The following is a 72089-nucleotide window of genomic DNA, read 5'->3' on the forward strand; positions in this document are numbered from 1 at the left end:
CGTTCCACTGTTGAAATAACAAACTCTAAAGTTAAGTAACGTTTAAGCATTCAGCCTCCCTAATGTGGGATGAATCTTGTAAATAAAAATGTTCTTTTTCTACTTTTGCAGTTTTGAAAAAAAAAAAATAAACCTCTAATGTCCTGTAGCTCGAGGACAAGCTACGTTTAACCAAGGGGGAATGTGACGCCCCTGGACTATCAGGTCGTCACAGGGTATTGCACAATCTGCCCTCCCGTGCAGTATCCACCTCCTTGCTGGTTATGGGTCCCCAACTACATGGTGTTGCCTACATCAGCTAATCAAAATCCTAGGTATACTCTGCACCACACCCACCAGACACACCAGTGGACAGCCTGAGTGAAATAGGGCCGCCCACTTGGGGGGTTGCTTAGGGGGGATCAAGAGTGTCAGGAGAGAGTTGAGCTTCAGATGTGAAAGCGAGAGGAGGTCAGGAGCCAGGCTCCTAGGAAGCTATCTAGGTGGCAGATGGTGGTCTGGGCCGTGAGGATCTGGACCCCCGGTCGCAGAGGATCGTGGCAAGGGGCACGGAACTGTGGAGGAGGATAGCCGGTGGCCTTGCAAAATCACCGGGATGGGACCAGGGCACGACGGGGTATGTGGACCCTAGGTCAGGAAGTAGCTTCAGGCAACCTGACAATTTATCCAACGAGAACGGAGCCTTCAAGATCCGCTCTCCACCCGCTCCAAAATCGGGGTACTAGTGCAACGAGGGGGATAGGACTTTTCACTCAAATGGTCCAGAAAATCCCAAGCGTGAACCCTGAGAGCAAGCTCCCACACTTAGTGGGCCATAGTGGGGAGCGGGACCCGGCAAGTTCCATACTACCGGGACCAACAGAAAAGTAAACTTACTGCCAGGAGGCAGGTCACGGATCACCAGGCAGCACCATTGGGGACGGGACCCGAACTAGCTCCCCTCAGCGGCAGCGGTATCCAGAACCTTGGTTTATCCAGTTGTCGATGTCAGCTTAATGGACTGAGTGAGTACGCAAGTGGCCCCTTCACACCAAACGGCACTCCTCCGCTATCATCACTGAGTCCCGGGGTATTCCCCCCCACCCGTGGAGGGTTCTAACACCTGGCTACCCCATTCCATCATCCCTGGGTACTCCCAACTGCAGTGGTGGTACTCCTAATTACCACATACCACGGATGGCGTCACAAACTCTAATACATCCCCTGTAAATACCCCCTTCGCTCCCCACGGCACCCCCCAGCTCCCATCACCGAGTCCCGGGGTATTCCTCTACCCGTGGAGGTTTCTAACACCTGGCTGCCCCATTCCATCACCCCCGGGTACTCCCAACTGCAGCGGTGGTACTCCAAATTACCACATACCACGGGTGGCGTCATGAACTCTAACACAATCCCCTGTAAATACCCCCTTCATTTGAGTGGCCGCACGACCCTCGGGTCCGGATACCCCTCGAGCCACCGCGGATCCGAGCAGCCCGGCTGCTGGCACTCGGGGGCGGCACACGATCATTATACATGAAGCATGGGGGGCTGCCAGCATTATACAAGAAGCATGGGGGGGCTGCCAGCATTATACATGAAGCATGGGGGGCTGCCAGCATTATACATGGAGCATGGGGGGGGGCTGCCAGCATTATACATGAAGCATGGGGGGCTGCCAGCATTATACATGAAGCATGGGGGGCTGCCAGCATTATATATGGACCATGGGGGGTTGCATTATACATGAAGCATGGGGGGCTGCCAGCATTATACATGAAGCATGGGGGGCTGCCAGCATTATACATGGAGCATGGGGGCTGCCAGCATTATACATGTAGCATGGGGGGCTGTCAGCATTATACATGGAGCATGGGGGGGCCAGCTGCATTATACATGGAGCATGGGGTGGCTGCCAGCATTATACATGGAGCATGGGGGGGGCCGGCTGCATTATACATGGAGCATGGGGGGCCGCTAGCATTATACATGGAGCATGGTGGGCTGCCAGCATTATACATGGAGCATGGGGGGGCTGCCAGCATTATACATGGAGCATGGGGGGCTGGCTGCATTATACATAAAGGCATGGGAGGGCTGCCAGCATTATACATGGAGCATTGGGGGGGGCTTGCATTATACATGGAGCATGGGGGGGCTTGCATTATATATGGAGCATGGGAGGGCTTGCATTATACATGGAGCATGGGGGGGCTTGCATTATACATGGAGCATGGGGTGGCTGGCTGCATTATACATGGAGCATGGGGGGGCTTGCATTATATATGGAGCATGGGAGGGCTTGCATTATACATGGAGCATGGGAGGGCTTGCATTATACATGGAGCATGGGGGGGCCTGCATTATACATGGAGCATGGGGTGGCTGGCTGCATTATACATGGAACATGGGGGGCTGGCTGCATTATACATGGAGCATGGGGGGCTGGCTGCATTATACATGGAGCATGGGGGGCTGGCTGCATTATATATGGGGGGCTGGCTGCATCATACATGGAGGCTGGGGTGAATTATAATGTATGGAAAACTATGGGAAATGCATTATAATACATGGAGGACTATGGAGCTGCATTCTAATATGAAGGGTTATGTGGGACCCTTTTATACTATATAGAAGGCTTTGTGGGGGCCATTATAGTATTTGGAGAACTATATAAAAGGGGGGACAAAGATGCAAGCATGGGATGGGAACGTTTTATGCTGAGGGAAAAGGGCTCTTTCCTTCAGCACCCAGCTTTCCCATGCTCTGCTATACATCTCTCAGCACCCGGCTTTCCCATGCTCTGCTATACATCTCTCAGCACCCAGCTTTCCCATGCTCTGCTATACATCTCTCAGCACCCGGCTTTCCCATGCTCTGCTATACATCTCTCAGCACCCAGCTTTCCCATGCTCTATTAAGGGAAAGCTGGGTGCTGAGGGAAAGATGTATAGCAGGGCATGGGGAAGCTGGGTGCCGAGGACAAGATGGATATCAATGGATATCAGAACATAGGGAAGCTGGGTGCTGAGGGAAAGAGCTAAGTGTCACCGTCATTATCCTGTACCCTGAGTGTTATTGTCCCATACCCCGAGTGTAGGTGTACGTAGAGGGGGGGGCCCAGGTCCGAACTTTGCACCGGAGCCCATCAAACTCTAGTTACGCCACTGGTCCTGAACATCATAAACACTATAATCACGTGCTGACACCTGATATCACTATTATCTGTGGACTCTTGATAACGCTCGGGAGTAAATATCACCTGTGCGTATTGATTGGTTTTATTAGACTGTACGAGAACGTAGAAGACCGGGAGCCCCGGAACGAGGCTGATTAGTCATGTTGGGCCCCTCTATTAAGGTGCAGCTCATAAATGTGGGACAATATGATTAATCACTCTCTTTTATTGCACATGAGCATATTGACCGTCCACTCATGAGGACATATGGTGAGTGTCCTCTAAGACGTGACTAAGCTACTTAGATAAAAAAAACTATCCCATAACAAATATGAGAGGCGGTGATGTTACTTGCTGTCGTTACCTCTGAATGTGAGGGTCACTATCACCAAACAGGAGGAATCTGTAACACATAGCTGTACAGTGTTCCAGTCTTTTCAGAATAGTCCTGTGAGTACATGTGGAATATCACTATTTCTGGCTATTATATGGCTTGTATCGAGCATTTTTCACCAGCTTTCCCCTTTGTAGGATTCATTTCTAATGTTCAGTTGTCTCTGAGCTGGTGAGTGGAGACTAGCTGTTATAATGTCTTCCATATACAGCACACACAGACTTCAAGGATTTCTGCTCTCCTGTTTCTATGTAGCAGATATCCTGAGGCAGCATATATGACATTAGACAGCAGTACTAAGCAATGTAGCTGTGAATCCCAGCTCTGTGGGTGAGATAAAACACTGACTAGAAAGCAGCTGTCACGATTTCCCCACCCAGTGTGTCTTGACAATGAGTGACAGTTTGCTTGTCACATGGTGTTTGGCTCTAAACTCGCCGAGTGTCATGGCGGCTTAAGACACTGTTCAGACTACAGACTCTGACACTCCACGCTATGCTTTCTCTGGTGCTTCTGAGTTGCACAGGCAGGTTCAGGCATCAACCAGCTGTGTGCTCATTAGTGATCGAGCTAGCAGGAGTTAATTTCTGCTAGCCTGCTGGTTGCTACTTGGATCACATGTTGCAGGAGACATCACAGTAACTCCCCACCTTTTGAAGATGGAGGAATCTGTCTTCCCATGCTGACTATAGCTTTTGCTAACTCTGTTGTGTTCCAGTTGCTGGTGATTTACTGTTTGCTGTTTGGTGTGCTGTGCAAACCATCTCATTGTCTGATATTTCCTCCCTACTGTTTATTTTCTCCTTACAATGTATTGACTTATATCTCCGTGTTTGCTAGCTGTGTGATTGGGTTTTGGTTTCCCCATTTGTCCATATCTGTGAGTACAACCATTCCTGTCCTGGCCCTCCCCTGGGGTTGGGGCTGTCCAGGAGCAGGGCAAAGGAGGCAGCCCAGACATCTTCACCATCAGAAGTATCTCTGGGATCAGGGACATATATAACAGGGCAATGGAGGCGGCCCAGACATCATTACCATCAAAGGTATCTCTAGGATCAGAGACAACTAGGGCCCACTAGCTTGAGGACAGATTAGGAGCCCCGGTCTTCTGTTATACCATCACACCCCTTGACATTGCTGCACTATGGAATCAGGGCCGTGCTGAGCTATCAATTTGGTGAGTGACAGCTCCATTATCCACTCTGGTGCTGAGAACTGCTGGGCTTCTTCAGGTGTTCCCTGTCCTCTATGACTGCCAAGCTATTTAACTGAGCAGTCAGTATCAGATCTCTTCCAGATAACATTTTGCTCACTGGTCCTTGTTGGCTTCCTTCATACATACTCTGTGTTCAGATCTATTGCTACCTAACTTTGGACCTCCTGTAACCACCCCTTCGCCTTGTCTCTTTGCTTTGATCTGTTATCCTCCTGGTATTCTGACTCTGAGCCATAACTTGACTACGCCTTTGTCTATTCCCTCAGTCCTTGACTACTCTGCCTCACGACTTGTCTATGTAGTGAGTAGCATCACAATACGACTGGCCTGATACCTTTTTTTTCCCCACCAATGGATCCAGTTCATACAGTCTGTGATCAGGTGGACAATCTGACCCAGACGGTTCAGGATCTGGCCATAAAACAACAGAAGCTAGAATCCTCACAGTCCTAACTCAACCTTCTGACTTGCAATTGGTCTACCCAAACCACTGGTGGCACTTCCTGAAACATTGTCACTGAAGAAAGACCAGTTTAGAGTTTTCAGGGAGAGTTGTAAACTATTTTTTACTTTGCAACCCTTTCAGGGAATAATTATGGTACTATTGCAAAGGTGTCCTCTGACTTGGGCATTTTCTTTATGTCTATTAGCCCCTGAATGGTCTTCTGTTGATACCTTTTTTGACGCATTAGGCATGATCTATGATAAACCTGACAGGGTCCAGGTGGCAGAGGCAAAAATCATGAACCTGACATAGAGGGGCCTCACCGCTGAGGACTATAGTTCCGACTTCCGGCAATGGTCCTCTGAAGTTCTGTGGAATGACACAGCTCTCAGATGCCAGTTCCACAGAGGCCTTTTGGATACCTTTAAGGACGCTCAGGCTCTGTGTACTCCACCTTTTTTTGGGGGGATCCATGACTCAGGCTGTTCAATAAGTGGATCGAAGATTTTAGGAGAAAGGAGATGAAGGTCCACTTACCTAAGGCGAAAGCTTTAAAAAGGTAGGAGCAGCCAGCTCTAGTTGAGAAGAGACATTGATGTGATCTCAAACTCTGCTGTGGATATTTCCTTAAAGACTTGCCAGCACGCCCTTATGCTAGCAAGTCGTCCAGAATCTCCTAAGTCTGTGTGATTGTCGAGGAGGTAACCCAGACTCCCAATTACCTTTTTTCTCTTCTCCTCAGATAAAGTACTGCTGAACGTGGAACTTCTTTTCCAAAATCAGTCATTATCAATATTTGCTTTCATTGACGGTGGGTGTGCGGCAGACAACGCTGCCGCTATGGCCCCCCCCCACCTGGGCCCCAAACCCGGCAATGCTTTTTCAACTGATGCCGATACAGTTGAAAGCAATGATGAAAGAGAGAGTGGCACACTACGGTACTTCCTCCACTCCCGTCTCCCTTTTTGCAGAGATGGAGAAATATATGTCGGGATGGGGACATATATACCAATATGAGGAAAAGATAGGGGACATATATACCAGGGCGGCTTCATATATACCAGGATGGGCCCACGATGGAGGTCATTTATATCAGCATGGGGACATATATACCTGGATAGGCCCAGGATGAGGGACATATATACCAGGATGGGGGACATATATACCTGGATGGGGGACATATATGCCAGGATGGGGGACATATATACCTGGATGGGTCCAAAATTGCGACATATATACCAGGATGGAGGCTATATATAAACCAGGATGGCAAAGCATGGGGGACATATATACCAGTATGGGGGACATGTATAGCTGAGGGGGCCCAGAATGGGGACATATGTACCAGGAAGGGGCCCAAGTCCAAACCATACTCTAGGACCTATCTGACACTAGTTACACCACTGGCTCTGAAGTTTCAGCGCAGCTCTAATCATGTCGGACCAGCGGGCACACCATAGTGCTAGCAGCAAACTCGCTGCGCCGAGATGAGCAAACTGCAGAGAATGAATCAGCAAGGGAAAGAGAACAGCTGAGTATTGATTTATTTATTTTTTAAATCAGTGAGTTCACTGATGGCCAATTGCCATGATACTATATAGAGGACTATGGGGTGCATTATAATATATGCAGGACTATTTTGAATGCATTATACTATTTTGATAACTATGGTGGGTGCATTATACTATATGGAGGGCTATGGGAGGTGCATTATACTATATGGAGGACTATGTGAGACCCATTGTACTAGTACTATGGGGGGTGCATTGTACTACAGTATATGGAGGACTATGGGGAGTGCATTATACTATATGGAAGGCAATATGGGGCCCATAATACTGTACGAAAAACTATGGGGGTGCAATATACTACATGGAATTCAATGTGGGGCCCACTATACCATATGGAGGAGAAGGGGGGCAGTACAATACTATATGGAAGGCAATGTGGGTCCATTATACTATTTGTAGGGATATGAGGGAGTCTTTATACTTTATGGAAGGCAATTTGAGTGCTGTTATATTGTATGAAAGCAATTACATAGTGTGAAGGTTTGTGTTGGGTCCATAATACTGTGCGGAGGACTGTGTTGGGGGCCATTATACTGTTTGGAGGGCTGTGTGGGGGCTATTATACAGTGTGAAGAGGTGTGGTGGCCATTCCATGGTATACCATCCCATTATACTGCATGTAGGGGTCACGGTTGGGGAATCACACTGTGTTGGGCTGCCCCATATTGGGGGCTTCAATAGGAGGACAATTATGCAGGTCTTACTTCCGCTGACTTAGCTACACAAGGGGCAGGAGAAATATCAGTCTTAATGAACACCTCTATCTTTAAAGTTCATAATGATGGTTTTATGATACACTGTAAGAAACAATTTAATATACTTTCTTTCTCCACTTAGGAGCCACTTCTCCTCCCTGCCTGAGGAGGGGAGGGACGATCTGTTCACAGAAAGGTCAGATTACAGCTGGAGAGGAGGAGGGAGAAGAAAAGTGAGGAGAGGCGCTCATTCCAAGCTTTCTTTATCACCTTGCACATCTTGTATTAGAAATATGTCTTGACACATGTAATATCTTTGTTTTTCTCTATACATGTACTTTTCCTTAAAGGGCGACTCCACCCAAAATTACAAGTTTTGGTTCTGAGTTTCTGCCATCAACAGCCTGTGTGTGGTGGTGCCCCGTGTGTGGCGGCACCCTGTACTGAAAAATGAGGGTAAGAAATACTTTTTAGGGTCTGAATTAATTTGTGGGTCAAGTCTGGGGTCTGAATTAGCTATGAGGTCTGGTTTAAAGTCAAGTACTATCTGGTTTGGGGTATAAAATAATTTAATGTCCCTGTCCTCTCCTGTAAATGTACCCCTGCCTTCACGTTATAGTATTTTTGGGCCTTGGGCAGTATGGTGAGTACAGAAATGACACCTGCTGTTCCAGAGTTTCTACACAGATCAGCTTCTACAAAAAAAAAAATGTTAGCCTTATCTTAAAAACAAACAATACTTATGGTGAGCCCCCACCTTATTAGTGAGTGAAAACCAATATGCAAGTTGGTAATAGAAATCTAAAATAACTTATAGATCGCACAAGCCGAAAATTCCAGTATTTTTATTGTAACAGTTGATTGACAAGGTTTTAATTTTTGATAAGGAAAATCTTTTAAAGGTGCAGAGTATTGTTGTAGGACAAGTAAAAGCGATCTATAAGGCAATGACGCCATCTTTGGTGGTCTCTACCCTTTATATTCCATGTTTAGAGTTGATTTCCATGCTCCATGTTCTGGGTCCACTTTGGATGGGTGACCTTTAACCATGGCGGGGCCATACAATATATCATGTTGATATTGCAGCTGAGTATAGATCATAAAGTGCAAGCGGAGGAAAGACTTGTGCTCTTCAATCCCAGGGGACGCATTCTAGAAAGAAGGTTAAACATGGTTAAAATCAATGTGACAACTGGGTTTATACCGATTTATAATGTGAATGTATTACATTGTCAGCTTTACTGTGTAGACCAGGTCAGGATGAGCAGAATCATCTTGTCACAAATAGAGAATGCTTGAATTTAAAATGGCTCTGCCTAGATACATTAATAACAGTATAAATTATAGACAAAGAATAAGTTCTAATCTTCTTGAGAAGATCTGTGACCTAAGCTGAGAGTGAGATCAGTGACCTAAGCTGAAATGAAGTTCGTTGACATTCTGCAGAGAAAAACCAAACGTTAACAGTCAAGTACCGAAGACCGTGACCCATCTCAGAGGAAGACCAAATGCTGACAGTCAAGTACCAAAGACCGTGACCCATCCCAGAGGAAAACCAAGTGCAGACGGTCAAGCTCAGAAGACCATGACCCATCTCATCGGAAGACCGAGTGCCGACAGTCAAGCACCGAAGACTGTGACGCATGCCAGAGCCCAGGGGAAGACCAAGCACTGACGGTCAAGCACCGTGACCCATCCCAGAGGAAAATAAAGTACCGACAGTCAAGCACCAAAAACTGTGACTCATCCCAGAGAAAGACCAAGTGCTGAAGGTCAAGCACCAAAGACCGTGACCCATCCCAAAGAAAGGACGAGTGCCGATGGTCAAGCCCTGAAGACCATGACCTGTTCTAGTGGAAAATCCCTCACCAGGACCAAGTGAAGATCCAAAAGTAGCTGAGTACTATTCCTGTGAGCTGTTGCTTTCCTTCTCATACGCACAGTACTGTTAGCGGCCGTGGATGATGCTTCAAGTAGCAAAGGCGACCAACAAGGTGAATGATGGAAACCACCCCTGAATTGGACTTGCGGCCTAGCGTATTGTGATGCAACTCAAATTAGGATTTCTGTGCTTTTTCGTATACTTTAGATTGTTGCTGACAGTGTTGGAAAGAGCAACTGATGCTCCCCTGATAGAAGGAATAAGGGTTAAGATAACTTTGATGTTGACTGTTATTTAGTGGTAGAAGTAATAATGTGAATAATAATGAATAATAGGGATGATCGAATACCTCAAATATTTGGCTTTGCAAATATTTTCCGAATAATTCGCTGCTATGCGAATATTCGATGCACAACGCAAGTCTACGGGAAGCCCGAATAGTTCCGAATAGTTGTTATTTGGGGTTTTCATAGACTTACATTGTGCATCGCATACTCACGAATAGTGGCGACCTATTTGGAAAATATTTGCGAAGCCGAATATTTGAGGTATTCGACCATCCCTAGTAAATAACATTATTGTGACCATACTCTGTATATCTGTATTGCCGGTTTTCTAATTGTAATATAATTTGTTTGCTTGCCATCACCTATGCCATTCCTTTGTATCATTCTTAAGGCACTACTCCCATTTGTGTAAAATAAATATCTATTGTTACGTACCTGTGGCGCCCGTTAGGCTTCCGTCGCCACAGGAACATTGCACCCCATCCAGCGGTGTGATGTACCATTCTGGGTAAGGAAAGGAGTGAACGCCGGTCCCCAGGCAAATCTACACAACACCCATTGTTAGGTACACACTGGGACCAGGGATAGTGGCAGCAACCCTCCCATGCTGCATGCTGGGAGGGGCCGTAAGACCCATCCTTGCTCCTATAGGGTACAGCTTAGCAACTGGGGAGGTGGGAGGAGCCACCAGAGTGCAGTCAGAGAAAGGAAGGTCAAGTGTAGGGAGTTGAAGAGAGTGAGGGGAAGGAGGAGGAGGTCTGCAGGAGGCATACGAGAAGGAGAAGCAGAAGAAAAGCTCTAGTCAGACAGGAGCTAAGAAACGAAAGTGACGCTTCCTGGTGAAGACCCTGGGACTCGGAGGGTCCAGGTGACACCAAGCAGGGAACGAAGGGATTCCAGGGCCACGGATAGCTGGTGAGCTGTGGCGGCCTGTTCCACAGGAACATCGGTGGAGGGATCAAGCTGCAACAGGGGACGGTCCCTAGAAACAGAAGGAGTGAAAAATCATCTCCAACAGGAAAAACCAAGGCCCAGGGAAAGTTGCAAACTCCCCGGGCCACAGCCCACAGCAGAACCTCTAGAAAGGGGGCAAGTAACCGACAGGCGAGCTCCCAGCCTGGAGGCTGTAGTGGAGGCCGAGCAGGTTCATCCTAAAAGCGCTAGGTTTAAGGAGACAGCTGAAGACAGAGACACTTTAGAGAGAAGGGTACCGGCTTTCATTCCAGAAATCACCCAGAAACGGCGGAGGTCCCTGACAGTGGGTTCCAGCCGTCCGAAGGCACCAGTGTGCACCTACCAGGAAGTGTGAGTAAAGATCTTGGAATTGCACCCTCCGGTGTTGTCTCAGTTATTGTCGCCTGCATAGACTTCCATTACACCATAGACTCTCACGAGCACCAACAGTGTCCCCGGGGCACCGCTCCACCTGTGGGGAGCAGTACCATCATTGCTGACATTCCATCACCCCGGAGGCCTCCTACAGCAGCGGCGGCTTAATAGCCGCATACCACAGGTGGCGTCACGAACACAAACTTTATTCATCAGCCCTATTTAGTTGACACCCACCAGGGCCACGGAGTCGGGCCCCGCCACCACTGACGACCCCGGACTAGTCCGGCCCGGCACCGGGTGTCCCATAGCCCTGGGGTGGGCGAGTCATACCTACTGTGTCAGCCTTTCTCTGCGTTGTTGCATCCACGTTACCTGTTTACATTAGTGTAGTACCCCAGTTTTGGGTACGATCAAAGTGATTTCTAGTCATTAACAGTAGTTTATATTGTTTACATGAGGTATACGGCCTACACTTTTACACCAACCTTTACACAGGCCTTGTTACTGGGCAGAATAGCCTGGTGGGCGGAGTCTTAGTACATAACTGCCGTTACCTCAGGTTTTAGTCAGAGCACAGTTGGAGCTCAGCGCGTGTAGACGCCAGAAACACGTAGAGGAACGCTAACCCCTCCTCCAGCGAGCTGTATGGGAACGGACTGACCCAACACCACAAATAGGACCTCTTAGGTCTTACTCCTCTTTAGGGAGACGGAATGCCCTGGTCTGAACAGCACCTTAGCCTACCCGAAATTCAAAGATGTGGATGCAGGAGGTGTTCGGGCCTGGAGATAAGTCCCCCATAAAGAAGATGGGTACAAAGGAGAGCCTACTGAATACGAAGGTCAGAAGGAGCAGGAACTATGGTGTCTGCTGGGGAACAACACCCCAGTGGGATACAGAAAGCCAACTCTATTGTGTCAGCTTGGTCAGCAGAATAGGCTCTGTTCACACTTGCTGTTATCATGCCTCATATGTGACTGTATCCTTGTGTGGCGCCCCTGAGGGTTCAGTCACACCCAATTTTGGGTGTAATGCTAAAACTGGATCCTGAGGAGGTCAGTCCCGGTTTCACCACTTACACACTCAAATACACACCAGGTTGACCCTGTCCCCACTGGGGACTGGGCTAGGGTCGGGTAATAATGGGGTTGCCTACAGAGTGGCATTTACAGGATGCTGTGCCGCCCCCACGCCTGTAGCAGTCGGGCTGCTCGGATCCGGACCCGCTGTGTGGCTCGAGGGATCCTCCGGACCCGGGGGTCACGCGGACACGCCAAGTGAAAAGGGGGACGTAGTTGTACGGCATTGGTACCGGAGGGCTCCAACCCTGTCCCAGTCCACCTCAGATCTCCGGCTGCCATCTTCCCGTCGCCTGCCGACAGAGACCACCGTCTGCCACCTAGCCAAGGTACCAAGGCTCCAACCCTGGCACCGCACAACTTGAGCTTCTCCTCCGCTGGAGCTACACCTAGCCCCAGCCTCCACTCCTCTCAACTTGAACTCCAAACTTAATCTGCTCGGTTTCCCGCCCCGGGCTGTTTAGACCTCTAGGTGGGCGTTCCCTAACTGCCTGGTCCCGCCCACTGGTGTTCCTGTCTTGCCCTGAGGGGGGTGACTAGGGTTTCAGGTCGGCTGTATGTAACCCTGTGAGGGAAGGTGTTATGTGGGGGCCTAATGTGTGACTACCTGGTTTTGCCAGGGCGTAACTATGCCATCATACAGGGGCCCCAGTCCCACTAGCTTAGGACCTGGGAGGGGGAGGAGCGGCCAGCAGGGGAGTCAGTAGCCAACGCAACAGTTAGGGAGTTCTCCAGCAGGAGAGGGGAAGAGAAGATGTGTTTCACAAGTGCTCCGGTGGGAAAGAGGAGACGTTCACACAGTTGCCGTGGGCAGAGTGAGAGGGCGGCAGGACCCTAGGGAAGATCATACTCCACGTTGGTTGACTCTTATGTCAACCATGGATTATGATGTGGTGGGCATTACGGAAACCTGGCTGGATGAAAGCCATGACTGGGTGACAAACATACAGGGTTATAGTACATTTAGGAAGGACAGGAAAGGCCAAAAAGGTGGTGGGGTGTGTATATTTATTAAATCTAACCTAAAACCTGTGTTGTATGATGACATTGAGGGGAACAGCAACAATGTAGAGTCAGTATGGGTAAATGTACATGGGGAGGGGAATAATGGAAAAATGCTAATTGGAGTTTGCTATAAGCCTCCTAACATACCTGAACAAATAGAGGGTGAAATGCTGGAACAAATTGAAAAGGCAGCTAATAATAATAATCAGGTTCTTATTATGGGGGATTTCAACTATCCAGACATACAGTGGGACATAGAATCTTCTGGTTGTGCTAAAAGCTGTAAGTTCTTATCTACCATTCAAGACCATTTCCTCTCTCAGATGGTAGGTGAACCGACCAGGGGAGATAATTTGCTAGATCTGGTCCTGTCAAATAGACCGGATACAATTTCAGATCTACAGGTCCGGGAGCACTTGGGCACCAGCGATCATAATATGGTAAGCTTCAACATAATATTCAATAGAACATTTCAAAGGGGGAATGCTAAAACCTGGAATTTTAGGAAAGCTGATTTCAACAAATTAAGAGAAGAGCTTAAATGTGTAGATTGGGACAAAGTCATGGTAACTGGGGATACCGAACATAAATGGGGTAAGTTTAAGGATATACTACTAGAGTCCTGTAAAAAACGTATACCCTCTGGTAATAAAATGTCCAGGAATAAAAAGAAACCACTATGGAAAAATAAGACTGTACAAAGTATAATAAAACAAAAACAAAGGGCATTTAAAATCTTAAAGGCTGAGAATACAGAAATAGCATTGCAGGAGTATAAAGATATCAATAGGAAATGTAAAAAAGAAATCAAACAAGCAAAATTAGCTACTGAAACAAAAATCGCCAATGACATTAAAATAAATCCCAAAATCTTTTATAAATACATTAATGCCAAAAGGAAAACAAAGGATAGTATCGGCCCCTTAAAATATAATAACAAGTTAGTTATAGAGGACAAACAAAAGACTGAGATATTAAATAGGCATTTCTCATCTGTATTCACCAAGGAACTGACTGTACCAGGGATCATTCAACAAGTGAAAAATCAAAGTCCACCACCCGATATAATTAATTTAACACAAGATGAAGTACGCTCACGTCTGAGTAAATTAAACATTGACAAATCCCCAGGGCCAGATGGCATTCATCCACGAATATTGAGGGAATTGAGCTCCGTAATCGACAGACCGCTGTATCTCATCTTTTTAGACTCACTTGTAACAGGGTTGGTGCCTCAGGATTGGAGGATTGCTGATGTGGTACCGATATTTAAGAAAGGTAAGAGGGTAGATCCAGGCAACTACCGTCCAGTAAGCCTGACATCAGTAGTATGCAAAGTTTTTGAGGGCATTTTAAGGGATGACATGCAAAAATATGTTGCAGAAAATAATATAATAACTGACAGACAGCATGGATTCATGAAAGATAAATCGTGTCTAACCAACCTGTTGGGGTTCTATGAGGGGGTAAGTTCAAACCTGGATATTGGTAATGCAGCTGATGTGATTTATTTGGACTTTGCAAAGGCATTTGATACTGTACCACATAATAGCCTTATACTAAAGCTCCAGAAGCAAGGACTAGGGGACACAATATGCAACTGGGTAAGAAATTGGCTAAAAGATAGGAAACAAAGAGTAGTCATAAATGGTACATTCTCTAAATGGGCTATAGTCAGCAGTGGGGTGCCGCAGGGATCTGTGCTAGGACCGATTCTTTTTACTCTCTTTATTAATGACCTTGTGGATGGGATTGATAGTAAAGTGTCAGTCTTTGCCGATGACACCAAACTATGTAGGATATTAAAAACTGACCTGGATAGTACAATATTCCAAAAAGATCTGGATAAGGTGTCAGAATGGGCAGATACTTGGCAAATGAGATTTAATGTTGATAAATGTAAAGTAATGCACCTAGGACGGAGTAATCCTATAGCTGCGTATACATTAAATGGAAGTAAACTCGGGACTACAGAACAGGAGAAGGACTTGGGTATTCTCATTACAAATAAGCTGAGCAGCAGCACTCAATGTCAAGCAGCAGCTGCTAAAGCAAACAAGATTTTAGGGTGTATAAAAAGAGAGATTAGATCCCGTGATCCCAACGTATTGTTACCCCTCTATAAATCACTTGTAAGGCCACATCTGGAATACGGGATCCAGTTTTGGGCTCCACATTTTAAAAAGGACATTCAGAAGTTAGAGTCAGTTCAAAGGCGGGCAACTAGACTATTACAAGGAATGGAGGCCGCCCGTATGATGACAGGTTGAAAAAGTTAGATATGTTTAGCTTAGAAAAAAGACGTCTCAGAGGAGATCTCATTTATATGTATAAATACATGTGTGGTCAATATAAAGGATGGCACATGACTTATTTCTTCCAAAGACAGTACTAAGGACCAGGGGGCACTCACTGCGAGTGGAAGAAAAGAGATTCCGACACCTAAATAGGAAAGGGTTCTTTACAGTTAGAGCAGTCAGACTGTGGAATACCCTACCACAAGAGGTAGTAATGGCAGATACTATAACAGCTTTTATATCAGGGCTGGATGATTTCCTCAGTACACAAAACATTGTTGGTTATAAATGACTTAGTGACTAAATGTAGAACTGGTGGAGGAAGGTTGAACTAGATGGACCTAGGTCTTTTTTCAACCTAAGTAACTATGTAACTATGTAACTATGTAACTATGTTTTCCAGAATCTGCCTAGACAGGGAGAATTTCAAGCTTTCCTGGCCACTCAGCACCCTAGAGCACAGTGCAATATAGGATTCGGGGCCTTGGATAACGCCAGACCCCACAGCGGAACTGGGGCACCTGCATATCGGGACAAGAGTTCTACTCGTGAAAACCCGGGTCCCCTCGTAGCTTCAAGCCAGGGGATCCATTGCACAGGCACTACAATGAGGAGCCAACCAAACACTACACCGGACGAATCTCTAAAAGGGTTCGGGTTCGACGGAGCCCATCACAGCAAGTCACTCGTATTACCCATGTGAGCGGCATAGGCCAAGAGTTAGGAGTTACCCAGACTGGAACTTATTTCAAGAAAGTGCAGACAATAAAAGAATAATGATTTCCAACCAGTGCAGTATCAAGATCAAGGGGGACCTGACCACTACCAGCATGCTAAGGCACATGTCATCAAAGCACCCACCTTGGTGGGCCAAACGCTTGGATCCACAATCAGTGTGTCGCCCTGGACCCCAGGGGTCACAAAATAACACCACATACACACACACACCCTCCCCTGGTCAGGAACACCAGTCAAACAAAACCCTTGTTGCCTCCCTCCAGGATCTGATGTCCACACCAGGTGGGACGGAGCCAGGCGGTTGGCCCCACCCACCGAGGAGTTCACAGGCCTGGAGGCGGGAAAAGTAGTGAGTTTAGTGGAGAAGTTGAAGTGGAGAGGTGGTAGTGAGAGGAGAAAGACTGTGTGTGTCTGGGTCGGAGCCCAGGCACAATCAGCAAGGTCGGCAGACGGTGGTGGCCGTCTGCAGGAGTTGGTGGAGGTCTGCGGAACCGTAGGACCGGGGTCGGGCGGTGGCCCGCCAGTATCGAACTGGGGAGCGGATTGAAGCCAAGCACCAAGGCAGGGTACTCAGACCCCGACTAGGCTCGGAAGCCGCCGTAAAGGTCTAATTCTCTGATTGCGGTCTAGACCTCAGGGGTTCATTCCCAACCAAGTCCCGTCAGAAGGCAACAGCCCAACCCGTCCGGATAAGAGCCACCGCCAACGGCCAGAGATCCAAGGGCCAGCGCCTGTGGGCAAAACGGGATCTCCCGACACGTACAAGCTGGGGAGCGGACTACCCGTGGGAATCCATAGGGGTTAAACACTTACACATAGGTGCAGGGAACGACAGCCACCATCAACCCGTCCGGGGAGAGTGAAGACACCGCAGCCGGCTGCGGGCCCCATCCATCCAGCCATTTGGTTTACCAGAGACTCTGTTCTTGTCTACCTGAGTGAGTACACCAGTGCCATCCGGCACCGCGCTGCACCGTAACGCTTCCCCTGCGTCCACGCTGCCTCCCCGCATCGGCACCTGCACCTACCCCTCCTCACTACTCCCCAACCGGGGCCCAGGGACCAACAGCCCCTACCCACAGAGTGGTCAACACCTTCGCTGCGGTCCGCCATCGCTCCCGGGATCCGCCGTCACCAGCAGCGGTGGTGCCCACCATCACCACAACCCGTGGGTGGCGTCACAACCGACATCCAACCAACCTTCCCTCCCCCTTTCACTCGTGGGCGAGGAGGCGCTGCTCGAGCCCCCGGGTCCGGCCCCGTGCTCGAGCCAACAAGGAGCAGAAGCACCAAACCCGAGTGCCAGCGATTCCCAGGGGAGCGGCGTTCCCAACCCCTCCGCCCGCGACAAGTGTCTGTCAGTGACATCACTGCCTCTTAACCTGTGCTAAGTGCTGGGCAATCGACTTGTCCAGGACGCAGGTGCGGATGCCTCCCTTCCTGCACATTCGCAAGCAACCATCGGTTCTTTGTCCCAGCACAGTGTTCAGCTGTTCCTACCTCAAGCTTTGGAATACAAATGTAAATACTCAGCCACACACCACCTACAGGCCCAAACACTAATTGGACACACTTTCAGACTGCTTGCCCTGGAAATGTTTCCATTCAGGCTTGTGGACACAGGCTCTTTGCACCCTCATGGCGGTGGCCGTTCCTCGGTACTCATTTCCCAGCCACCACTATTTTTTCTAGTGTTTCATTCACCTCCTACACCAGTTGCTACCGTCCCTCTTCCTCCTCATCCTCCATCTCCAAATTGTCATATTGGAACACATCTTCCATATCATTGGCAAGTTGGAAGCACTGCAGCACTGACTCAATGAACCTGCCACAGGCACTGCTCGAGATGGGAAACGAGTTGGACCCAGGGCCAGCACACGTGCTACTGACACCTAGAATATCGGGTCATAGTCCCATCAGGGTTTTCTCTACCTCCTACTGCAGTTCCTCCTCCTCCTCCTCCGCCATCTCCAAATTGTCGTCCCTATCAGTCGCAAACTGGAAGCACTGCACCTCGGGGGAGACGGCAACACCCTGTGTGACAACCAGCACACTGCCATAGAGTTGTTGAAAGGCCTACCAGACCAGACAGATCTGTCGCTCTCACCTCTGAACCTACAACCAGACATGGTCGTGTGTGATAACGGCCATAACCTGGTGGCGGCTCTGAAGCTTGGGAAGCTGACACACGTACAATGACTGGCCCACGTGCTCAACTTGGTGGTTCAGCGGCTTCTGAAAACCTACCTAGATTTACCTGTGCTACTTGTCAGGGTACGCTGCCTGTGCACCTGTGACGCCCTGGGCAAGCCAGGGGTCACAGGTCATCACACCACCACACCCTACACCCCAGTTAGGCACATACAGCTACCCAAAAATCCTTGTTGCCTTCCTCCAGAGGCTGATGTTCACACCAGGGGGTGGGCCAGGCGGTTGGCTCCGCCCACCGAGGAGTTCACAGCCCTGGAGGCGGGAAGAACCAGGCAGATTAGCTCAGGGGGAGCTTGAGTGAGGAGCTAAGTGAAGGAGTAAACAAGTAGAACAGTTAAGGAAGTGAAAGGAAGGAAGTGAAGTGGTAGAGGAGCAAAGGAGAAAACTGGAGAAAAAGAGTAAAAGTGACAGTAAGAAAGCCTGAAGCTGGTCCGGGTGTGTGCCCCGGACTGAGACAGCAAGGTCAGCAGACGGCGGTGATTGTCTGGAGGGGTGGCTGCTCAGAGGTTCCTGGAAGGACCGCGGACGGGTGGTGACCCGGCGGTCTGGAGCAGTGTACAAAGAACAGTCAGCACCAGGGCAGGGGCCTCTCGGACCCCGGCAAGGCTAGGAGTCGCCACAATTTGCCAAATCCGTCAGTGAAGGACACGTCTGTCTCCCAACAACCAAGTCCCGATTGAAGGCAACAGCCCAACCATTAAAGTAGAGACACCGCCACCGCCAGGGCACCAGTTTCTAAGGGCCAGCGCCTGCGGGCAAAGAGTAGAGCTCCTCCGGTCCAGCTTGAAGCCGGGGAGCGGGTTACCGGTGGGAACCCATCGAAACCATCAACAACATTAGGTGCAGGAAAAGGGACATCACCGTCACCTACTGGGGAAGCAAGTGCAGCCGTCCGTGGGAACCGTCTTTCCAGCCGTGTGTTTTACCGAGAACTGTGTCATCGTCTCAGGCTGAGTGAGTACCACAGTGCCGCAAGGCACAGCGCTGCCCCCGCGTCCCTGCGCCCACCAGGCCCTGCATCTCCCACCTCATCACTGGGCCCCGGGATCACCAACCCCTACCCACGGAGGGGCAACACAACAACTTGCTGCTTCACACCATCACTCCCGGGATCCCCACACAGAGCAGCGGTGGTGTCAACAACTCACCACAACCGTGGGTGGCGTCACGGACAATAGACTATATCCCAAAACCCAATCCCCTTTCACTCACGGGCGAGGAGCGCCACTCGAGAACCCCCGGGATCCGGCCCACCACTCGAGCCACCACTGAGCAGCAGCAGCCGGACCCGAGCAGAGGGGTGAGCGCAGTGCTGACACCCTCCTCCCCGCCCGCGACAACTTGGCGTCACGAACAGGATCTTACCGCTCTGCCGTCTGGTAGAGGTGCGCCTTGTTACCGCCGGAGGTGTCCGGCAGAAAAATTTCAGAAGCCGCCATCTTTGGCGCGAAAAGTCCCCGCTCGAGCGTCTTCTCGAGTAGCAGAGGCGCGAAGGCCAAAACCCCGCCCCGAGAGAGGAGTGGCTGAAGAGAAGCTAAGGGGGACGCGATGGCGGCTGGCTGCATGTGAGAGCAGCTATAAAAGCAGGGACACCAGGACTCTGCAGTCACCCTGTTCCTGGAAGAAGTCACCATGTGGATGCCGTCCCGCGACACCGTAGTCCCCGCGCCTGGGATCGCGGCGTGGATGGAGATCCGGACCGCGCAGCTCTACCAACGGCTGCAGGTCAAGATGCAGCTCCTCATGGAGGAGTGGGAGACCGACATGGTGGACATTATAGCAGCCGTGCGGAGACGCGAGGAGGAAGCGAAGGAAGGGAGGGTGAGTGACCCACGCCCCGATGCCCTGGAAGGGCCGGTCATCGTGGCTGCAGGACCCGGTCCAAGCCCTCTCCCCCCGCTGCCTCCCTCGCCAACCGTCCCGGAGGCCGTGACCCCGCCATTAGGCCTGCTACCACCGCAACCGGTAGCAATACCAAGCGTCCTCGCCCAGGCGGGCCGACCTGTAGCCGGAGCCCGTAGTCGACCGGAGGTGTTGCCATGGAAGGTCCCAAAGACTGAACCGGAGGCATCCCCTGAAAAGTCCCCCGAGCCGGAGCTGATGACCCGCTCCGAGCCGAAGGCCCAGCAGCGGAAAGCCCCTGTGCCCATCCCCCACACCTCGGCTGAGGTAGCGCCGGGTTGTTGCTGTAAGGCAGCGCCCAAGGCCAAGACACCGCGGGACCTGCCGCCCAGATTCCTGACAGTGGGCAACGTCCAGGATGTCCCGCGGGGCCCGACCCGTGCGCCGGAGCTCGCAGCAGCGCCATATTGGGATAGGGAGCCGGTACCGCTGGGCCTGGAGATCGGTGAACGGGAGAGGAAGAAGGCCGAGCTGGTGGCCCGAGCGATAAGGGAGAAGGAGAATCTCCGCCAGGCCACGTTCCGTGTCCGGGGCCCGCTGTACGTGGGGCAGGTGAGGCGGTTTGATGTCCGCCGGGGCTATGGGTTTATTTATGAACTGGGCCTGGAGGCCGAAGTGTTTGTAGCCCGGCGGGATGTGAATGCCCACCTGCCTGAAGAGCATCCCGGCCGCAACCTAATGCCGGGTGACATTGTCCAGTATACCCGGCACTGTGGAGAGAGGGGGTGGTTCGCCCTGGATGCCAAACTGAGGGGCAGCCAAGAGAGTCGAGTGAGCCCTGCACCCCCTCCCTCGGCTGACGCTGAATATTCGGAGTAAGGGCAGCGGAGCACCGTTGTCCAGTCCCCGTTGGGACCACCACTGAGTTGTGTTTTTTGAAAGTTTTGGAAAATGATGAAAAATGATGATAACCGAAAAAGTAACCTGATTGTCTGCTTGATTGGGAAAACCGGCCGTTGCCGGCACCTTTGTCCCCGTGGGGACCGTTTAAAAAGTTTGCATGGAGGACTTTCCATGGACAAGCCCGTGAACTTGCAGGGCAACCACAAACGTTAAGTGGCTTGTAAATAAGTTGTTTGCCGTTACCGTTTCCGCAATGCCGCCTCCGGAGAGGTAGGTTGGAGGGAGGGCCCGCAGTAGAGTCGGCTGGGGCCCAGCCACCACAGGGACCGGTGGCTACCCTCTGGAGGGAAAGGACAGATCCCGCTCGGGTAACTTGTGCTGGACTGTGGGTCAAGGGGTGCTGCCTGGGTTTTAGGGGCAGCATCAGGGCCAGGTTGCTTGGGTGGGAGAGAGCGGAAACCGTAACCGTGAACCGTTTTGCAACGTTTAAGTAAAGTGCCTCCCGTTATGGGAAGAAGTAATAAAAATGTATATATGTTACCGTTTTACTTTTATATATTTTTCAGAAAAATAAAACCGGTGTTGGACGGGCAGCCCGCGGACGGTCTGCATTTTGCTAAGGGGGAATGTGACGCCCTGGGCAAGCCAGGGGTCACAGGTCATCACACCACCACACCCTACACCCCAGTTAGGCACATACAGCTACCCAAAAATCCTTGTTGCCTTCCTCCAGAGGCTGATGTTCACACCAGGGGGTGGGCCAGGCGGTTGGCTCCGCCCACCGAGGAGTTCACAGCCCTGGAGGCGGGAAGAACCAGGCAGATTAGCTCAGGGGGAGCTTGAGGGAGGAGCTAAGTGAAGGAGTAAACAAGTAGAACAGTTAAGGAAGTGAAAGGAAGGAAGTGAAGTGGTAGAGGAGCAAAGGAGAAAACTGGAGAAAAGGAGTAAAAGTGACAGTAAGAAAGCCTGAAGCTGGTCCGGGTGTGTGCCCCGGACTGAGACAGTAAGGTCAGCAGATGGCGGTGATTGTCTGGAGGGGTGGCTGCTCGGAGGTTCCTGGAAGGACCGCGGACGGGTGGTGACCCGGCGGTCTGGAGCAGTGTACAAAGAACAGTCAGCACCAGGGCAGGGGCCTCTCGGACCCCGGCAAGGCTAGGAGTCGCCACAATTTGCCAAATCCGTCAGTGAAGGGGACGTCTGTCTCCCAACAACTAAGTCCCGATTGAAGGCAACAGCCCAACCATTAAAGTAGAGACACCGCCACCGCCAGGGCACCAGTTTCTAAGGGCCAGCGCCTGCGGGCAAAGAGTAGAGCTCCTCCGGTCCAGCTTGAAGCCGGGGAGCGGGTTACCGGTGGGAACACATCGAAACCATCAACAACATTAGGTGCAGGAAAAGGGACATCACCGTTACCTACTGGGGAAGCAAGTGCAGCCGTCCGTGGGAACCGTCTTTCCAGCCGTGTGTTTTACCGAGAACTGTGTCATCGTCTCAGGCTCAGTGAGTACCACAGTGCCGCAAGGCACAGCGCTGCCCCCGCGTCCCTGCGCCCACCAGGCCCTGCATCTCCCACCTCATCACTGGGCCCCGGGATCACCAACCCCTACCCACGGAGGGGCAACACAACAACTTGCTGCTTCACACCATCACTCCCGGGATCCCCACACAGAGCAGCGGTGGTGTCAACAACTCACCACAACCGTGGGTGGTGTCACGGACAATAGACTATATCCCAAAACCCAATCCCCTTTCATTCACGGGCGAGGAGCGCCGCTCGAGAACCCCCGGGATCCGGCCCACCGCTCGAGCCACCACTGAGCAGCAGCAGCCGGACCCGAGCAGAGGGGTGAGCGCAGTGCTGACACCCTCCTCCCCGCCCGCGACACACCCATTTCCGCAAGTCAGCTACAGCTGCCGCTGGTCTGGCAGTGCTGCAGCAGTGCTTGCAAGTGCCATCTCCCCCACTGGTGTGCAACATGACTATGCACTGGGACTACAAATTACAAATATTGGCAAGGCTTTTTGAGTAGCAGAGGGCAGTAGTTGAATACCAGCTACAACATGCCTGTCGATATTCCGGTCAGCTCCGTACATAGCAACCCACGAGTGGCCGTGGATGTCTGACATTTTTGTGGTTCTCATAAACTTTAAGGAATCTACCAATATGGTGTGCAGCGATGGCGCCATAATCAGCGTAACCATCCCACTTCTGTCTATTTAAACACTTGCTGCTCACAAATAAAAGAGCAAGCTTTGCATGTGGACCAAGAAAGTACACAGGCTGATACTACTCATCCCAGCCTTATCTAATCTTCGCAGGGTGGATTGGGTGATAATAAGGAGAAGGCTGAGGAGGAAGTGGCGATAGTTGCCTGCGCTGCAGAGGGTTCTACCTACACCAGCTTTACCTCGTCTGTTCAGCATAGATGGGCTGAAGAGGAGGAGAGGGATAGTCGACCTACTGATGGGGAAAAGGGAAGTCTTGCTTGTTGGGAGTCTGGCACACATGGTTGACTTTATGTCCTGCTTCCTTTTCCGTGACCTTCTCGCTATATGCATTTTGGCCAACACCGAGTACTGGTTGTTCACCTTTCTCGACCCATGCTACGAGGAGAACTTTCCATGTCTCCTTTCGGCGGCGTAGAAGGCTACTAAGATGGTCCAATACCAGAAGGCCCAATTAGTCCAAAAATTCCCATCTGACAATTCCAACAGTAGAGGTCATAGTTTATTGGGCAACCAAGGAGGACAGAAGAAGAAGAGACACACACTAGGTCCAACAGAGGCAGTGGAACATTATCAAAGATCTGGGACAGTTTCATTAGTCCCTCCCTGTACTTGGGCCCTGATGCGCGGGGTAGTCGGTAGTGAAACTTTTTTTGAAAATAGTGAAGGAGTACCTAGCCGACTGTACTAGCCGGATAATGCGTGACACACAGCTTTTCCAGATCAAGCGGAATGTGTTGTGTAGATTTTTTCTAAGAAATGTAATTAAAAGTGGAATAAGCCGTAAGGGCGCTTTACATGCAGCGACATTGCTAGCGATGTCGCTCGTGAAGGCACCTGCCCCCGTCGTTTGTGCGTCACGGGCAAAATCGCTGCCCGTTGCGCACAATATTGCTAGTACCAGTCACACATACTTACCTTCCTAGCGACATCAGTGTGGCCGGCGAACAGCCTCTTTTCTAAGGGGGCGGTTCGTGCGGCGTCACAGCGATGTCACACGGCAAGCGTCCAATAGAAGCGGAGGGGCGGAGAGCAGACACATGAAAGTCACGCCCACCTTGTTGCTGGAGGACGCAGGTATGGCGTCGTTCCTGAGGTGTCACACGTAGCGATGTGTGCTGCCTCAGGAATGACAAACAACCTGCGTCCAAAATCAGCAATGATATTTTGGAAATGGACGACGTGTCAACAATCAACGATTTGGTGAGTATTTTGCATCGTTAGCGGTCGCTCGTACGTGTCACATGCAATGACGTCGCTAACGAGGCCAGATGTGCGTCACGAATTCCGTGACCCCCAACGACATCTCGTTAGCGATGTCGCTGCGTGTAACGGGGCCTTAAGACTAAAGTATTACCTTGTGGCGAGTTAATAGGATGGAAGCACCAGGCAATTCCAGAAACCTTGTTGTCAAAGCAGCAGCCTTTGTTATGACAGATAGCCGCAGAGATGCCTGGATAGCCACAATTTGCTCTCATTTTAAGATCCATTACACAGTGGTCGGCAGCTGTACGAAAGACAGAAAACACAAAATTATTAGTGCGATTTTGTGATCAGTGTTTTATATTGGGACTATGGCTAAAAGTATAATAAAGGACACACCCCAGAGGATCCTGTGAGTATTGGAAATGGCCATGAAAATTAGCAGAATATAAAAAAAAGCCCATGTTTCCAACTGCGTGGCAAATTTAAAAATAAACAAACTGAATATTAAGTGGATCAATGGAAATAAAAAAAAAGAGCAAGCGCTGGCCACCTTTGACCCAGTGTCCAGTTCTCTTCAGATAAAATCAAAGCCCCTGGCCCAAATGGGCATGAAAGAAGCTCTTCTGAGTTATTATTCTTCCCCTCTTCATGAGTTTCAGAGGATTCCCTAATGACTGGTACTGTACTGAGTGGTATAAAGCTAAGTGTAATGCCGTTACCGGTGTCGCCGTAGTTTCTGTCGCAGGCGGAGGGGACGCGCTCGCCACGCTCGGGTCCGGGGCTTCTGTTGCTCGGTGGCTCGAGCGGTGGACCGGACCCGGGGACTCGAGCAGCACTCCTCACCCGTGAATGAAATGGGGATGGTATGTTTAGGGAGATTGTTCGTGACGCCACTCACGGGTCGTGGTGATAATGGCACCACCGCTGCTGGTAACGGGGATCCCGGGAGAGATGGTAGGGTGCAGCTGAGATGTTGTCCCCTCCGTGGGCAGGGGTTGGTGATCCCGGGGCCCGATGGTGTAACGGGGAGGCCGGATGGCTGGGGTGCAGGGACTGCGCGGCGCGGTGCCGGACGGCACTGGTGTACTCACTCAGACAATCACTGACAGTCATAGGTAAACTAAAACGGCCGGATGGACGGGTCCCGCAGCCGGCTGCAGTGTTGTTGTTGTGCTCTCCCCGGACGGCTGATGGTGGCTGTCTTTCCCTGCACCTTTGAGAATGTTCTTGACTCCTGTGGTTGCCCACCGGTAGTCCGCTCCCCGGCGTATAGGTGCCGTAGGAGCCCATTTTGCCCCCAGGCACTGGCCCTTGGATCTCTAGCCTGTGGCGGTGGCTGTATATCCTCTCTGGGTGGACGGTTGCCTTCAATCGGGACTTGGTCGTTAGGAAACCCCTGGGGTTCCTGTCACATTCGGATTTGACTATTGACGGTGGCTCCAAGCCTGGTCGGGGTCCGATGGTCCTGCCTGTGTGCTTAGCTTCACTCCATTCCCCGGTCCAGTACCGGCGGGCCGACGCCCGACCCCGGTCCTTACGGCTCTGCGGAGTTCCACCAACTCCTGCAGACGGCCACCACCGTCTGCCAAACTTGCTGTCAGTGTCTGGGCTCCTACCCAGACACCTCAAGTGTTCACTCCTCTCACTTTCACCTCCAAGACTGAACTCACACTTTTCCCGCCACCAGGCCTGTGAACTCCTCGGTGGGTGGGGCCAACCGCCTGGCTCCACCCCACCTGGTATGGACATCAGACTCTGGAGGGGGGCAACAAGGGTTTTAGTCTGACTGTTGTAACTGCCTAGGGTGGGGGTGTGTGTGTTGGTATGTATGTGACTACCTGGCTAGTCCAGGGCGTCACACTCCCCCTTGGTAAAACGCAGACCGTCCACGGGCTGCCCGTCCATCACCGGTTTTATTTTTTTTTTCAAAACTGTAAAAGATAAATTAACATATTAAAACTTCAACATAAGCATATTTTCAAGTCTTCCCTTACGGGAGGTGCATTACTTTTAAAGTTTCAAACATTTTTATCAAACGGACGGGTTCACGGTCATCCGCTCTCCCACCCAAATAACCTGATCCTTGATGCTACCCCTAAGAAATGGGCAGCACCCCTTTACCCCAGTCCTGGTCCAGGTTACCCGAGCGGGAACGGGTACGGTGTCTCGCACCCGGCTGTCACTTCAGGGGACCCCACGTCCAGGGGGACCCCTGACCCCCGGAGGATGGCCACCGGTCCAAGTGGTGGCCGGGCCCCAGCCTCCTCTGCTGTGGGCCTTTCCTCCAATCTGCCTCTCCAGAGGCGGAACGGATGGAAACCAGCCCACAAAACTATTTACAGGCCCACAAGTTCGTGGGTGGCCTGCCAGTTCTCGGCCATGTCCATGAGCAGTTTCTCATGTGGGTGGTAAAAACACATAGAGTCCCTCCGGGGACAACTTGCCAGCAACGGCCGGGTAATCACTGTAGACAATCAGGTGAAAACTTCGATTGATTCGGATTCATTCATTCAGCTATTTACACGTTTAACATACGGTACCCCTAAATGGTAGTTTCCCTATACCTAAGTGGGGGTCGACCTAGGTTGGGGCGTGTGGACCTTCTGGGCCCAATGTCATCAGTGGAGGGCAAGGGGACAGAGGAAACAGTCAGTTCCTCTTCCCTTAGGGCAGATATAGCAAGTGGAGACCCAAGGGGAGGGGGTATAGGTGCATCCCTGGGCGCTTGTTCGAGCGGTTCACTGGCAGGCATTTCCGTCTCCATTTCTTCCACGTGTTCTGGGAACATTATCACCGAAACAATCACCGTACCGTTTTGCATAGGCCAGTCTGCTGCAAAATCACCCATCACTGTGTGGATTACCTTCTTCTCCTCTTCTCCGCTCGACATAGGAACTGGAACTTCGTTTGTCACTCTCAAGGGGTGAGGACACTTTTTCAGATGTTCCCGGGAAACCGTAGTGGCAGTCTTCCCCTGGTCGCGACTGATCACATAAGCCTTCTCATTCTACCACTCAGTGGGCTGTATGACATACGGGGTCCTTTCCCACTGGTCATCCAGCTTATGGGTCCTTCTCTTCCGTTTCAGCACAACATCTCCCGGCCCAAAGGGGACGGCTGACGCTCGCTTATTGAAGCGTTGCGCTTCTTTCTCTCGGCTCTGACCGAGATTCTTCTCCACATACTCCTGGACTTGTCGGTATTGGATTTGCTGCCGAGTATCCCAGCCAGCAGTCGAAGGAAGAGCCTCAGGAGCTTCCAAGCCCATTTCTAGGTCTACCGGCAGCCGGCCCGGTCGGGCTCTCATCAGATACGCCTGGGTGCATTTGGTAGAACTACTGGGGATGTTGTTGTACATGTCGAACAGGTCGGGCAGCTTGTCTGGCCACAGGTTCCATTCTTCCAACGGTATCACTTTGAGGAGGTCTAGGACCAGATTGTTCATCTTTTCGCACATTCCATTAGTTTGGGCATGGTATGGCGTGGTCCTGAGCTTCTTACAACCGTACAATTGGCAGAACTCTTGAAACACCTCCGCTTCAAAGGCTGAACCCTGGTCCGTGAGCACCCTCCCCGGGTATCCGTGCGGTCGACAGAAGTAGGTCTGGAATGCCCTGGCTGCGGTATGGCCGATCAAATCCTTGACTGGAACAACCACCATGAACCTGGAGTAGTGGTCCATGATGGTCAAGGCATAGGTATACCCATTCCGGCTGGGTATAAGCTAGACGTGGTCCAAGGCAACCAACTCCAGCGGTTGGTGGGTGATGATCGGCTGTAGAGGGGCTCTTTGGCTGACTTCATCCTTTCTTCTCAGTGCACAGGGGCCGCACTCTCGGCACCAAGCCTCCATAGATTCTCGCATCCCACTCCAATAGAACCGCTCCCTCAGCAACATCTCCAGCTTCTTCCAGCTGAAATGCCCAGCGCCATCATGATATGCCCGGAGAACTTTGGGCATGCTGGCCTGAGGGACCACCAGCTGACGAACCTTTTCATGAGTCTTCGGGTTGATCAGCCCTCGATACAGCTTCCCCTCGTGCAGGTACAGGCGGGCTTGTTCCTTCCACAGCGGCTGGGCCTCAGGAGGCGCTGCCGATTCCATTCCGGAGGAGCATTGCTCAATCATGGTCTTGACCAACTGGACGGCAGGCGCTTGGTCTTGGGCTTCTCGCCACCCCTGGCTGGGTAGCGGGTCCAGGTTCGCCTGTTGTTGTTTGACATGGAATTTTTCGACCAGTGGCCGATGGAACGCGGGCAACTCAGTTTCTTCGAGGTCATCGTCTTCTGACCCCCCATCCGGCAGGTGGGGCATCCGAGACAACGCATCCGCGTTGGTGTTCTTGCGGCCGGCTCTGTATTTGATAGTGAAGTCATAATTAGATAGCCTGGCCACCCACCGCTGTTCCAGGGCGCCCAGTTTGGCCGTGTTCAGGTGAGTTAACGGATTATTGTCCATGTAGGCTGTGAATTTTGCCGCTGCGAGATAATGTCGGAACCTCTCGGTGATTGCCCACACCAGGCCCAGGAGCTCAAGCTTGAAGGAGCTGTAATTTTCGGGGTTCCTTTCTGTGGGCCGGAGTTTTCTGCTGGCATAGGCGATCACCTTTTCTCGCCCATCCTGGACCTGGGACAGGACCGCTCCCAAGCCCACATTGCTGGCGTCGGTGTAGAGGACAAACGGGAGGCTGTAATCAAGATACGCCAGGATTTCCTCTCCCGTCAAGGCCGTCTTCAGCTGGTGAAAGGACTCCTCATGCTTCTTCTCCCACATGAACGGAGATCCAGGGGACCTGCCACCCCTAGTCTGCCCCACAAGAAGGTCTTGCATGGGGGCGGCCATCTTCGTGTACCCCTTGATGAAGCGACGGTAGTAGCCCACCAGGCCCAGTAACTGTCTCACCTCCCTCACTGTGGTCGGTCTCGGCCAGTCTTGGATAGCAGTGATCTTCTCGGGTTCTGGGGCGACACCCTCTGCGCTCACCACGTGTCCGAGGTACTGCACCCTGGGCTTCAACAGGTAGCACTTGGAGGGCTTCAGTTTCATCCCATACTTGGCTAGGGACGCAAACACTTCAGCCAGATGTTCCAGGTGGGCCTCGTACGTCTGGGAATATACGATCACATCGTCCAGCTACAGTAGGACCGTTTCAAAATTGAGATGTCCCAGGCAACACTCCATGAGCCGTTGGAAGGTTCCGGGGGCATTGCACAGCCCGAACGGCATACTGTTAAACTCGCAGAGTCCCATGGGAGTTGCGAATGCAGTCTTCTCACTGTTAGCAGTTCTCAGCGCAGCTAGCGACTCTTCGATACAGGGGAGAGGATAGGCATCTTTATGCGTGATCTGGTTGATCTTCCGGTAATCCACACACATTCGCATGGTGCCATCCTTCTTCTTTACCAGCACCAGTGGGGCTGCCCAGGGACTACAACTATCCCGAATGACCCCTGCCTCCTTCATGTTCCTCAACATGTCTTTGGCGCATTGATAATGTGCTGGCGGGATGGGCCTATATCTTTCTTTAATGGGTGGATGTACACCTGTAGGTATATGGTGTTGAACCCCCTTAATCCTCCCGAAATCTAATGGGTCCTTGCTGAAAACCTGTTCATACTCTTGCACCACCCTGTATACCCCCTCTTTGTGATGCGTGGGTGTGGCGTCAGTGCCTACATGTAATTCCTGGCACCACTCCTCTAACTGTTCAGGGGGTGTATGGTTACTGGCAGGGGATGCTGAGGTAGGAGGGATGGCTTCGTGAATGGTGTGAGGGTGTAGGGTGAGCAACTTGGCAAGGGTAGCGTAACGAGGGAGCCTAACTTCTTCCTCCCCACAATTCAGCACTCTCACAGGCACTCTCCCCTTTTTGACGTCAACCACACCTCTGGCCGCCATCACCGTGGGCCAGTGTTCGGAAGGCGTGGGCTCCACCATCGCCAGGTAGTCGCGCCCCTGGGGGCCTACTGCTGCCCTGCACCAAATCATCATCTCACTTCAGGGTGGCACTACCAAGGGGCCACATCCATCACCCTCACTCCACCAATCTCTCCACCAGTTGAGTTCATTTGCTGCCGATACAGAAGGGCCCGGATCTCACGCTGCACAGCCCTCTGTCGGCCTCATCCTGCTGTGGCGGCCAACTGCTGCAACAGATTCAGCACCTCACTCATACAATGCTCCATCACATTGGTCCCTAAGATTACTTTCGGGGTATGATCACTGGGTTAATTCATTAACACAATCATCCCTTGATTCTTTAACTCCGTACGTCCGACAGTCAGGGTCACTTGCTTGTATCCCACCTGGGTTAGCGGGAGTTCATTGGCTGCGACAAGGGTCAGGCTATCATCAGAGGGGGCAAGTTCATCAGTACCCCAATACTGCTGGTACAGTGTATATGGGATAGTGGTTACCTGTGATCCTGTGTCCAAGAGGGCCATGAGCGGGACACCGTCCACTGCCAGGGGGATGATGGGGCGAGCTCCGACGTACCGGTCTCGCCAATCGGGGGGGCCGTTGGTGTCTACTCCTGAGGATTGGCCCTTGGCCCCAGGGGTTGCTTGTTTAACGGGCACCGCCTAGAGTAGTGGCCAGGCTTGCTGCACCTGTAACAAATAGGAGGCCTATACTGTGAGTCATTGGTCCTTCTCCGCTGCATCCAGGGGACGTCCTCCGGGCTGTCGATGAGCTGGATCCTCCCTGGGGGCTTGACTCTCGTCGGAAGCTGAAGTGCGGCGAGGCTCTTGGCTAGGTCTCCATCCATGCGGCGGACCTGGGCAGCTAGCTCCTCCATCATCCCGACAGGCGCAGCAGGGGCCGGTAGAGCCGGGAGAGGAGGTGCCACCGTAATGGGAGCGGTTTCAGTCGGCCATGGGGCCGCCTCAGGAGCGTCTGGCATTGAGGCCTGCAGGGCCTTGATGGCCCGCTCCTTCAGCACTGCAAAGTCCAGATTGGGGTGTTCTAGGGCCCATAGCTTTAGCTGCTTGTGGTCTTCCGCAGACCCCAGCCCTTGAAGGAATTGTTCCACTAGCATCTTATTACTGTCCTCATCGTTAATAGTGTCCACCCGCTTCAGCGTACGGAGGGCTGTTTGCAGGCGCAGGGCATAGTCTCTTATATTATCCTCAGGCCGCTGTCGACACTGATAGAGCTGCATCCGCAATTCCGATTCCGTGCGGGTCTCAAAAGCAATTTGGAGTTTCTCAAAAATGGTTGTCACCGAGGCCCGATCCGCGTCGGTCCAGGTCTCCGTCTCCTGCTCAGCCGCGCCGGTTAGCTGCCCTAGCACTACCGCTGCCCGTTGCCTGTCAGTCAAGGGATATAAATCGAGGACCGGGCTAATCTTTTTCCGGAACACCTGCAAAGCATCAGGCTTCCCATCGTACTGCGGCAGCCGGGTAGCACCAGGCACATAGGGCAGGGAGAACGGCATTACCTGGGCGACCGCTGGACCCGCGGCCTCTCCCGCTCTTGCGGCCGGAGCACGGGCTATCCCGTTTCCAACGGCTCTGTCGGGCGCAGACAGTTACCCCTTGGTTCTTTCTAGCACTTCCGCTTGTTGGGGGCGGGGCTTCACTTTCGCGCCTTCCCCGCTCGGGGAAGACGCTCGAGCGGGAAATCTTCGCGCCAAAGATGGCAGCGCTTTCAATTTTTCGGCCGGACGCCGCCGGCGGAGACTGCAAGGCGCACCTCTACTGGTAAGTAGATCGGCTCGATCCTGGTCGTGACGCCAAGTTGTCGCGGGCAGAGGGGACGCGCTCGCCACACTCGGGTTCGGGGCTTCTGCTGCTGCTGCTCGGTGGCTCGAGCGGTTGACCGGACCTGGGGACTCGAGTAGCGCTCCTCACCCGTGAGTGAAATGGGGATGGTATGTTTAGGGAGATTGTTCGTGACGCCACCCACGGGTCGTGGTGATAATGGCACCACCGCTGCTGGTAACGGGGATCCCGGGAGAGATGGTAGGGTGCAGCTGAGATGTTGTCCCCTCCGTGGGCAGGGACTGGTGATCCTGGGGGCCCGATGGTGTAACGGGGTGGCCGGATGGCTGGGGTGCAGGGACTGCGCGGCGCCGGACAGTACTGGTGTACTCACTCAGACAATCACTGACAGAGTCGTAGGTAAACCAAAACGTCCGGGTGGACGGGTCCCGCAGCCGGCTGCATTATTGTTTTTGTGCTCTCCCCGGACGGCTGATGGTGGCTGTCTTTCCCTGCACCTTTGAGAATGTTCTTGACTCCTGTGATTGCCCACCGGTAGTCCGCTCCCCGGCGTATAGGTGCCGTAGGAGCCCGTTTTGACCGCAGGCGCTGGCCCTTGGATCTCTAGCCTGTGGCGGTGGCTGTATATCCTCTCTGGGTGGACGGTTGCCTTCAATCGGGACTTGGTTGTTAGGAAACCCCTAGGGTTCCTGTCACATTCGGATTTGACTATTGACGGTGGCTCCAAGCCTGGTCGGGGTCCGATGGCCCTGCCTGTGTGCTTAGCTTCACTCCGTTCCCTGGTCCGGTACCGGCGGGCCGACGCCCGACCCCGGTCCTTACGACTCTGCGGAGTTCCACCAACTCCTGCAGACGGCCACCACCGTCTGCCAACCTTGCTGTCAGTGTCTGGGCTCCTACCCAGACACCTCAAGTGTTCACTCCTCTCACTTTCACCTCCAAGACTGAACTCACACTTTTCCCGCCACCAGGCCTGTGAACTCCTCGGTGGGTGGGGCCAAGCACATGGCTCCGCCCCACCTGGTGTGGACATCAGACTCTGGAGGGAGGCAACAAGGGTTTTTGTCTGACTGTTGTAACTGCCTAGGGTGGGGGTGTGTGTGTCGGTATGTATGTGACTACCTGGCTAGTCCAGGGCGTCACATTTCCTTCCTTCCTGCATGCCAGCATACTCAACCTCTTGGCCACTCAGCAGGGCCTTCTGCATCCATGGTTACTGCTGCTGGCTCCCAGGGTTTGCGCATGCCACACAGGTCTCCTTGGAGCACACTTAGGGTGCGCACACATGCACACCTATTCTTAAAGGGCCAGTACGCCCTAAAGTGGAAGTGATTTGTTTTCTTGTTAATCTGCCTGATCTCTGAGATAGAAATGTCTGAGGATGCTATGGTAATACTAAAGAACCTGTGAGACTGTAATGTTAATTTCTCCCAAAATCACCCAGATCCCAGAATTCATAGCCACTTTACACACCGTTAGTTTAGAACAGTTATGAGACCTTGCAAACAAGGAAAGGTTTATTCTGGGATCCAGGGGGGCTTTATTTGGAGATCAGCCCTTGTGGCCCCTAAAAGGTGGGGTTAAAGGAAGTGCAACTCATTGTGCTTTACTAGTTTCAGGAGAAATTATTGAAGGTAGCACATGAGATTCCCCTAGGGGGACACAAAGGGGTAACTCTAAAACCAAAACCTGGGACGGTAGATGCCATCGCAGCCTGGGCCTTTGCAGAAACTGAAAAAATTGGTTATGCCATTCTTGGTTACTACCATATCGGCTACTATAGAAAGTTTGCATCTAACTTGACTTATCGAAACCTTAAACAGGCTTATCCAAAAATACGCTGCCTTTAATAGTTCAATGGTCAGCACACTTTTCCCACATTGAATTCTTATTTTGTCAGCTGTGCTGTTTTGCAAGCAGATTTCACACAAAGTTTTCCGGTACAGACATATACGAGTTCTTATGGCCTAAGGGAAATTCATAGTGAAACTCCAATGGGCAAGAACTTTCATCATGTATTTGGCCAGACAATTTCTGCCCAAGGAGATGACCTACTCTGTTGTAAAGAAGGAGCTTTAAGACATGGTGTGTGCTAGTCAAAGGTTGGTACCATATCTCATTGGACCTAATTTTTCTGGTCGTGACCAATCACATCCCCTTCAACTGGTTTGATATGGAGGCTGAGGACAATGGAAACTGCTTTGCTTCAGTCTAGTGTTATCACATCAGGGAGACACTGGGCTAGGGAGACCATTTGGATATCAGTCTCCCATTCCATCTCTAAAAGGGAGAAGTATTACGGATTGTGTAATGGATTGCATAAAAATCCAAAATCACTGGATATCTATTAGGATCGCCTGTAAGTAAATAACAAAATTAGCAAGGAGACGGCAGTTGCAGAAAGAACAAACGTTCTTTGTGTATTTTTCTCTCTTGCAAATCAATGCTAAAATATGTAGAAGATAATTACCCCCAAAGCAGACGATACATTTTTAGCAAACCTGGGTCATCTCCTCCACCAGAAGGTCTCACGGATTCCATCCATTAGATGCTTCTATATTAACCCTTTTGTTTTTGTACAGATTTTGCCTTGAATTCCCTGTTTCCCCGAAAACCCCAAAATAAGCCTTAGGCCCCCTTCACACGCACGTGCCTCCGATACGTGCTAGGTCTGTTCCCGCATGTGCCGGAGACACGGGCACACGTATACCCATTAAAATCAATGGGTTTATGTGCACGCACGAGTTCAGCCATTGGCCCGTGCCTCCGTGTGGAGCAGACATGAGCCCGTGTGCTCCATACGGCGGCATGTCCGTTTTTCTCCAGCAGCACGGGTGTCACGCGGCCTGCACACGTACCACACGGATGTAGTGTGGATGCGGTTCCACGTGACACGCTTTGGAGAAACACACATCATTGTAAAAAGTAAAAAAAACACATACTCACCTCCACGAGCCCTGCAGTCTCTGCCGCATCACAGACAGCTCCGGAAGAATCAGGTAAGGTGGGACTTTCCGTTCTCCGTGTGTTATTACGTATAACACATGGAGAACACGCATGCGCCACAAACACGACACACGGGGAGCATACCACCCCTTTAATACGTCCGTGAAAAAATGGTTTGTTTTTTTCACGTGCATGTCAAGGGGGCCTGATTTTTGAGGATTTTTGAGGATTCTCAAAACATAAGCCCTACTCTAAATATAAGTTCTAGTTACAGTTCATGAAAAAGTCAGTTTAAATAGTGTCTAGACAGCTATAAATGGAAAAAAGTTAAATCAATTGACAATTGAATAAAGCAGGACAAATAGACCATTCACCAAGGAAAGCAGAGACCCCCAATAGACCCCAGAGAACCCAAAACAACAAGGGTTGGTAAGTGTCAGACTCTCACAGACATATCAGGTAGTCTCGCTAGTGTCACTCCCTCCCAAGCCCATTTTATTAGAGCATTGTGGCTGTTTCCATTCCCCAGTAGAGTAATTCGCTATACTTGGCTGCATTGGAACAAGGAAGAGGGCAGCTGGAATGCCAAGGGACCTTACGGTATGTAACGTGCCTGTGGTATGAGTGACATCAGCAGGAAAACCGATCTGCGTGTGAGAGTCAACCCTCATTTTTTGGGTCTCATTTGGTATTTTCAGTGCCATTCTTTTGGAGGTGTCTGCTTTTCTTGGTGAAAGGTCTATCCATCATTTACAATGGTAAATTACCATATGTAAACAGATAAGCAAGATATATACCATACTGGAATTATAACCCCCTGACAACCGGAGTGCAAAAAGAAAGAAAGCCATGGAACCCATAGGGTGGAGGGGCGACATGACTAGAGGGAAGGGAAGGAGTGATGGGGTTAATGGAAACAGGAATGGTTTGTTTATAAGGCAGAATAAAAGGGATTGGTGGGTAGGAGGAGTTCCCTGGAGGAAGAGGTGGGACAGTTGAGGGGTGTAAGTAAAGGACTTTGACTTACCCCCTCTCTCTTGACTTCCGGATATGGAACGATCTGACTGGAGAGGTTCCTATAAGGTGTCAGGACGTCACCTTCTATTTCTCCATGGAGGAGTGGGAGTATTTAGAAGGACACAAAGATCTGTACAAGGACGTCATAATGGAGGTTCCCCAGCCCCTCACATCACCAGACTTCCGGATATGGAACGATCCGGACGTGCGACAGGATGGCTGCTACCCGGGACCAGCGGATTCATCATGGCAGTGCACGGGCCCCTGGCAGCGCGGTCCCACGCCTTGGCTGCTGGGGGTTAACCCGTTGGCACTTTCCCCTCGCTCCCCTGTCAGCTGCGGGCGGCGTCCCCCCTCCCTCATATCTCAGGTACTTGCCGTGTGCGGGGGGAGCGAGGAGGAGATGTGAGAGCCCCTTCGGGGACCCTCCGCGGTAGGACGTGGGCAGGGCAGTACTCAGCTGCTGCTCCGGCCGCGGGAGGAATCTCCGTCCGGGCCGCGGCAGCCGGGAGGGGGGCGTGGCTTGTCTGCGGCCTATTTCCGGTCCGAGCCGCGGCCTGGATTGCTGGATGCGGCGGCTCCCGGACGGGGAGAGCGCCCGGCGGTGACAGAGGCCAGCTTTACCCCTCGCGGACGGTGGGGGGGGCCGCGGAGCTGCAGCCAGTGGTGGGTCCGGCACCAGGGCAGGCGGGCCTGGGGCGACGGGTGCCCAGGAGGCGTCGGTGAGTGGGGGTGACGGCAGGGGCCCTGCGGTTTCTGTTTGGTCACCCAGATCAGGTTGCAGCTCCCGGCCGCGGCGGTCTCCCCCAGGAGGGGGAGGGCCCAGCGGACAGAGGCTTTCATGGGGCCCAGGAGGGCTGGATGCGGCGGCTCCTGGCCAGGAGAGCGCCCGGCGAGGACGGAGGCCAGCGTTACCCCCCTTCCCCCGTGGGTGGAGGGGGGGTGGCCGGGGGGCTGCAGCCAGCAAGGGGTCTGGCACCAGGGCAGGCGAGCCTGGTGCGACGGATGCCCGGGAGGCGTCGGTACGTGGGGGTGACGGCGGGGACCCTGCGGTCCCCGCCTGGTCACCCAGAGCAGGCGTGCAGCTCCCGGCAGCGGCGGTCTCCCCCAGGGGGGCGAGGACCCGGCGGACGGATGCCTTCTGGGCCCAGGTGGGCAGGAGGCTGGCGGCTCTGGATGGGAGTCTGCTGGCAGCGGGTCGGGCCACAGGTACCCCCTGTCCTTGCAGGCAGCAGGGGGGGGTCGGGCCAGAAGACGAGGCCCGCGGTGGCAGCCCGTGGGTCGGGACGGTTTCCGGGGTTGTCGCCGCGGGACAGAAGATGGAGCTTGGAGGATGGTGCCCACGCGGCGTACCAGGAGGACGGCCGTGGTGGTGGCAGCGCTTCAGCGGCGTCTGCATTACATGAGCCAGAGGCAGTCGGCTCCAGCGAGGAGGAGGAGGAAGCAGCGACGGAAGAATCAGACGTCTGGATGGCGTGACTTTTATTCCAGGATACGCCGGGTCGCGGTCGGGTGAGACGGCCGTGGATTCGGCAGGGTTGGGGCGCAGTTGGTGGGGGGGGCGGCTGCGGACACGGCAGCGCCGAGTGGGTTTGTGTTTTGACAAGGTATGGGGTTTACTGCAGTGGTGTATACGGTTGTGGAGAGTGCGCATGCACCGCCGGCGGCATGGACGGGATCGGTGGTTAGTAGGCGCAGGTGCGGCAGGCAGAGTGAGGGCGCATGAGGCGGCAGGGGAGCATTTTCGGGCAGAGGCGGCAAGGGCTGTGACAGAGTGAGTGGTGAGGAGCGAAGAGGGGGATGAGGTGGTGCATTGGGCTGACAGTGGTCAAGTGTGAGAGTTATGGGTGCTTCAAAGGCCCGCTGGGGGGGGGCTCACTTGCTGGAGGATGTGAGGGATAAGATTTGAATGGGGGAACGTGTAGCAATAGTTTCGCTGCTCCCCCTGGAACAGTTTCACCTGGATTAGGTTAAGCCAAGTGATTCCAGGAAGGATAAGTAGAGGGAGGGGAGCGCCGGTGGAGGCTCACCCCTCGTACATTTGCAATGTGGCTGCGGGCATTTGCGTTTTTGGCAAGGGTATCGGGGGAAGGAATTGGGTAATTGGTTCGGCATGGTTCGGTTATATGGATCCATTTGGGGTGGCTTGTTTAGGTCATATGGCGGTTTAGTCTGGCTTCAGTACGCCGTGTAATTTCAGCAAGGGAAGGTGTTGCGTGCCAGTATGCGGTAGGAGCATACGGGCACATCCTTATGGCTGCAGTGGATGGCGGCTCCTAGTCAGCCCCCCCCTTTTGGGGGGTAGTTGGCTGTTCGGGGCGTGGAACCCCGGCGACACGGTCGATGAGGGTTTTTTGGGGGGAATAGAATGATGGGTGGTGCAGATTTGGCGCGGACGGTTGTCTTAAGCATACGTGTTGGGTTGTGGTAAGGAACATAGTAATTCTGCGTCTTTCTATTTATATTGGTGGATCTTTGCCTCCTTATTGGAAGTTTGTGCTGGGCTAGGGGACACCTGGTGGTTGTCAGTGGAAAGAGGGGTCAGGACGTGGCTTTGGGCAGGATGGGTGGGCCATTCGGGGCCCTCCTTGTCATGATTGGGTTTCTCTGTTGGTGGGTAGTGCCGGAAATGAGCTGTATATAGATGTATATATTTCGGCTTGTTCAAAACGTATCTTATCTGGAGGAGTCATCGGTGTATGCCTGCTTGGCTCCAGAATTGTCGGCGGTTTATTATGTGTCGTTGGACAGAGGGTGGGATTTGGTAAAGGCGGTGAGCCGTGGAGCATTGATGGCAAAGGTGGATTTGGAGGTGGCATTTAGGTTGTTACTGGTCCACCCTGCTAGCTAGCAGTTCTGGTGCTGCGGTGGGGAGGGGAGTTATTATTATGCTGATCGGTGGGGGCTAATGGGTTTTGTCCCATTTTATGTTCCGTTGGGGGCGGTTATTTCTTTGTGGAGTGGTTTGTGCGTGGTGTGTCCCAGCTTACACCTCTTATTCATTATAGGTTGATTCTCTTTACATCGGGTTGGCGGGTTGATGATTCGTTGAGGTTGTTTGTTTCATTGCCGATGGTGGTGGATACTCTTTTGGGCCTGTTGGCGCAGGCGAAGACTGAGGGTCCAACGCCAGTGATACAGTTTGTGGGGGATAAAGTTTGATGTTATGGTCAGAGAGGTAGGATTCGTGGGTAATGGTGTGGTCCTATGGGCTGCGATAGAGGCAGTTAGGTCAGCTAAGACGGTGCGGTTTCAGGCGGTGCAGTCTTTGCAGGGGCGGTCGAACCACAGGTGCAGAGTTACGCCGCTGGGGGGCGTGTCTGCTGGACGGCTGGCGATGGCTGCGCCAAGGGTGCAGCCATCGGATCATTTGTGTGTGGTCACGAAGGAGATCAATGACGATCTGATGGTGTAGGAGGTTTTTTCTTACGGCGATTTAGTGGCCGCGGATTGTGGCTGGGTAAGGTGGTGCCTGATGGAACGTAGCTGCGGTACTCGGATGCAGCGGGTCCAGTTGGTTTTCTGGTTGGGCATTGTGGGGTAGCGCTTCCAATCGGTGGTAATAGTCGGGTTGGGGAGGTTGGCAGTTTTTCCAAGAGGAAGGTGTGCTGTCATTCTGACTATCAGTTGGTGGAGAATTCGATTAATAGTTGGTTTGCTAATCCTGGGGCCAAGGGTGGCGTACTTGCGACAGTTGGTTTCGCAATTGTATGCGTTTAAAAAAAAAAAAAAAAAATTTGGTATGCGTGGCGCAACCAGTACTGGGGTTCGCCAAGGGAATAGCAGCTGCTTTGTTTCCTTCCAGTTCTGCAGGTCTCGGGAGTTGAGGCCGCGTAACAGACAAGGTGGGCACGGTGTGTCCTGAGGGCTTGTGGAGTCTGGTGTGGCTGTGTTGGGGAGCGGCTCGGTGCCCAGTGACTGAGGTTATTTGGGGCTGATATCCAGAAGTGTGGGTGGCGCGGATAACGTTGTTTGGGACAATGTGTGAGGAAGGCCCGGTGGAGTATTTGGTGGGGGCGTTGGCAGTGGTGATTAACGGTTTTCAGGCTGCTAGGCCGGCGTCAGCAGTGGAGCAGAGGGTGGCGGCTGTGGCTGTCTTGTTGAGGATTAGATGTGGAGAGATGTTTTCGCAGGATCTTAGTGCGCGGCAGGCCTTGAAGGGTTTGGTCGTAAGGGTGTGAGGCAGCGGGATACAAGGGTCCGTCTCCGTTGTTTTGTGGCAGCGTTTGGTGAGTGGTTTGTGGTGGCTATGTTCATCTGAGCACGAGCAGGTTTTGTTTCCCTTGTCCAAAACGGTTTGTGTTAGCCTTTTGGGAGGCTTTGAGATTGTGGGGTTGGTCAGCCCATCTACGGTTAGGAGCGGAGGTTGGATGTTGGAGGATGTGTCCGAGGTGGTGCAGTGGGTTGAGCGCCGGCTTTGTCGCTCACCGAATCAGATTAGGCGGGTGGTGAAGGTTGGTGTTGTTATACGCGGTCCCGGGTGCGGAATTTATGTTGTGAGGACGCCCAGGATCATTATTGTGTCGCGTTTGTTAAGGTACCATTTTGTGGCAGCGCTGCAGACTGGATTGCAGGTGGCGGGGGTGGGCGCCCGGAATACTACGGGTCGTCTTCCTTCTGGATTGGGCTTCCACGGAGGCCCCTCGGTGGGCTCAAAAAAGGGGTGGTGAGAAGTATTGGGAGGTGGGAGTCCTCTTGTTTCGGTGTTACGTTGGCCTCAGTTGTTATCGGGTTAAGGCCAATGGGGGCGTTTGAGTCTTTTGGGAGTGGAATGGGTTGGCGTAACAGGTTGGTGTTATCTGTGGGTTTATAACCTCTGGGTTTTGTGGTGAGGGTGTGCCTCATTTGGATATTTGGGCATTCGTTGGTTCTCGGGGCCTCGACGGTCTGAGGCTCGCCCAAATTTTGCCAGTGGGGTCTGGACGGGTCGATGGTACTGGTCCAGTGAGTGGGAGGCAGCGATTAGGTATCTCGAGAAGTTATTTATGAATGTTTTAAAAAAAAAAATTGTTTGTTTGTTGCATTGTGGAAGACATACCCGGGCTTAATCGTGGGGTAGTTTTTGATAGTGTGACCGGTTTGGAATGGCGTGTGGCTTGTGCGGTAGGCAGTATCAATCGAGCCTTTATTGGGGGGCGGCGCCTAAAGTTGGTGGCGCTGAACTGGTGGTTTTGGTGATGCGATGGGGGTGCATCTTAACGTTCTTGGTGCTGTTTGTGGACGCTGGGATTGCGTGGAGGTGTGGTACAAGCTTTTGGTGTGTGGCGGGTCCAGGCCACGTAAGGAGTCACGTGCCCTGTCCTGTGGCGGGGGGTAGGTCTGGTCCAGAGGCGGTTGAAGGCAATGGTAACTGGACAGAGAGACACCATCTTGGTATGGTGGCTCCAGGTTCCGGGATGTTGCAGGCACGGGGTTCTGCAAAGTTGGAGGGTTAATCCGTAGGTGATTAATACCTCATCTCTGGGTCGGTGTGTTGCGGCCAGGGATACTGGGGTGAGAAGTGGTTCCTGGACTGGGCCTACTCAGGGTTGTATATTTACTGTATTGGTTACTGTGTTACCTATTGTTATTTGTTGGGGTCGCCCGTTGGACGGCGCCCCCTTGTGTTAGTATGTAAATAATAGGTAATAAAGGCTGCTGTGGCCAATTTTAAACCAAGTCACATGCAGTTCGTGTATTATTTACAGATGGTATTGGTGGGTAACACACATACAGCACGACTGGAGAATCCTTCCTCAATGGTCAAGAAAGCCATGGAACCCATAGGGTGGAGGGGCGACATGACTAGAGGGAAGGGAAGGAGTGATGGGGTTAATGGAAACAGGAATGGTTTGTTTATAAGGCAGAATAAAAGGGATTGGTGGGTAGGAGGAGTTCCCTGGAGGAAGAGGTGGGACAGTTGAGGGGTGTAAGTAAAGGACTTTGACTTACCCCCTCTCTCTTGACTTCCGGATATGGAACGATCCCCGCCCACCCTCCCTTGTGTTTAATACCGAGGGGAATTTTGTCTGGGTTGTTTCTTTGTCACAGCAGCGGGGGGTAGGTCTGGTCCAGAGGCGGTTGAAGGCAATGGTAACTGGACAGAGAGACACCATCTTGGTATGGTGGCTCCAGGTTCCGGGATGTTGCAGGCACGGGGTTCTGCAAAGTTGGAGGGTTAATCCGTAGGTGATTAATACCTCATCTCTGGGTCGGTGTGTTGCGGCCAGGGATACTGGGGTGAGAAGTGGTTCCTGGACTGGGCCTACTCAGGGTTGTATATTTACTGTATTGGTTACTGTGTTACCTATTGTTATTTGTTGGGGTCGCCCGTTGGACGGCGCCCCCTTGTGTTAGTATGTAAATAATAGGTAATAAAGGCTGCTGTGGCCAATTTTAAACCAAGTCACATGCAGTTCGTGTATTATTTACAGATGGTATTGGTGGGTAACACACATACAGCACGACTGGAGAATCCTTCCTCAATGGTCAAGAGCTTTTCCATCGAGTACAAGAAAGGAATTATGGAGGACTCTCAGGGCAAAAAATGTACTGCTTTCTGCAAAGAGAGGTTGGATCTCAGAAAAATCCAAAAATAGCGATCAAAGTGCGATAACCTAAGTCAACAGGTTATGAGGGAAATCCTAAGAAGCGTAAACCTGGATCGTGGATCAGGTCGCAAAACACTTATTTCCTGAGCTGGAAGACCTGATCTGTGAACGGGTTGTGGAGAAGAGAGCAAAGTCTTTCGTCATGATTATATTTGGATATATATTGACTTTTTTTTGTTCAGGAATAAATGTGGATTGTTGTTGTTCATGGAAAAATAAGACATCCCCTGAAAATAAATGTAATAAACAGAAGCGGTTCTGCACTGAACCGTGCAATACCTTACACCGAATATCTTGGAATAGCCTCAGTCCTCCTTTTAAAAGAAATGGTAATGGGTGCAAGTGGACGAGGAGAGGAGATATCCAGAAAAGAAGTCCATAAAGTAGAAAACTAAGGCATACACCATCCAAGATCCAGAAAGTGCTTTCATTCCATATAACGTGCAGGTAAAATAGCGCAAAGGAAAGAACCGGGTGCAGGCCCCCCAAGAACGACGGCCGCTTCGCACCTTGTGTGCTTCTACGGTTCCAACTTTGGACCCATAGAAGCACACAAGGTACAAAACGGCCGTCGTTCTTGGGGAGCCTGCACCCGGCTCTCTCCTTTCCGCTATTTTAGCTGCACGTTATATGGAATAAAAGCACTTTCTGGATCTTGGATGGTGTATGCCATGGTTTTTTTACTTTATGGACTTCGACTTCTAGCCCCTGAAAATAAGCCCTAGCACCATCTTTTGGAGGAAAAGATAATATAAGACCCTGTCTTACGTTCTGGGAAACACGGTATGTATTTTTGTTATTTCATCTCTTTGCAACGTTTTAAGCATTGTACTTTTTTGTATATTAAATTTAAAATATAGTAAGTTTGCATCTTACTGCTCTAAATGTACCCACAACCTATGTAGTGCAAGAAGAGCACCGATCAGATGCTTGGGAAAGTAGATGTTTTGCTTACTTATCAAAAAAGGCCAACGATGGCAGCAATAAGTGTGGTGGTAATGTGAGGACTGGCTGTGGGGTGCCCTTAGCTCATTGTCAGCCTATCGTGTAGGTGAGTGGACGAGTGAGTGTGAGTAGTGTATTCCCCCTTTCAGATGCATATGAGTCACATGTGCACTGAGTTTAGTAATGTTCATGACAAACACCAGGCAACGTCAATCAGTGGCTTTTAAAGCCAGCATGATATTCTCTATTTCTAAAATGTAACATGGACAATTTCATTATCCTCCTCCTCCTCCTGTCTCAACCCCCAACCCCACACCAAGCCTCCCCACCGAAGTTAATGGCTGCTCGCTCTCCAAAGTCTTGCAAGCTCGTTGTGTAAATCTCGACTCTGCTCTATCTTTCAAGACACACATCCTTCGTCTCTTGAAATGCCACTATCTGGGTTAAAACCTCCATGTCTGGGCAGCTAGACTCCTTCTGTAAAGGGGAATGAACACACACAGCCTGGTTATCGTATGCCCCATAACCAGGCTGTGTTCACTCCCCTTTACAGAAGGAGTTGAGCTGACCAGACATGGAGGTTTTTAACCCAGATAGTGGCATTTCAAGTTAGGTTCCCAGTTTACAGAGATTACCTTGTTGTGGTGACCGGGCTCACATGCATTGGCCAATACATAAGCAAAATATCTCTTTTTTCAACTATTCCTATAGCAGTAATGCAATACCAGAGTTCTCTTATTCATTGCTAGCATTTTAGTGTGCAGCTGTATATGTTTTGTAGTTACTACTGTGAGGATGACACTATAATTTCTATATGACACTACTGTGAGGATGACACTATAATTTCTATATGATACTACTGTGACGATGACACTATAATTTCTATATGACACTACTGTGAGGATGACACTATAATTTCTATATGACACTACTGTGAGGATGACACTATAATTTCTATATGACACTACTGTGAGGATGACACTATAATTTCTATATGACACTACTGTGAGGATGACACTATAATTTCTATATGACACTACTGTGAGGATGACACTATAATTTCTATATGACACTACTGTGAGGATGACACTATAATTTCTATATGACACTACTGTGAGGATGACACTATAATTTCTATATGACACTACTGTGAGGATGACACTATAATTTCTATATGACACTACTTTGAGGATGACACTATAATTTCTATATGATACTACTGTGAGGATAACACTATAATTTCTATATGACACTACTGTGAGGATGACACTATAATTTCTATATGACACTACTGTGAGGATGACACTATAATTTCTATATGATACTACTGTGAGGATAACACTATAATTTCTATATGACACTACTGTGAGGATGACACTATAATTTCTATATGACACTACTGTGAGGATAACACTATAATTTCTATATGACACTACTGTGAGGATGACACTATAATTTCTATATGACACTACTCTGAGGATGACACTATAATTTCTATATGACACTACTGTGAGGATGACACTATAATTTCTATATGACACTACTGTGAGGATGACACTATAATTTCTATATGATACTACTGTGAGGATAACACTATAATTTCTATATGACACTACTGTGAGGATGACACCATAATTTCTATATGACACTACTGTGAGGATGACACTATAATTTCTATATGACACTACTGTGAGGATGACACTATAATTTCTATATGATACTACTGTTAGGATAACACTATAATTTCTATATGACACTACTGTGAGGATGACACTATAATTTCTATATGATACTACTGTGAGGACAACACTATAATTTCTATATGACACTACTGTGAGGATGACACTATAATTTCTATATGACACTACTGTGAGGATGACACTATAATTTCTATATGACACTACTGTGAGGATGACACTATAATTTCTATATGATACTACTGTGAGGATGACACTATAATTTCTATATGACACTACTGTGAGGATGACACTATAATTTCTATATGACACTACTGTGAGGATGACACTATAATTTCTATATGACACTACTGTGAGGATGACACTATAATTTCTATATGACACTACTGTGAGGATGACACTATAATTTCTTTATGACACTACTGTGAGGATGACACTATAATTTCTATATGACACTACTGTGAGGATGACACTATAATTTCTATATGACACTACTGTGAGGATGACACTATAATTTCTATATGACACTACTGTGAGGATGACACTGAAGAAACTATTGTGGTGATAGCACTATAGGTACTTCTGTGAGGATGACACCCTAAATATAGTGAATATGACACTACTGTGAGGATGACACTATAATTTCTATATGACACTACTGTGAGGATGACACTATAATTTCTATATGACACTACTGTGAGGATGACACTATAATTTCTATATGATACTACTGTGAGGATAACACTATAATTTCTATATGACACTACTGTGAGGATGACACTATAATTTCTATATGATACTACTGTGAGGATGACACTATAATTTCTATATGACACTACTGTGAGGATGACACTATAATTTCTATATGACACTACTGTGAGGATGACACTATAATTTCTATATGACACTACTGTGAGGATGACACTATAATTTCTATATGACACTACTGTGAGGATGACACTATAATTTCTATATGACACTACTGTGAGGATGACACTATAATTTCTATATGACACTACTGTGAGGATGACACTATAATTTCTATATGACACTACTGTGAGGATGACACTGAAGAAACTATTGTGGTGATAGCACTATAGGTACTTCTGTGAGGATGACACCCTAAATATAGTGAATATGACACTACTGTGAGGATGACACTATAATTTCTATATGACACTACTGTGAGGATGACACTGAAGAAACTATTGTGGTGATAGCACTATAGGTACTTCTGTGAGGATGACACCCTAAATATAGTGAATATGACACTACTGTGAGGATGACACTATAATTTCTATATGACACTACTGTGAGGATGACACTATAATTTCTATATGACACTACTGTTAGGATGACACTATAATTTCTATATGACACTACTGTGAGGATGACACTATAATTTCTATATGACACTACTGTGAGGATGACACTGAAGAAACTATTGTGGTGATAGCACTATAGGTACTTCTGTGAGGATGACACCCTAAATATAGTGAATATGACACTACTGTGAGGATGACACTATAATTTCTATATGATACTACTGTGAGGATAACACTATAATTTCTATATGACACTACTGTGAGGATGACACTATAATTTCTATATGATACTACTGTGAGGATGACACTATAATTTCTATATGACACTACTGTGAGGATGACACTATAATTTCTATATGATACTACTGTGATGATGACACTATAATTTCTATATGACACTACTGTGAGGATAACACTATAATTTCTATATGACACTACTGTGAGGATGACACTATAATTTCTATATGATACTACTGTGAGGATGACACTATAATTTCTATATGACACTACTGTGAGGATGACACTATAATTTCTATATGACACTACTGTGAGGATGACACTATAATTTCTATATGATACTACTGTGATGATGACACTATAATTTCTATATGATACTACTGTGAGGATAACACTATAATTTCTATATGACACTACTGTGAGGATGACACTATAATTTCTATATGATACTACTGTGAGGATGACACTATAATTTCTATATGATACTACTGTGAGGATGACACTATAATTTCTATATGATACTACTGTGAGGATAACACTATAATTTCTATATGACACTACTGTGAGGATGACACTATAATTTCTATATGATACTACTGTGAGGATGACACTATAATTTCTATATGATACTACTGTGAGGATGACACTATAATTTCTATATGATACTACTGTGAGGATAACACTATAATTTCTATATGACACTACTGTGAGGATGACACTATAATTTCTATATGACACTACTCTGAGGATGACACTATAATTTCTATATGACACTACTGTGAGGATGACACTATAATTTCTATATGATACTACTGTGAGGATGACACTATAATTTCTATATGATACTACTGTGAGGATGACACTATAATTTCTATATGACACTACTGTGAGGATGACACTATAATTTCTATATGATACTACTGTGAGGATGACACTATAATTTCTATATGATACTACTGTGAGGATGACACTATAATTTCTATATGATACTACTGTGAGGATGACACTATAATTTCTATATGATACTACTGTGATGATGACACTATAATTTCTATATGATACTACTGTGAGGATAACACTATAATTTCTATATGACACTACTGTGAGGATGACACTATAATTTCTATATGATACTACTGTGAGGATGACACTATAATTTCTATATGACACTACTGTGAGGATGACACTATAATTTCTATATGATACTACTGTGAGGATGACACTATAATTTCTATATGATACTACTGTGAGGATGACACTATAATTTCTATATGATACTACTGTGAGGATGACACTATAATTTCTATATGATACTACTGTGAGGATAACACTATAATTTCTATATGACACTACTGTGAGGATGACACTATAATTTCTATATGATACTACTGTGAGGATGACACTATAATTTCTATATGACACTACTGTGAGGATGACACTATAATTTCTATATGATACTACTGTGAGGATGACACTATAATTTCTATATGATACTACTGTGAGGATAACACTATAATTTCTATATGACACTACTGTGAGGATGACACTATAATTTCTATATGACACTACTGTGAGGATGACACTATAATTTCTATATGACACTACTGTGAGGATGACACTATAATTTCTATATGATACTACTGTGAGGATAACACTATAATTTCTATATGACACTACTGTGAGGATGACACTATAATTTCTATATGACACTACTCTGAGGATGACACTATAATTTCTATATGACACTACTGTGAGGATGACACTATAATTTCTATATGATACTACTGTGAGGATGACACTATAATTTCTATATGATACTACTGTGAGGATGACACTATAATTTCTATATGACACTACTGTGAGGATGACACTATAATTTCTATATGATACTACTGTGAGGATGACACTATAATTTCTATATGATACTACTGTGAGGATGACACTATAATTTCTATATGATACTACTGTGAGGATGACACTATAATTTCTATATGATACTACTGTGATGATGACACTATAATTTCTATATGATACTACTGTGAGGATAACACTATAATTTCTATATGACACTACTGTGAGGATGACACTATAATTTCTATATGATACTACTGTGAGGATGACACTATAATTTCTATATGACACTACTGTGAGGATGACACTATAATTTCTATATGATACTACTGTGAGGATGACACTATAATTTCTATATGATACTACTGTGAGGATGACACTATAATTTCTATATGATACTACTGTGATGATGACACTATAATTTCTATATGATACTACTGTGAGGATAACACTATAATTTCTATATGACACTACTGTGAGGATGACACTATAATTTCTATATGACACTACTGTGAGGATGACACTATAATTTCTATATGATACTACTGTGAGGATGACACTATAATTTCTATATGACACTACTGTGAGGATGACACTATAATTTCTATATGACACTACTGTGAGGATGACACTATAATTTCTATATGACACTACTGTGAGGATGACACTATAATTTCTATATGATACTACTGTGAGGATGACACTATAATTTCTATATGACACTACTGTGAGGATGACACTATAATTTCTATATGACACTACTGTGAGGATGACACTATAATTTCTATATGACACTACTGTGAGGATGACACTATATTTTCTATATGACACTACTGTGAGGATGACACTGTGGATACTATTATGATGATGGCACGCTAGGTACTCATGTGAGTAATGCACTCTAACAATAGTGAATATTACACCACTATGTACCATATTTATTATTTTTAGCTACTATTGTAAAGGATGGCACTATAGGTACTACTGTGTACTACCGTGAGTATGACTGGACATGTTCAAATCTAATATGCCTGATCCTTTTAACCCTTGAAGTTAGTACAACCCCAATGTAAATATGATTATTAGCCAAAATGTTTAGGTTTTACTGACATTGTTTAAAAAAAAAAACAATATTGCATGTAGTCCATGTTTTGAGTGTAAGTTATGCTGGGATTTGTAGTACATCAGCACATCTAAAATGCCACAGAGCTCTATATCCAACCTTAGTGAATCCCCATGTGTCACATCAATGTGCCAACCGTCTAACAATGGAGAAAGTCTTCAACAATGCCGATACTTACAGGGAGCTTGGGCTGTTCCCCCGGCAGCCAGGACCATGACGAGGGCCAGGACCCAGCACAGTCTCCAGTCCATCCCCATCTTCTCTCTGCGGGTGGGATGGGCACAGGGGTTATTTTATACCCTCGGACCTGTTTGTTACACTTTTTAAATGAGGTTTACTTTGGGAGAGGCCTCGCTCTAATTTTCCTCCCCCGCCCTATATATATTTTAAATCAAGTAAAATGTGACGAAGGTGAAGTTCCCTCCATGTTCTGATAAGATGTAATTCTTCATTATGTCAGGGACTGGAAAAGGAAAGGGACGTGGCTAAGAGCTGATAATACTAGTGTCAGACAGACATCAGCGGGTGCTAATCTGCCATCAAAAGGCCTCCTGGACTCCCATCCGGGGGTACCGAGGCACAGACACGCAGAATAAAATAAGAAACCACTTGGCAAGGTTGGCGTAAGATGTTCTGCACCATGAGTCCTTGGCCAAAAGTCCTCATGTACCACTTTATGCCTTCAATTACATAATATTCACCCAGGGCCCGATTATGGGGAGATCACAAAGGGCACATACAAGAGGCCTTCACCACCTTGGGGACCTGGGTCAGTCTTCACTAGTAACCCCCATTATCCAGGTCTATCTATCTATCTATCAATCTATCTATCTATCTATGTGTAGGGTGGGGCGGGACGGTAGTCGTGGGTGAGGGAATTGACTCTGGAGGCCCCGGCACACTACATGAAAGTCATGGTTGACATAGGTGTGTGGACTTGTGTTGTGTGGGCTGTACGCCCATGCAGTCCACATGTTACCATATGCTTTGGCTGGTCAGGACTATTTGACGACTTAAGCAGGCTTTACACGCTGCGACATCGCTAATGCGGAGTCGTTGGGTCACGGAATTCGTGACGCACATCCGGCCGCATTAGCGATGCCGTTGCGTGTGACACCGATAAGCGATTTTGCATCGTTGCAAAAACGTGCAAAATCGCTAATCGGCGACATGGGGGTCCATTCTCAAATCTCGTTACTGCAGCAGTAACGAGGTTGTTCCTCGTTCCTGCGGCAGCACACATCGCTGCGTGTGACGCCGCAGGAACGAGGAAGCTCCCCTTACCTGCCTCCCGGCCGCTATGAGGAAGGAAGGAGGTGGGCGGGATGTTACGTCCCGCTCAGCTCCGCCCCTCCGCTGCTATTGGGCGGCGGTTCAGTGACGTCGCTGTGACGCCGCACGGACCGCCCCCTTAGAAAGGAGGCGGTTCGCCCGTCACAGCGACGTCGCCGGACAGGTAAGTATGTGTGACGGCTGTTGTGCGACACGGGCAGCGATTTGCCCGTGTCGCGCAACAGATGGGGGCGGGTACCCACACTAGCGATATCGGGACCGATATCGCAGTGTGTAAAGTAGCCTTTAGACTAATAGAAGACCACCAGTTGACTTTATCAGATAACTAGCTGTAGTACACGGCGTTGCCCGGGATAGTAACTGTCTCTCTGTCTCTCTCCCAGTCTCTGTCTGTGTGTTGCTGTATGTCTGTTTCTTTGTCTGGTTCTTTCCTTGTCTGTCTGTTTCTATCTCTCTGTCTGTATTTGTATCAGTCTATCTGTCTCCATCTTTGTGTCTGTCTGTCTCTCTCTATCTCTGTCTCTGTGTGTGTCTGTCTCTTTCCCAGTCTGTCTCTTTCTCAGTCTGTCTCTCTGCCCGTCTGTCTATTTGCCCATCTGTCTCTTTGCCCATCTGTCTCTTTGCCCGTCTGTCTCTTTGCCCGTCTGTCTCTTTGCCCATCTGTCTCTTTGCCCATCTGTCTCTTTGCCCGGCTGTCTCTTTGCCCGGCTGTCTCTTTGCCCGGCTGTCTCTTTCCATGGCTGTCTCTTTCCAGAGCTGTCTCTTTCCCTGTCTGTCTCTATCCCCGTCTGTCTCTTTCCAGGGCTGTCTCTTTGACCGTCTGTCTCTTTGCCCGTCTGTCTCTTTGCCCATCTGTCTCTTTGCCCGGCTGTCTCTTTTCCCGGCTGTCTCTTTGCTCAGCTGTCTCTTTCCAGGGCTGTCTCTTTGCCTAGCTGCCTCTTTGCCCAGCTGTCTCTTTCCTCTGCTGTCTTTTTTCAGGGCTGTCTCTTTTCAGGTCTTTCTCTTTCCAGGTCTGTCTCTTTGCCCGGCTGTCTCTTTGCCCGGCTGTCTCTTTGCCCATTTATCTCTGTCTGTGTCTCTGTCTGTCTCTCTCTGTCTCTTTCTCTGTCTGTCTGTCTTCTCTTTCCCTTTCTCCCTCTCTCTGTCTGTCTGTCTGTCTTTTTCTGTCTCTCTCTATCCGTCTCCCCACTGACATCAGATTACCTCACACATAAGCTTCTTATACTAACAATTTATTTTGTTCCTATACCAACCACTGACAGTTGCTATTAATAGCCTGTAGCTCCCTCCTCCATTCAGTTTAATGGAGGCAGGATTTTGGAGAGTAACTGTAAAGCGCGGGGTTACATTTTCCTGTCAAAACATAGTCTATGACGTTCCTTGAGTCACATGGAGTGTCTGTGAAAAATTTCGTGATTGTAAATGCGACGGTGCAAATTCCTTTAGCGGACATACACACACACATACATACATACATACATACACTCAGCTTTACAGTATATATTAGCTTTACTTAACAGTTCTTCATTATCAACTTTACACACGAGAGTGGGCACATAACTTCCTTTACGTTCAAGTTTTACAGCGCATTTTCAGGCATATTCTCAGCTCCCTCTGTATGTTTTCCGATCTTACTGGTCCCACACAACCCAGTTAAGCTCAATTGTTCAATTTGTGACAGTCACTTTTCCTTTCCATGGCACCATGTCTATTTTCCTCATAGAGGAAGGAGTACGGGTATTCTGATCAGTGGTATAACTAGAGTTCGATGGGCCCCTGTGCAAAATATTGACCTGGACCCCCCCCCATCCCCATATGTTGGTCAGCTGTATGTATATGTATATATTTAGCATTCTAAATCCTAGAATGATATACGAGTTGCCCTCCCCCCATTATGTAGTAATGTCCATCATCCTGTTCTAATGTACCCCATCTTGGGCTACTTCCTGGTATATATGTCCCCCCATTCTGGTATATATGTTCCCCATCCTGGAATATATGCCCCCGTCCTGGTATGTCCTCTATCCTAGTAAATATGCCCTCTATCCTGGTATATACTGTCCCCCTCCTGGTTCCCTTCTGGTATATACTGTCCCCCTGTTGGTATATATGTTCCTCTTCTGGACCTCTCCTGGTATATATCGTCCTTCTCTTGGAATATACTGTCCCCCTCCTGGTATATATGTTCCTCTCCTGTGTTCCTTCTGGTTGTATATGCTGTCCCCCTCCTGGAATATACAGTGTACTCACGCTCCACAGGTCTCATGTCGCACGGCGTCCTCCTCTGTAGCTGGCCCGCAGTGGCCTGCAGTTTTAATTGGCGTCCATGTTATGGCAATGCATCATGTCATTGTCATGCGCCACCTCAGTCACAGGGATGCCGCTGAAAGCTGCTAGCTTTTGTTTGGCCGGAAGCCTCTATTGAAGTGTAGGGACCTGACGGGTCTCTGCACTGCGATGCATTTCAGCTGGATGTGGTGGTGTTCAGCTGGATGTGGTGCATTTCAGCTGGATGTGTGGTGGCGATCCTTGTGACCGCGATTGTTCTGCCCCTGGTTCTGATCATTATGGCCAAAGAGCCTTCTGCTCCCAGATGATTCCATATCTACATCTCTTCTCCTCGTAGAGGAAGGGGGTGGGAGGTTTACCAGTAGTGTTAGAGAAGAACATTATGCTTCCAGAGGTGTCCATATATTCGTCTCTTCTCCTTGTAGGAGGTGGTCAGATTACTCCACTCCTATGGTGTTTATATACAGTACTAGAAGGTGGCCCGATTCTAACGCATCGGGTATTCTAGAATTTATTGTGTAGTTAATGCATGATTTTTGTTATCTATATAAATGTTGTTGTGTGTAGTTGTCAAGTGTTTGTGTAGGGGCTGTACATGTTCTGGGTGTTGTCTGGGTGTAGGGGTGTGTGAGAGCGGTGTTGTTTGTGTGTTGCGTTGTGTGTGTTGCGTTGTTTGTGGAGCGCTGTGTGTCTGCAGCGTTGTGTGTGTGTGTGGTGCTGTGTGTGTTGCACGGTTTGTGTGGGTGTGTGAGGTATGTTTTGTGCAGTGTGTGTTGGAGGAGTAGTCCTGGGGAGAGAGGAGTATAATAGTGTGACGCCCTGGACTAGGCAGGTAGTCACAGATAGCGCCCCGCACAACACCAGTCCCACACAAGCTGACGCCAGCCAAACCATAAACCCTAGTCACCTCCCGCAGAGATTAATGGGCACACCAGGGGGGCAGAGCCAGGCGGTTGGCACGCCCACCAAGGAGTTCAGAGAGCCTAAGGCAGGAAACAAGTCAGTGGAGTTATGTTGAGAGGAGATAAGTGACAGGAGTGGAAGAGAGTGGAAGCAGGCCTGTGTAGTGTACCGCCCCGCGGACTCGGCTGCGACCACCGAGCCGCTCTGATCCGTGCTCGTACTGCGGGTGGTGGCTCGAGCCTCTCACGGACCTGGGGGTCACGTCGCTCTGCAAGGGAGTCGGCGCCACACGCGGGGACTTGGGTGAGGAGTTCCACGGCCAGGGCCGCGGTTGTTTGGTTTGGATTGTAAGTTTGTGACGCCACCCACGGGTTGTGGTGAATGGATGGACACCACCGCTGCCGTTAACTAGGCCTCCCGGGGACGGTGTTGCGCAGCTTGATGTTGACCCCTCCGTGGGTAGGGGAGCGATAGTCCCAGGGGCCCGAGGAAGGTGCTGAGGCAGGGGAGCAGGTATGACGCTGGTGCGAAGCAGCGCGGTGTGCGGCCCGAAGGCACTGGTGTACTCACTCTGACACAATACACTCGAGTCTCTGGTAAACCAAACGGAGTGATGAACGGGGCCCCCAGCCGGCTACAGCTTCTCCCGGTATAGGTTTGTGGTTTCCGCCTTTCTCCTGCACCTCTCTGTGTAAATGTTTGACTCCAATGCCTAGACACCGGTAGTCCGCTCCCGACTTGTATATGCAGTAGGACCCTGTTTGCCCGCAGACGCTGGTGTGGCGCCCTGGACAAGCCAGGTCGTCACAGAACTACACCAACACACCCCACACCCCGGTTAGGCACACCGAAGCCAAACACAAAATCCTTGTTGCCTTCCTCCAGGGGCTGATGTCCACACCAGGGGGTGGGCCAGGCAGTTGGTCCCGCCCACCGAGGAGTTCACAGTCCTGGAGGCGGGAAAAGGAGTCAGATCAGATAGAGTTTGAAGTTGAGGAGTGAGGAGTGAAGTGGTAGAGGGGCAGTCTGACGGCGTCCGGGTGTGTGGCCCGGACGGTACAGTAAGGTTGGCAGACGGTGGTGACCGTCTGCAGGAGAGGCTGATTGGAGCGAACCGTACGGACCGTGGACGGGCGGTGGCCCGGCAGTACCGGACCGGAGAGTAAAGAGAAGCCAGCACCATCCGGCAGGGCTTACGGACCCCGACCAGGCTAGGAGTCGCCGTAAAACTGGTCAAATCCGTTAGCGAAGGGAACCTCCGGGGTTTCCCAGCAGTCAAGACCCGATTGAAGGCAACAGCTCACACCGTAGAGGGAAACACTGTTACCGCCAAGGCTACAGTTCGCCAAGGCTACAGAGCGTCTCCTTGAGTAGTGGAGTTGCGAAAACCGAAACTCCGCCCCTGTAGAGGAGGAGCCGGAAAAAGACTAAGGGGGACGGATGGCGTCTGGCCGCATGTAGCTCGCGGCTATAAAAGCAGGGACGCCAGGACCCTGCGGCCATCTTTTTGTTGGTTCCTGGAAGAGGCCGCCGCAGCAGTGTACCAGCCGTCTCGCAGCACTGTAGCCCCCACGCCTGGAACCGCGGCGTGGGTGGAGGTCCGGACCGCCGAGCTCCAACAGCGGCTGCAGATCAGGATGCAACTCCTCTTGGAGGAGTGGGAGGCCGACATGGCGGAAGTGGTGGCGGCCATACGGAGACGTGAGGTGGAGGGAGTCTTGGAAGAGAGGGTAAGTGACCCACGCCCCTGTACCCCTAGTGGGTCGGTCATCGCAGCCGAGGGGCCCGGTCTACACCCGCTCGCCCTGCTACCTCCCCCGCTACCCGTGTTGGCTGCTGCTGCCCCGCCACTAGGCCCGCTACCATCACCACCGGTAGCGGTACCCCGCCCATCCGCCCAGGCGGACCGACCTGCAGCCGGGGCCCGTGGCCGCTCGGAGCTGCTCCCGTGGAAAGTGCCGAAGTCCGAACCGGAGGCACCTGTGGAGACTTCCCCCGAACCAATGCCGACAGACCACTCCGTGCAGGAGGTCCAGCGGGAGCCGATCCCTGTACCCATCCCCCATGCCTCGGCTGAGGCCGCGCCGGGTTGCCGCTGCAGGACAGCACCCCAGGCCATGACACCGCGGGACCTTCCCCCCAGAATGCCAGTCCTGGGCAGCGTGAAGGAGGTCTCGCGGGGCCCGACCCGTGCGCCGGGGCCTGCAGTAGCCCCTTACTGGGACAGAGGACAGACCCCGCTGGGCCAAGAAATTGCAGAGAGGGAGCGAAGGAAGGCGGAGCTGGTGGCCCGCACGATCCGAGAGAAGGAAAGCCTCCGCCAAGCGACCTTCCGTGTCCGGGGCCCGCTCTATGAAGGGCAAGTGAGGAGGTTTGACGTCCTTCGGGGCTATAGTTTTATATATGAGCAGGGCCTGGAGGCCGAAGTTTTTGTGGTCCGCCGGGACGTCAATGCCCATCTGCCGGAAGATCACCCGGGCCGCAACCTGATGCCGGGAGACTTGGTGCAGTACACCAGGCACTGCGGGGAGAGGGGTTGGTTTGCGCTGGATGCGAAGCTGAGGGGCAGTCAAGAGGCCCGAGTATCTGCCCAGCCCCCTCCCCCGGCCGACACCGTGGATCCGGAGTAAGTCGGCGGTCCCCCGCCAAAAAGTTGTCCCCGTTGGGACCACCTGTACCGCTAAAAGTTTGTAAATGATAAGTGAAGAATGATCAACCGGAGAAGTTTACCTGATTGAACCGTAATTAAACCGGCTGTTGCCAGCAACTGTTGTCCCCATAGGGACTGCCTGTAATCCTTGCGTAAGGAACTGCTTACGGACAAGCCCGAGAACTTGCAGGGCAACCACAAACTTAGTGGAATGTACAGTGCCTACAAGTAGTATTTAACCCCCTGCAGATTTAGCAGGTTTACACATTCGGAATTAACTTGGCATTGTGACGTTTGGACTGTAGATCAGCCTGGAAGTGTGAAATGCACTGCAGCAAAAAAGAATGTTATTTCTTTTTTTATTTTTTTTTTTTTAAATTGAGAAAAGTTTATTCAGAGGGTCATTTATTATTCAACCCCTCAAACCACCAGAATTCTGTTTGGTTCCCCTAAAGTATTAAGAAGTATTTCAGGCACAAAGAACAATGAGCTTCACATGTTTTGATTAATTATCTCTTTTTACAGCCTTTTCTGACTAATTAAGACCCTCCCCAAACTTGTGAACAGCACTCATACTTGGTCAACATGGGAAAGACAAAGGAGCATTCCAAGGCCATCAGAGACAAGATCGTGGAGGGTCACAAGGCTGGCAAGGGGTACAAAACCCTTTCCAAGGAGTTGGGCCTACCTGTCTCCACTGTTGGGAGCATCATCCGGAAGTGGAAGGCTTATGGAACTACTGTTAGCCTTCCACGGCCTGGACAGCCTTTGAAAGTTTCCACCCGTGTCGAGGCCAGGCTTGTCCGAAGAGTCAAGGCTAACCCAAGGACAACAAGGAAGGAGCTATGGGAAGATCTCATGGCAGTGGGGACATTGGTTTCAGTCAATACCATAAGTAACGTACTCCACCGCAATGGTCTCCGTTCCAGACGAGCCCGTAAGGTACCTTTACTTTCAAAGCGTCATGTCAAGGCTCGTCTACAGTTTGCTCATGATCACTTGGAGGACTCTGAGACAGACTGGTTCAAGGTTCTCTGGTCTGATGAGACCAAGATCGAGATCTTTGGTGCCAACCACACACGTGACGTTTGGAGACTGGATGGCACTGCATACGACGCCAAGAATACCATCCTTACAGTCAAGCATGGTGGTGGCAGCATCATGCTGTGGGGCTGTTTCTCAGCCAAGGGGCCTGGCCATCTGGTCCGCATCCATGGGAAGATGGATAGCACGGCCTACCTGGAGATTGTGGCCAAGAACCTCCGCTCCTCCATCAAGGATCTTAAGATGGGTCGTCATTTCATCTTCCAACAAGACAACGACCCAAAGCACACAGCCAAGAGAACCAAGGCCTGGTTCAAGAGGGAAAAAATCAAGGTGTTGCAGTGGCCTAGTCAGTCTCCTGACCTTAACCCAATTGAAAACTTGTGGAAGGAGCTCAAGATTAAAGTCCACATGAGACACCCAAAGAACCTAGATAACTTGGAGAAGATCTGCATGGAGGAGTGGGCCAAGATAACTCCAGAGACCTGTGCCGGCCTGATCAGGTCTTATAAAAGACGATTATTAGCTGTAATTGCAAACAAGGGTTATTCCACAAAATATTAAACCTAGGGGTTGAATAATAATTGATCCACACTTTTATGTTGAAAATTTATTAAAATTTAACTGAGCAACATAACTTGTTGGTTTGTAAGATTTATGCATCTGTTAATAAATCCTGCTCTTGTTTGAAGTTTGCAGACTCTAACTTATTTGCATCTTATCAAACCTGCTAAATCTGCAGGGGGTTGAATACTACTTGTAGGCACTGTAAATAAAAATGTGTTGGCTTGATTCCGTTACCGCCTCCGGAGAGGCTGATTTGGGAGGATGGGCCTGGAGGAAAGTGATGGCCCAGGCTCGCCACTACCGAAACCGGTGGCGATCCTCCGGGGGTTCAGGGGTTCCCCATGGACGTGGGTCCCCTGAAAGAGACAGAACCCGCTCGGGCAACTTGGTGCTGGACTGGGGTCAAGGGGTGCTGTCCGCTTCTTAGGGGCAGCATCAGGGCCAGGTTGTTTGGGTGGGAGAAGAGCGGAAGCCGTAACCGTTATTAAAAATGTTTGGTAACGTTTAAGTATGTGCCTCCCGATGTGGGAAGATTAAAAAATGCTTGATTTTACATGTTTTACCGTTTTTTACTCTTTTGCAGTTAAAATAAAACCGGTGATGGACGGGCAGCCCACGGACGGTCTGCATTTTACTAAGGGGGAATGTGGCGCCCTGGACAAGCCAGGTCGTCACAGAACTACACCAACACACCCCACACCCCGGTTAGGCACACCGAAGCCAAACACAAAATCCTTGTTGCCTTCCTCCAGGGGCTGATGTCCACACCAGGTAGTGGGCCAGGCAGTTGGTCCCGCCCACCGAGGAGTTCACAGTCCTGGAGGCGGGAAAAGGAGTCAGATCAGATAAAGTTTGAAGTTGAGGAGTGAGGAGTGAAGTGGTAGAGGAGCAGTCTGACGGCGTACGGGTGTGTGGCCCGGACGGTACAGCAAGGTTGGCAGACGGTGGTGACCGTCTGCAGGAGAGGCTGATTGGAGCGAACCGTACGGACAGTGGATGGGCGGTGGCCCGGCGGTACCAGATCGGAGAGTAAAGAGAAGCCAGCACCATCCGGCAGGGCTTACGGACCCCGACCAGGCTAGGAGTCGCCGTAAAACTGGTCAAATCTGTTAGCGAAGGGAACCTCCGGGGTTTTCCAGCAGTCAAGACCCGATTGAAGGCAACAGCTCACACCGTAGAGGGAAACACAGTCACCGCCAAGGCTACAGTTCCCAGGGCCAGAGCCTGTGGGCAAAAGGGGCTCCCTCAGCATCCATCCAAGCTGGGGAGCGGGTTACCGGTGGGAAGCCATTGGAACTGTAAACACAACATAGGTGCAGGGAAAGGCAGTCACCATCAACCTGCCGGGAGGAGAAACACCGCAGCCGTCTGTGGGACCCATCCATCCAGCTGTTTGTTTTACCGGAGACTTTGCATTCATCATTGGCTGAGTGAGTACCACCGTGTCGTGCGGCACAGCGCTGCCCCCGCGACCCTGCACCTCACCAGGCCCCGCAACCCGCCTGCCATCTATCCCTACCCCTCACCGGGCCCCGGGACCACCAACCCCCCTACCCACGGAGGGGAGAACCAACATCCAAGCTGCTCCCTGTCATCGCTCCCGGGATCCCCGTCCAGAGCAGCGGTGGTGACACCAACCTCACCACAACCGTGGGTGGCGTCACGGACAATATCCCTAAACCCAAACCACCCCCTTTCACTCACAGGCAAGGAGCGCCGCTCAAGTCCCCGGGATCCGGCCCACCGCTCGAGCCACCACCGAGCAGCAGCAGCAGCCGGACCCGAGCAGTGGATGAGCGCAGCGTCCCCTCCTCCGCCCGCAACACTGGCCCTTTGGGTCTCTATGCCTTGGCGGTGGCTTTACCCTGTATGGTTGGGCTGTTGTCTTCTAATGGGTCTTGTGTGGGATAGGTCCTTAAGTCCAGTCCGCAATCAGTTGATTTGACTCGGCCCTGTCGGTTCGGGGCTTCGGTTTCCAATCGGTTCCCCAGTTCGGTACCGGCGGGCCACCGCCCGACCCTGGTCCCTACGGTTCCACCGGCTGTAATCCCAGCTCCTGAAGGCGGCCACCACCGTCTGCCTCCTTGCCAGAGGTGACTGGGCTCCGACCCAGCCACCGGAGTAGTCTATGGCAAGCCTGGGCACAGGTCTGCACTTGGACCCAACCTTCCTCCTTCACTGTCAAAACTACTCTGCACTGTCAACTTGAACTTGTGTCTGTGTTTTCCCGCCACCAGGCCTGTGAACTCCTCGGTGGGCGGAGCCAACCACCTGGCTCCGTCCCCCTGGTGTGGACATCAAACCTGGAGGGTGGTGACAAGGTTTTTAGTTTGACTGATGTCACCTAATCGGGAGGGGGTGTGGTGTTGTGTGTGACTACCTGGGATGACCTGACTAGTCCAGGGTGTCACAGTAGCAGGTCTGCAGCAGTCTGACAGGTGCCGGGGTCGGAGCTCTGGTACCTTGGTTAGGAGGCAGACGGTGGCCTAGCCTGCAGGAGCCGGGAAGACGGCTCGGTGGAACCGTAGTGGACCGGGACAGGGTAGTGGCCCGCCGGTACCGATCCGGGGAACCGACTCGGAAACCGGAGCACACAGGGGGGTACTCAGACCCTGAAACGAGGTCCATAATCCACTGGACTGAGTTAATTCACTGATTGTGGTCTGGACTATAGGTCCTTTCCCACCCAAGTCCCGACTGAAGACAACAACCCACCGAGGGGGATAGAAAGCCACCGCACAGGCAGAGAGATCCCATGAGCCAGCGTCTGAAAACGGGCTTTCCCGACATATACCAAGCCGGGGAACGAACTCCCGTCGCTGAAGCGCAGGCAGTCTACACATACACTACACGGTGCAGGAGAAAGGCCAAGACCACCGAATCGGGTGGAGGACCAGACGCAGCCGGCTGCGGGCACCGACCACCATCAACTTTGTTTACCAGAGACTTGTGTGTGTCAATAACAGTGATTACAACAGTGCCATCCGGCCATGCACCGCCCTGCACCGCCCAGCTCTCCCCAACGGGTCCCGGGGCCATCACTCCTGCCCACGGAGGGGTTAACATCTTGCTGCACCACCATCTCCCGTGGGTGGCCAGCAATCGCAGCGGTGGTGTCCAACCTCACAACGACCCGTGGGTGGCGTCACGAACTCAAGCGCGGCTCCGGCCGTGCACCTACCTAACCTACACCAAAAGCGCCAGCACCCCCTTTCAGAGCGAAGTGACCCTGGGTCCGGATGCGCTCGAGCCACCCACCAACGAGCCCGGATCTGAGCGGCTCAACTGCAGCCGAGCGCGGGGCGGTAAACATCGACTCTTCTGGTGTCACTAACAGGATACTTACCTATTCACTTTCCTAGTGAAGTGCGCCTTGAAGTGAAGTCAGCGGTTATCCGTTGCGAAATTCTCAGAATCCGCCATATTTTGGTGTGAAGATTCCCGCCAGAGTTTTTTTCCCCGCAGAATGGGCGCGAAAAACTGAAGCCCCGCCCCCTGGTAACGCGGCCGTGCGGCAAAGCGAGAGGTCGAAAAGCGAAACTGATCGGCCGAAGAAGGGAGGGCTGAAAAAATCAAGGGTGGGGCGGGTGAAGATTCAGCGACATGTGACCGAGCAGATAAAGGGCAGGGACTCCAGGACCCTGCCACACCACTGGTTCCTGGACCCCGCAAAAGCGCCATGGCCGACCCGTCCCGCAAGCCCGCAGCACCGGAGCCAGCGCCTGGAACAGCGGTGTGGGTGGAAGCCCGGACGACGCTGATGTGCCGCCGTCTGCAAGCCCAGGTGCACTTCCTAGTGGGGCGGTGGGTGGCCGAGATGGAGGGGTACGTGAAGTGGAGGCAATTTTGGAGGAGCGGGTAAGCGACCCACGCCCCTGTGTCCCCGAGGGACCGGCCGACGCGGCTGAGGGACCCGGTCTGCCCCTGCCCTCTATGTTGCCTCCCTCACTGCCCGTACCGGCTGCCGCCGCTCCCCCGCTCGGTCCACTGACACCGGCAGCTAAGCCCGTTCAATCAACCTGTGAGGACCCGCCCGTGGAAGCAGCCCGCAGACAGCCAGTCATCCGATGGGCGCCAATACCGCTTCCATGGAAGACCCATCTCCGGAGGATGCCCGCTCCCGTGTGGACTTGCCAGTCCCGGAAGTGACCGCGCCCCAAGAGATCCAGGCCCCAGCAGTCCGCCCGGCCAAGATGGAGGTGGCCATTGTCCGGAAGCCAGCCCAGCAGGTAAAGCTGGCTGCTCCCAGGTTCCAAGCCTCGGCTGAGGCGTCGCCAGGTTGCTGCTGCGAGGCAGCTAAGCAGGTCACGACACAGCGGGGCTCCCCAGTGCAGAAGGTGCCGGTCGTAGCCGGAATGGGGGAGCTCCGGCTGGGCCCGACCCCACACAGGGGGAACCGGAGTAGGAGGACGCTCCGCATTGGGAGCGGCAGCAGCGCCAGCTGGGCCGGGAGATTGCGGCCCGAGAGAAGCAGAAGGCGGAGGTGCTGGCCCGGACCATCAAAGAAAAAGAAAATCTCCGCAGCGCCACCTATCGGGTACGGGCCCGACCTACGAAGGCCAAGTCCGGCAGTTTTACCCCCGCCGTGGATGGGGGTTTATCTTTGAGCCCGGCCTGGGGGCGGAAATGTTTGTGTCCCGCAGGGACGTGTACCCGCACCGGTCCGTTGGTCACCCCGAGCGGGACCTGGAGCCCGGAGAGCTGGTGAGCTACACCCGGCATTGCGGGGAGAGGGGATGGTTCGACCTCAATGTGAAAAGAAGGGTGAGCCGCAGTGCCCGGTGGCACATCCAGTCCCCTCCCCCGCCATACAGTCCCGAAGTTGCCGTTGAGGAGGAGTATGAAGAAGAGTATGAGTGAGGCAGCGGTTCCCAGCTACAATACTGCCTTGTTTGATCCCCGTTATTTCCCATTTAAATTAACATGGCTGAGAACTTGCAGGCCACCCAAAAACTTTTGGGCTTGTAAATAATCCCGGACCACCCTTTCAGGTCCTACAGTCCCCGGGGAGGCTGGTTGGAGGAAGGGCCTGCGGCAGATGAGGCCGAGGTCCCGTCACCATAGAAACCGGTGACAACCCTCCGAGTCAGGGGTCCCCTGGACGTGGGGCCTCTGAGAGACTGCCGGGTAAGGAACTTATTACCCGGCCCGTTTGGGCAATACCCGGACCTGAACCCGATTCCTGGACTGGGGAAAAGATGGCTGACCTGTTTTTAGAGGCAGCGTCAAGGTTTAGGTTTGCTTGGGTGGGCAAATGGAAAGGACCCGGTCCCGTCCCGTTCCTGTTTAATAAAAATGTTTTTATATGTTTGCAACGTTAAAGCACAGTGACTCCCGTCTTGGGATGAACCAGAAGTAATCATATTTGTAAATATGTTATTATGCTTGTTAATTGTTTTTAATTTTTTGCAAAATAAACGGTGGTGGTCGGACAGCCCGCAGACGGTCTGTAGTTAACCAAGGGGAAGTGTGACGCCCTGGACTAGCCAGGTAGTCACAGATAGAGCCCCGCACTACACCTGTCCCCTAATAAGGTGTCATCAGCCAACCATTAAAACCTAGTCACCTCTCTCAGTGCTTGATGGACACATCAGGGGGCGGAGCCAGGCGGTTGACCACACCCACCGAGGAGTTCAGAGAGCCTGAGGCAGGAAACACAGTCAGTTAGTAGTTGTTAGTGGAGTTGAGTAGTCAGTAGTGAGTGGAGTCTGAGAGGTGCCGGGGTTGGAGCCCGGGCACCTTTGGCTAGGAGGCAAAGGTTGGCCTTAGCCTGCAGGAGCCGGGAAGATGGCTTGGTGGAACCGTAGTAGACCGGGACAGGGTAGTAGCCCGCCGGTACCGACCCGGGGAACCGACTCGGAAATCGGAGCACACAGGGGGGTACTCAGACCCTGAAATGAGGTCCAGAATCCACTAGACTGAGTTAATTAACTGATTGTGGTCTGGACTATAGGTCCTTTCCCACCCAATTCCTGACTGAAGACAACAGCCCACCGAGGGGGATAGAAAGCCACCGCACAGGCAGAGAGATCCCACGGGCCAGCATCTGCGGGCAAAAGGGCTCTCCTGACATTCACAAAGCCGGGGAGCGGACTCTCGTCGCTGAAGCGCAGGCAGCCCAAGTACACAACACGGTGCAGGAGAAAGGCCAAGACCACCGAACCGGGTGGGGTACCAGACGCAGCCAGCTGCAGGCACCGACCACCATCAACTTGGTTTATCAGAGACTTGTGTGTGTCAATAACTGTGAGTACAACAGTGCCATCCGGTCTCACACCGCCCTGCACCACCCAGCTACCCCCAATGGGTCCCGGGGGCCATCACCCCTGCCCATGGAGGGGTTAACATCTTGCTGCTCTCCCGGGTGCCCAGCAATCGCAGCGGTGGTGTCCAACTTCACCACAACCCGTGGGTGGCATCACAAACTTAAGCGCGTCTCCGGCCGTGCACCTATCTAACCACCACCAAAAGCGCCAGCACCCCCTTTTAGAGCGAAGTGACCCCGGGTCTGGAGGCGCTCGAGCCACCCACCAACGAGCCCGGACACGAGCGGCTCAGCTGCAGCCGAGCGCGGGGCGGTACACTCACTCCAAGTCAGTCTGTCTCTTCACCTCCACCTTCACTCCTTCACTCTCTCACACCGACTGTTGCAGACTCCCTCCTGTTTGCTCACTTCCTTTGTCTCCTCTCTTTCTGACTACTGTCTTCCTGTGTTCTGACTGTCCACAGTCCTTTCCCACCTGGTCAACTAGTGGACTGGACTGGCTCCACTTCTAGGCGGCCATCCATTGGTCCGACCCTAGCCCTGTACCATTCTATGGGGGATTGTTGGGGAAACTGGGATTACCTGGAGTGTTTGTGTGTTAGCGGTGTGACGCCCTGGACAAGCCAGGGGTCACAGGTAATGACATCACCACACCCTACACCCTGGTCAGGCACATCAAAGCTAGACCAGAAATCCTTGTTGCCTTCCCCAGGGGCTGATGTCCACACCAGGGGGTGGAGCCAGGCGGTTGGTCTCCACCCACCAAGGAGTTCACAGCCCTGGAGGCGGGAAAACCAGGCAGATAGAGGGAGAGTTTAGCTCAGGCAGAGCTTGAGTGCAGAGGAGTTAGTTGGAGTTAGAGTGAAGCGAGGGAAGTGAGAGGAGAGACAGAGTTTGGAGGAGGAAGTAAAAGGAGAAAAGTGACAGCAAAGAGCCTGAAGTTGGTCCGGGTGTGTGCCCCGGACGGAGACAGCAAGGTTAGCAGACGGCGGTGACCGTCTGCAGGAGTGGCCTATCGGAGGTGCCGTGAGGACCATGGATGCGTGGTGACCCGGCGATACCGGACCGGTACACAAGGAGAAGCCAGCACCATTGACAGGGGCCTTTTGGATCCCGGCAAAGCTAGGAGTCACCGTAAATTTGCCAAATCCGTCAGTGAAGGGGACCTCCGGGTTTCCAAACAACTAAGTCCCGATTGAAGGCAACAGTCCAACCGTATGAGAGAGACACCGCCACCGCCAAGGCACCAGTTTCTCAGGGCCAGCGCCTGCGGGCAAAGAGGGGCTCCTCCGGCCCATATCCAAGTCGGGGAGCGGGTTACCGGTGGGAACCCATCGCTACCAACATTACACAAGGTGCAGGGAAAGAGACAGTCACCGTTAACTACCGGGGAAAAGCAACAGCAGCCGTCCGTGGGAACCGTCTTTCCAGCCGTGTGTTTTATCGAGAACTGTGTCACCGTCTCAGGCTGAGTGAGTACCACCGTGCCGTGAGGCACAGCGCTGCCCCCCGCGACCCTGCACCTCACCAGGCCCCGCACCTGGCCTGCCATCCCTCATCCTCCACCCCATCACTGGGCCCAGGACAACCAACCCCTACCCACGGAGGGGAGAACTAACAACTCTGCTGCTCCCTGTCACCGCTCCCGGGATCCCCATACAGAGCAGCGGTGGTGTTACCAAAAATCACCACAACCGTGGGTGGCGTCACGGACAATAAATCCCCAAAACCAAACCCCTTTTCACTCACGGGCGAGGAGCGCCGCTCGAGTCCCCGGGATCCGGCCCATCGCTCGAGCCACCGAGCAGCGGAGGCCGCAGCAGCAGCGGCAGCCGGACCCGAGCAGTGGGAGAGCGCAGCGTCCCCTCCTCCGCCCGCGACAGCGGCGCTGGTCTTCTGGGGCCCTAGGGGGTAGGCCCTGCATCCTAGTGAGGATGCAGTTGTCACGGGCGGGGAGGAGGGTGTCAGCACACTACGCTCACCCCTTCTGCTCGGGTCCGGCGGTTGCTGCTCAGTGGTGGCTCAAGCTGTGGGCCGGATCCCGGGGGTTTCTCGAGCGGCACTCCTCGCCCGTGAGTGAAAGGGATTGGTTGGGTGTGGGGATTGTTTATTGTCCGTAACGCCACCCATGGTTGTGGTGATTTCACCACCGCTGCTCTATATGGGGATCCCGGGGATGGTGATGCGGAGCAGCCAGGTGTTGTGTGGCCCCTCCGTGGGTAGGGGTTGGTGATCCCGGGGCCCGGTGATGGCTTGGGAGGTGCAGGGCCTGGTGGGCGCAGGGACGCGGGGGCAGCGCGGTGCCTTGCGGCACTGTGGTACTCACTCAGCCTGAGACGTTGACACAGTTTTTACGGTAAACCAAACGGCTGGTAAGACGGTCCCACGGACGGCTGCACTTGCTCTCCCGGTAGGTGACGGTGATGTCCCTCTTCCTAGCACCTTTGTGTACTTGTTGGTTGCGATGGGTCCCCACCGGTTACCCGCTCCCCGGCTTCAAGCTGGACCGGGGGAGCTCTACTCTTTGCCCGCAGGCGCTGGCCCTAAGAAACTGGTGCCTTGGCGGTGGCGGTGTCTCTCTTACACTGGCTGGGCTGTTGCCTTCAATCGGGACTTGGTTGTTGGGGGATCTACGTCCCCTTCACTGACGGATTTGGCAATTTCTGGCGACTCCTAGCCTTGCCGGGGTCCGAGAGGCCCCTGCCCTGGTGCTGACTGTCCTTCGGAACACTGCTCCAGACCGCCGGGCACACAGCCTACGGGGTCCTTCCAGGAACTTCCAAACGGTCCCCCTCCAGACAGTCACCGCCGTTGCTGACCTTGCTGACCTGTCCTGCACACAGCTGGACTACCTCAGGCTTTTGCACACTCCTTCTGTTCTGTCACCACTCTTGCTTTCCTCCTTTACTACTTTTCTTTCTTCACTTTCACTTAGCTGTTTACTTTAGCCCTGTCTGGGCTACTCCTCCACTCCTTCCACTTCCTCCTCCCTGACTAGACTGCCTGGTACTTCCCGCCTCCAGAGCTGTGAACTCCTCGGTGGGCGGAGCCAACTGCCTGGCCCACCCCCTGGTGTGAATCATCAGTCTCTGGAGGAAGGCAACAAGGATTTTTGGTTAGCTTAGATGTTCCTAACTGGGATGTAGGGTGTGGTGGTGTGTGACCTGTGTCCCCTGGCTTGCCCAGGGCGACACATTCCCCCTTAGCAAAATGCAGACCGTCCGCGGGCTGCCGTCCAACACCGGTTTTATTTTTCTGTAAAAGATAACATGGTAAAATAACATATGTACATTTTTAATAACTCTTCCCTTAACGGGAGGCACATTTCTTAAACGTTGCATAACGGTTTACGGTTACGGTTTCCGCTCTCTCCCACCCAAGTAACCTGGCCCTGATGCTGCCCCTAAAGCCCAGGCAGCACCCCTTGACCCACAGTCCAGCACACGGTACCCGAGCAGGATCTGTCCTTCCCTCCAGAGGGTAGCCACCAGTTCCTTTGGTGGCTGGGCCCCAGCCTGCTCTGCTGAGGGCCCTCCCTCCAACCTGCCTCTCCGGAGGCGGCATTGCGGAAACGGTAACGGCAAACAACATATTTACAAGCCACTTAACGTTTGTGGGTGCCCTGCAAGTTCACGGGCTTGTCCATGGATAGTTCCCATGCAAAACTTTTTAAACTGTCCCCACGGGGACAACGGTGCCGGCTCCAGCCGGTTGCAAATCACAAAGATAATCTGGTTACTGTTCGGTAATCATTTTCATCATTTTTCAACTTTTCAAACTTTTAAACAACAGTTCACAAAACTTTCTGATGGTCCCAACGGGGACGGTGCAACGGGCATCCGCTGCCCTACTCCAGACTCTCAGGCTCAGGTGCTCCTTCCAAGGGAGGGGGCGCGGCGCTCACTCGGGACTCTTGGCTGAACCCTTAATTTAGCGTCCAGCGCGAACCACCCCCGCTCCCCACAGTGCCGGGTATATTGCACGATGTCTCCCGGCATTAGGTTGCGGCCGGGATGCTCCTCAGGCAGGTGGGCATTCACATCCCGCCGGGCTACAAACACTTCGGCCTCCAGGCCCGGCTCGTAAATGAACCCGTAGCCCCGGCGGACATCAAACCGCCTCACCTGCCCCTCGTACAACGGACCCCGGACACGGAACGTGGCCTGTCGGAGATTCTCTTTTTCTTTGATAGCTCGGGCCACCAGCTCGGCCTTCTTCTGTTCCCTCTCGGCGATCTCCAGGCCCAGCGGTACCGGCTCCCTATCCCAATACGGCGCAGCTGCCAGCGCCAGCGCACGGGTCGGGCCCCGCGGGACATCCTGGACGTTGCCCACTGTCAGGAATCTGGGCGGCATGTCCCGCGGTGTCTTGGCCTTGGGCGCTGCTTTGCAGCAACAACCCGGCGCTACCTCAGCCGAGGTGTGGGGGATGGGCATAGGGGCTTTCCGCTGCTGGGCCTTCGGCTCGGAGCGGGTCATCGGCTCCGGCTCGGGGGATATTTCAGGGGATGCCTCCGGTTCAACCTTCGGAATCTTCCACGGTAACACCTCCGGTTTACTGCGGGCTCCGGCTACAGGTCGGTCCGCCTGGGCGGGGACGCCGGGTATTGCTACCGGTTGCGGTGGTAGCAGGCCTAGTGGCGGGGTCACAGCCTCCGAGACGGGTGGCGAGGGAGGCAACGGGGGAGAGGGCTTGGACCGGGCCCCGCAGCCGCGATGACCGGCCCTTCCAGGGCATCGGGACGTGAGTCACTCACCCTCCCTTTCTCCGCTTCCTCCTCGCGTCTCCGCATGGTGGCTATGACGTCCGCCATGTCGGTCTCCCACTCCTCCATGAGGAGCTGCATCCTGACCTGCAGCCTTTGGTAGAGCTGCGCGGTTCGGATTTCCACCCACGCCGCGGTTCCAGGCGCGGGGGCTACGGTGTGGCGGGACGGCATCCACATGATGGCTTCTTTTTCCAGGAACGGTATGTCTGCAGAGTCCTGGCGTCCCTGCTTTTATAGCTGCAGCTACATGCGTCCAGCCGCCATCGCGTCCCCCTTAGTTCTTTCCGGCCCCTCCTCTCTCGGGGCGGGGTCTTGACCTTCGCGCCTCTACTACTCGAGAAGACGCTCGAGCGGGAACTTTTCGCGCCAAAGATGGCGGCTTCTGAAATTTTTCTGCCGGATACCTCCGGCGGTAACAAGGCGCACCTCTACCAGACGGCAGAGCGGTAAGATCCTGTTCGTGACGCCAAGTTGTCGCGGGCGGGGAGGAGGGTGTCAGCACACTACGCTCACCCCTTCTGCTCGGGTCCGGCGGTTGCTGCTCAGTGGTGGCTCGAGCTGTGGGCCGGATCCCGGGGGTTTCTCGAGCGGCACTCCTCGCCCGTGAGTGAAAGGGATTGGTTGGGTGTGGGGATTGTTTATTGTCCGTGACGCCACCCACGGTTGTGGTGATTTCACCACCGCTGCTCTATATGGGGATCCCGGGGATGGTGATGCGGAGCAGCCAGGTGTTGTGTTGCCCCTCCGTGGGTAGGGGTTGGTGATCCCGGGGCCCGGTGATGGCTTGGGAGGTGCAGGGCCTGGTGGGCGCAGGGACGCGGGGGCAGCGCGGTGCCTTGCGGCACTGTGGTACTCACTCAGCCTGAGACGTTGACACAGTTTTTACGGTAAACCAAACGGCTGGTAAGACGGTCCCACGGACGGCTGCACTTGCTCTCCCGGTAGGTGACGGTGATGTCCCTCTTCCTAGCACCTTTGTGTACTTGTTGGTTGCGATGGGTCCCCACCGGTTACCCGCTCCCCGGCTTCAAGCTGGACCGGGGGAGCTCTACTCTTTGCCCGCAGGCGCTGGCCCTAAGAAACTGGTGCCTTGGCGGTGGCGGTGTCTCTCTTACACTGGCTGGGCTGTTGCCTTCAATCGGGACTTGGTTGTTGGGGGATCTACGTCCCCTTCACTGACGGATTTGGCAATTTCTGGTGACTCCTAGCCTTGCCGGGGTCCGAGAGGCCCCTGCCCTGGTGCTGACTGTCCTTCGGAACACTGCTCCAGACCGCCGGGCACACAGCCTACGGGGTCCTTCCAGGAACTTCCAAACGGTCCCCCTCCAGACAGTCACCGCCGTTGCTGACCTTGCTGACCTGTCCTGCACACAGCTGGACTACCTCAGGCTTTTGCACACTCCTTCTGTTCTGTCACCACTCTTGCTTTCCTCCTTTACTACTTTTCTTTCTTCACTTTCACTTAGCTGTTTACTTTAGCCCTGTCTGGGCTACTCCTCCACTCCTTCCACTTCCTCCTCCCTGACTAGACTGCCTGGTACTTCCCGCCTCCAGAGCTGTGAACTCCTCGGTGGGCGGAGCCAACCGCCTGGCCCACCCCCTGGTGTGAATCATCAGTCTCTGGAGGAAGGCAACAAGGATTTTTGGTTAGCTTAGATGTTCCTACCTGGGATGTAGGGTGTGGTGGTGTGTGACCTGTGTCCCCTGGCTTGCCCAGGGCGACACACATTACCTTGTAGCTCCCTGATGGCTTCAGGGGCACTACACTGATTTTACTGGTTCTTCTTATTGAGTTTTATTGACAATGCTCTGTGGGAGAAAAGTATTCAAAACAGCACTCTCAAAGAACAAAATAAACTATTTGACAAGTACCATCATTTATTGTTATCTCTACAGAGTCAATTCCTGCTCCTTGTCCCGTGACTAGGGTTACATGTTGAGTGGAAACTACTCTAAAGGCAGATTTGGAAGTTGCCCTTAATCAGTGAGAGCAGGCCAGATACTGGGATGGCATAGGGAACAGTCCCTACTATGAGATACTAGCCTGAGACTGCCTAGTAGCAGTTTGGTAGTCGGATGGTAGACGGCTGCTCCGTGTGAACAGTTGCTGAGGTTTGTGGCTGGGCACATTGTTAGCCACGCAAGGACTCAGTTCTGTGGAGTCAGCCGGGGCCGTGAGAGATGTGAGCCATGATGGGTTGGGTGAGGCTGTGCTCATACTGGAGGCGCCAACAGTCCCGGCTGTTTGGCATGTATGGAAGATTTATTAGTGGTAATGTATGGTTTTTCCCCCAGGTACAGTGATGATTCTAAAGGGCCTGTTACACGGTATGATATATCGGGCGATATGGCGGTGGGGTCACGTCGTAAG

At 51.6% G+C, this 72089-nt stretch overlaps 1 protein-coding gene across 1 annotated transcript; it reads right to left on the reverse strand.

The window, feature by feature from the left end:
* Positions 1 to 8496: 8496 nt before the first annotated feature.
* Positions 8497 to 50196, reverse strand: LOC142290877 (trefoil factor 3-like). The gene is made up of 3 exons (XM_075334940.1): positions 50118 to 50196; positions 24638 to 24787; positions 8497 to 8630 (listed from the first exon to the last, which is right to left on the reverse strand). The coding sequence occupies exons 1-3, from the start codon at positions 50194 to 50196 to the stop codon at positions 8611 to 8613; spliced, it is 249 nt and encodes an 82-aa protein (XP_075191055.1). The 3' UTR covers positions 8497 to 8610.
* Between the last annotated feature and the right edge of the window lie 21893 nt (positions 50197 to 72089).

This window comes from Anomaloglossus baeobatrachus, chromosome 2 (assembly GCF_048569485.1).
Source record: "Anomaloglossus baeobatrachus isolate aAnoBae1 chromosome 2, aAnoBae1.hap1, whole genome shotgun sequence".
NCBI classification, from domain to species: Eukaryota; Metazoa; Chordata; class Amphibia; order Anura; family Aromobatidae; genus Anomaloglossus; species Anomaloglossus baeobatrachus.

Coding starts and splice junctions, on each gene's coding strand:
- LOC142290877 (XM_075334940.1), bottom strand. CDS start 50,196: ATGGGGATGGACTGGAGACTGTGCTGGGTCCTGGCCCTCGTCATGGTC. Junction 24,788..50,117: donor GGGAACAGCCCAAGCTCCCT/GTAAGTATCGGC, acceptor TCTTTCGTACAG/CTGCCGACCACTGTGTAATG. Junction 8,631..24,637: donor TCCTATTAACTCGCCACAAG/GTAATACTTTAG, acceptor CCTTCTTTCTAG/AATGCGTCCCCTGGGATTGA.